Below are 60475 nucleotides of genomic sequence, written 5' to 3' on the forward strand. Positions count from 1 at the left end.
GACAGCGGGACAGACTTCATAGCTTTTTTGGGGGGGGGAGGTGGTTTCATCACTTACAATTAAATGTGTTTCAAGATTTTCAATTTTGCAAACAAAAACACATGACATTCCTGTCTATGCACCAACTTAGGGGCTCTGGAAGGAATTTTCAGATGGCACTGATGCCTCTGATGATCGTTTAAAAGAAATGCTGTCTCTGCAAGAAAACCATTCAGGAACACGTCCTACTTCAGAACCTCATGATTCGCCCGCATGGTGAATAGGAGGCAAGAACAAGTCAAAGCCAGATCTAAAACAATCCATGTGACTATCCAGTTCAAGTAATATTGTGTCAAGAAAAAATCAGGATGAGGAAACATCGGCGAATGCAAACTGGCCTTTAAAAGAATTCTGCAAAGTCTAGCGATACAAGAACATCCTTTTCTGAATAATCACTGGAAACTGAGGTTTTGTTGTAACTGGTCAGAAAAAAAACTACTACGGCCTGCCATTTCAGCCGAACGCGAAAAGAAGTAGTAGGTGGTCCAATCTGCTGACAGGCTTCCATTGATATATAGAGATCCTGGCAGGATTGCCAAACCCACAACACACCCTTCAGTCCACAACTAAAGTGGCATGGCGAACCCAGTGGGCATGGTTATGCCCTGACATCACCCAGTGTGGCATTCTGACATTCCACGGATCGTAATGGATATTGGAGTGGACCAGACAGCTGCTGACATCAGCACTCAGAATAAGCGCTGACAGATTGGGCCACAGGATTGGATTTGCCATGCTACTTCGCTACACATTACTGCCCTAAAAAAAATATAAGCGACCACCTTCTTCCTGTAGTTCTAGTTATCTGCTCTTGTGCTTAGTACATGCTCTTGTCAGGCTCCCTAGAAATCTTTATTCAGTATAGTAGAAGCAAAAATAAGGAAAGGAGAGGGTTCCTTTATTGATGCATTGCCCCCAAGAAAGTGCTTTGGTGAGCTGGTGGGTCAAAGAAAACTTTGAAACTGATATTATGTCAATATCATATGCCTAAAAAAAAATCCCCCCTGAAGTACTAGGTTAGCCAGAGGGGAAATTCCATGGAGTGGTAATGAGCAGAAATATGTAATCTATGTATATGACAAGCCCCTCCCATCACCTTCCATTCATCATTTATTATTGGTTCTCTATTATGTAACAGACCTAAAAGTAGACACAGAGGAGCATTAGAGATGAACTATTTATAGAAACATCATTATGGCCAAGTGAGATGATCAAGATGGCACTGACATAATTACACATAAAACCGTTCCTTTATTAGCAACATTTATTTTTTTTATTATGGAAACTTTTTCCTTAAATTTGAAGTGTGTGAGAACAGGAACACAACAGTCCCTGTCTGTCCACCCTCAGGTCAGTCTACAGATGTCAGGTGTTGAATCCAGGTTTTAAAAGAATCCACATCAGACATGTTTCTCAGACACTAGGGCTCTCTCCACCCAAGTAACTTTTGACGAGCTGGAAGAGAGAAGTAGCTAAAAATGATTTCAAAATAAATATTTACTGAACACGGTGAGTCACCGGGAGCAAAGCAAACCCGAAGACCGCACGTTTGGTGGAAAAGTCCAACGCTATAGTGAAGGGGGGGGTTTGGGGACAGAAAGATGGATCAGAGCTCTTGAGAATCAGTAGATTGGAATCTGTTGTGACACAGCAGCCTTCTGTTTGTGTACAGGCTGGGAGTCACCTCGGCACAAACATCTGAGCTCGTGATCTGCGACAAAACCTGGTGCGGTTTGTGGGAAAAAAAAAAAAATCACATTCCTTTATTAGAGAAATTAATAGATGGTCATGCACCATTTGGAAAGAGTTTGACTATGCTTAACCAAAAAAGGTGAACGATTCTACAGAGTTACGAGGTGAAAAAGCCACATGGTAGCATGCCGTTCTTTTCCTAATGCAAACGTGTGCACTGACCACACACGCTGCATGTTTATTTTGCGACATGACACAAAAATACAAATTGAAAAATCTTTAAAAACAAGCTGCTTCAAAAAATGTATCCAAACCAACATTCTGTACATTCAGTACTTGCAGGTCTACCCAATATAAAAATCAGTTACACTTCAGAACTGCATGATGTAGACGCTGTTGCCCCCCATCGCTCTCTCTCTCTCACTCTCTCTCTCAAACAAACACAAAAGCTAAAACAAGTGATTACGTCTTAAACATGCCTATGGTAAAATACACACAAGGTGGTAACTCCACCGATTTGAGGAGAAGAACTGTAATGCAGCTCTCGTTTTCAGATCTTGCGTTTCTTCCACTCTGGCTCCTTGTCGTCTTCCTCATCCTCAGATTCTTCCGCTGCAAACATGGGATTCGGCTGAGTCCTGCACGAGAAACGAGAGCAAAGTTTAAACATGTTGCACTAACAGAAGAATGTCCACATCTGGCAGAGTGTTTTCTTTTATTAGCAAAGTTAAGAGAAACAAAAACTAAACAAGTGGGTGCTTTGATAAATGACGACAAATCACGGATGAACTACAGGCCGTGTGGTGAAAAACTGCTCAGAGCTACCGTTACTCCTGGCATGCAGAGGCTTCGAACAGAGTTTAAATAAGATCCCTGGAGAAAGAGATTAAGAATGAAGAGCTGGAAGGACAGAGCAAGAGAAAATGAGACCAAAAAAAAAAAAAGCAGGAATGATTGAGAGAGGGAGAGTTATAGTGAGCGAGGGGGATTAAACCATTCTACTACTTTCATCACTCAATTCCGTACAGTGATTAAAATACAACATCTGGTCCTCGGTGAGTCATGGCATGGATGCTGTACTGGTCATAGAGGATGGAAAAAAAAGAAAGAAAGGGGGGGGGGGGAGTACATGCAGATAACTACAACTCTAGAGCTACAGAGAAATCTCTGGCTCTTACACAGCCAAATCTATCTTTATCTACTGCTGTAAAGGGCAATGCTGACCTCACAACCAGCTCTGTATATTTCAAACAAATTACTTTTCACGGACGCATTTGATTAGCCCCTGACAGAGGCCTGACGCCATCCACCCTGTTGCTGGGGCTGGAGAATTCCCTGATGAGTTCACCGAGACCACCAGTGTGAGTAATTACTGTGGAAGTAGCAGCGAGGCTTCATTAGTGGACAGATAAGTTGTAGGTAACGGCACGAGACAATGACGGTGGTGATGGACGACACAAGAGAAGTTATATATTCGACATGCAATCAGTTTCCAGGTTCTCAGATATCGGCGGAGTAGTATTTCTGTGTGGGCAGGTTACTGAGGTCAGGTGTGTGTACGTCTCCATCCACCTACTTTCTGGCATGATACCTGAGGAAAGCAATTAAGGCGGGCCGACAAAAGAAGAAACAGGATCATTTGTGCATGGAAGTGCTACAATAGCTCTCGTTAGTGTCGACAGTGTCATTAACGCTAGTAGCTCTAAAAGGCTGCACTCTGGTAATGACGGAGATTAAATTACAAGCCAACGCTCAAGCACGCATCACGACGCAAGCCAAGGTGTCGAACACAGGACTGCTCAAAGGACCATGCAAACTTAGGTGACAGGAAATTAATCATATCTCGGCTTCTGCGTAGGTTAAAACATAAAACATAGGAGATTCCAGATCGTTTGGATGGTAAAAGTACAGCGCTGATGAATTTTTAAATTTGACAATTAAATGGTGACAATTAAACAGTGGACACTTTCTATAATCTCAGTCTAATAATAAACAATAAAAACATGATTTTTCTTCAGCAAAGAAAAAATATCTAATCAGGTATATTAAGAGAAGAGATTTCTTTGTGTAATGTACAGAATTAAAGCTGCTCCTTCAAGTTTTCCTCTAAAGAGAGGACAGACACATACATGCTTCTCGGTAAGATGATTTTTTTTCTGTCTTATTACCTTTAAGTAAAAGCGATCACTGTTTACATGTTTATAGCTCTTAATCGTAATCACTGTGGTATACGAGGAATAAGACGCTCATGCCGAAAAACAAAACAAGCCGATATATTTTTCTGGCGTTATTCTTTACTTTCTGTGTTACACGAGTCACCTCACTAATTTCAGCTATTTCCTATTCTTTACATTAAACAAACTCAACGTCTATAATGCAGCAGCTCAACCTGCAGACACGCAAGATTCAACCTGCATCAAATATCACCTTCTAAACACTCCCTGCTCTGACTAATCCAAGCTGGAGTGCTCTGCATGGATCTGCCCCACAGGGTAAAAAAAGATCATTTATCAACAGCAGGGAAGTGTAAATCTCCCCGCTAACACTCTTTACAGAGAGCTGATCTAGTGATCCTATCTGTTTCTGATCAGGCCCTGTCAGGGTGGACTCCGTGTGCCGGCTGGACGGACCACCTTCGAAAGTCGGCTCCTTCATCTGCACCAGTCCAGGTAAACATCCTGCGGTGAGAAAGACGACGGAGGAGAGACAGAGAGATGGAGAGATAGCAGGCTGACAGCTTCTTATCAGCTGACACTAGGGGAGAAAGCATTTTTCACTTCTAGAGGGAACTAAAAGCCGCGTCTTTACCGTGATCCATATGCAGAAAACGTCAATACAAAACCAAGATAAATGTCTGCGCTTGACCGTCGGCCATCCTGCTTTCTTTTTTACTACTTGTAAACAGAACATAAAATTAGGGCTTCGACATCCATTAAAATTCCCTAAGGCTGGAAACTTGCTGAGGCACCGGTTTTATGTTAACCTGAGAGAAAAAGAAATCACCAGGAGGACCGACTGAGCTGTTTTCTAATTTAAGCGTAATTAAATTCAACATAGTCAATCAGCCAACACATACTAGACTTCCTACATTTTCTTCCTTAATGTGCTTAACAAGTGTGGGAAGTTTATAACTAGGCCCAATTTAGGCTTAAATTACACATTTGGCTCAAACTGCGTCGAGTTCAGTAACCTTTTATGTGGTGTCTGCCACTGTTATATGAAAATAGACTAAAGTACAATGCTCAGCTCCAAAAAAACATAATAATCTCCATTCAGACTCACGTACATGATGTGGCAAAAAATATATAAAGAATTTTAAAATTAGAAGAGCTTTGGTTTTAATTATAATTTTATTTCTACTCCAGTGCTGTTGAATTCTCTAATCTGATTAGTCCGAAAAAAGAAAAGAAAAGTATGGCCAGGATACTTTACATTCATTCCCCAAGATTGAGGGCGAGTTAAAAATAAAATGTATGGGATTATTATTTAACATTCATTTAATGCTGAAACTGTTAACCAGCATTAGGAAAAGCTTTCCATCAGAAACCATTAAGACAACATAATCGCTAAACGTAGCATTTATCTAAATAAACGTTTATTCCATTTCCTCTGGAGGACCTTTGCCTTTTTTCAGCCCAGTCTGCAACATGAGCTGTCTCAGGTAGTCCCTCAAACACACACACACACACACACACCCACCGAGCTTTTTAAAACATTCATGCATCCGTCAGCCGAGGCGTGACAACAAGGATGCAATACGCAGGTGCAACCTGACCTGAGTCACGCACACATGCACACACACATCTTTCCCCTCATACACAAACACACACTGGCCTCTAGTTATATCAGGACCTGTCACTGACAATAGCCTCGCGTGTGTGTGAGGGGCCCCACGTTGCCCTTGGCTGCAGTGTTTTTCTATTTTCCTAAGGAAAATTTTTTATCTAATCTAATCAGTCTTTAATCCCAAGCTCTCTGCTTTTACCTCCTGATACAAAAACAACTGGCTGCTCACACTTTGTACGCAGGCGCGACCCAGTAGGGGTTCTCTGCTGCCTCTTGGGCGTGGCGCAGGATGGCCTCGCGGGGGTTGCTGTCGTCTGTCTTGTCCAGAGCGATGTTCTTCACGATGTAGGATGACAGGGTGCCTCCGTGGGCTGCCACGCGACCCCCCCTGCCTGTGTGTCGAAAGCGCAGAGAGGAAAGTGAACATCATGAGGCAAAACATACAAGTCAAAATCATTTGTATAAATACAAATAACAACTTCAATGGCCTTTGTAAAGCGAGATGGGTCAGGAAAACCCAGGCCGTCCCTTCCTCCGGCGCATGTACACACATGCTAAACGTTAAGAAAAACATCCTCCACTCGTTGAAAGGATATTTACGTTATGTTTAAACACGGGAGACCCTGAGACCTGCTGTAGGCTCGGCGATCAGCGGGAATCTCCCAGATATCGTGGCGCTGACTGAGATTATGTTAAAGAAAAGTTTATGGATGTGTGGAGAGAGACTCGTCCTGTATGACTGACAGATTTAGCAGAGCTATAGAGGTTGAGGAAACCGGAGCGCTCACCGTGCCACACTTTCCACACCTCAGCCTCAAACAGAAATGAGAAAAGGAGCCAAAGCCAGTCAGACCTGGTCCTCAGCCAAGTCTTTAATGTAATCTTACAGTATGTTTACTCAGAGCCACAGTCTAGATCCCACAGCAGCCAGGATCTTAAGAAGTGCAGCCAAGGAGTACGAGAGATACTGCAGGGGCCTGCAGCTTCACGAGGGGTTTTACATCACCTGGGCCGGACACGGGCGGCTCGGGCTTGTGGGATTTCACAGGGTCGAGTCGGTCTTTTTCCAGCTGCTTTTTGGTGCTGCGTTGTCTGGCCTCGCGGAACATTGGCAATGCGTGGGCTGAAAAAAAAGAGACAGACACACACATACATGTATTAAGTAAGCTATACAACTCCGTAACATGAGCATAACAAAGATTAAGATAAAGAAACAAAACCGTAAACAGAGCACTACACCCTCCAGCTTCATCATAGCAACCACAGAGAGCTGTAACACTTGCTGTGTTTTTATTTACTTTTGATTAACGTATTCTGATTTCACAAGGTCTCACACACTATCACATGACTGGGGTGGACAGAGGATTCGTGGTTGTGAGGAAAAAATAAATAAATCAGGAGTAGGAAAGATGAAGCGATTTTCCATTCAGGAGCCCTGTTGTCACTGTGCAGTGTTAATTCCTCTCCTGCATGCTACATTAAGCAAAGAGGTTAGTGGTGACACGTTCAACCGCTCTGCCTCCCTCTCCCTCAACAAGCCATCATTCTGCTTCCCTCCTTGAATTTTCCATGGCTATCCCGCGATGCGTCACTCAGCTCAGCCTATCGGCTTACGGCACAGAGCATCAGCGCTTGTTAAATCATGCGCTAAATGTTGAATGCTACTACGGCCACTGGAGAATGTGGTTAATGGGATACAGAGGGAAGTGAGAGTTTTGACGGCGAGGTGTGTGTCATGTGGGCGGAGAGTCAAGATGTGTTTAGGGTTTGTGTGTGGCATGCAGTGACCTGACCGGAGGCCTCATGCCAGGCGCGTGGTGGATGGAGTGACGGACGCTAATGGCATCATGGCTTGCGGGTTAAGGGCCGCGTGAGACAGCAATCCGATGGAAAGCACTCACACACACCATACTGCAGCACTAATGGGCTTGTGACAGCAGTGAATGGAGAAACCCTTCTAGGGCAGCACTATTCTCCTATACTCTTCTGACTATTCTGTTAGTGGAGATGTGAATGTACTCAAAACAATGTGTGTAAATTGTGGTATGTTCATGGTATGTACATGCATTCAGTTTGTGTGTGGTTTGGGCACTCACGGGTGATAATGTAGTCCTGCGTCAGCGTCTCGGCATGCTTCTCCTTCCTCTTGCTCTTCACAACACAAAGTTTGGCGCCCCTTAAAAACAAAAAAACGTCCCGAACAGGAGCACATGAGCGACACTTTCCCTGGGACATAAGGGATGTTTTTTTGTTTTTTACTATTCTACAAAATCTAGTTCTAATCTTTTTCACAAATCTTTTGATGTGTTCTGTCAGGGTTTTTTTGTACTTTGTTTTAGAGCAGTACATATACACTACCAGTCAAAAGTCTGGACACACCTTCTAATTCCATGGTCTTTCCTGATGTTTATTTCTTTCTACATTGTAAAACAATGCTGAAGGCGGCCAAAATACACAATAATGTCGTTTGAACAGTTGATATTGAGATATGTCTGCTACTGATGCTCTGTAAAGCCTTCATAACAGCTCTAATCTGAGGTGCTGTTAATTGGTGATTTCTGAGGCTGGTAACTCTAAATGAACTTCTCCTCTGCAGCAGAGGTCAGTTTTTTCATGTGAGCCAGTTTCATCATGGTGCTTGATGGGTTTTGCAAATGCACTTGACAATACTGTTCTTGCAAAAACTATTCCAGAACACCTGACCTTTGTGTCTTAAAATAACAACTGACTGTTTTTTGTTGTCATTACATATGGATTACTTAAGTCCATGTGTGTTATTTCATAGTTTTGAAATCCCCAGTATTGTTCTAGAATGTAGAAAATAAATCCCTAAACAAAAAACACTGCATTAAAAGGTGTGTCCAAACTTTTGACTGGTCGTGTAGATCTGATTTGTAATAATAATTGGATTTCTGTTTGTCCCTATGTACTTCTCCTGGATTTTTTTAATGCACTGAAACTGTGGGAGCAGAATTATGATGTCATAACCTGCAAGTTAAAAAATAATAATAACACAGAAGTCACGATATGATTTATGTAAAAGAGAACATTTGATGACGGAATGATAAATATTCCAACATCTGACTAATATATGGGCTGAACTGCTGAAAAAACATTTCAAATGTTTACAAATCATAGAATATCTGTAAATCGCACGGCTGCTTGTCGAGCATTGATTTTCCAGACAGGCAGCGTGTGAGGCCCTGCAGTCCTTGCCCTCAGTAATCACCACTAATGGACTCAAACAGGACAGTTTAATGAACGCTTCCATCTGACAGCCTCCCAGCTGGAACTGATGGGACTGCCGGTAGTTGATTCAGCAGACTTGTCCGTCTCTCCCCCCGGTCCTCGCTACTCTATCTGACCCCTGCGTCGAATAATTACTGATCTGAGTCACACTAAACACACACACGGCTAATATTTCTCCCTGTGCAGTAGTGAAGAAGTTGGAAGATGAGAGGAGGGACTCTGGAGCTCACTGCACCTCTGGCTCTTGACTGGGTCGTAGTAGACTTTGGCCAGACCGTTCCCCGTCCCGACCATGATCTGATTCAGCTTTGGATGCCAGAGACAGCGGACCACACTCTGGGGGGAGAGAGAGAGAGAGAGAGATGTGGAGAAAGAAAAAAAAACAGGAAGGAGAGAGAGGGAAAGAACAAAATCATTTGGGACAAGTACAGGAAATATACAGAATGCTGAGGAAAACAGTGATGAGAAAGCTTTAGAATGTAAGCCAGCGGCAGCGAGCTGCTGAGAAACACTGAGCGAGGATTCTCCCTCTCACTAAGCTGTAGTTGACTATATTTGGGCTTTGGGTAGAGGCCTGGATTTCACATTCTCTGTGTGACAGATGGAGGATGTGTGTGTGTGTGTGTATGTATGTGTGTAATAGAGACACAATGACAGTCTGCAATATGAGCAAGTTTTTAAGCATCACAGTGATCTTTTCACAAACAAGAAAGGCATTTTTGTAGCCTGAATGCTTGAATGGAGAAGTAAAACAAATAAACACAACACAATGCCAAGGATTATACTGATATTTACAAAAAATTAAAAAGTAAATAAACAAAATAGCATGTACATATTACGCAGAATTGTCAATCCAAGATGAACTGATGGTTTTTATATCATAAATAGTACAGTATATGACAGAAACGTAGAAAGTTTCCAAAAATAAAACTGCAGCACTGCACAAGAACTGGAGCAGAGTAAACACTTGAGGCAGGAAGGGAGTGGAAAAGAAATTCAGCTTCGCTCTAAACAAGTGCTAGTGGTGGATGGTGCAAGAGAAAGTGTACGGATCAGAAGAGACCCACAGGAGCAATAGAGGGTGTGTGGACAGGGAAAGCTGCTTAGTGTCCAGCTGTTCAGGCCCTCTTTGGCTCGGCTAAGCTCGACTGACCCAGAATAAAGCTTTATCGTCATCCCTCTGTGTCTGCTTGCCATGTGTGGAGGACTACAAGTCAACCTGTGCGCTCCATTCTCCTATTTACTTAACTGCCTGAGCATTTTATGGATTAATATTCATAGACTTGATGACGTCACATGTATTGATCTCATGCATGTTTTGATTTTAGTGCACAATAGGAGAACTATGCATGTGTGTGAGTGTTTGTACTCGAGAGAAACAGTATGTGCTCATTTGAGAGTGTGAATAACTGGACATAAGTCTACCACATGGTAACCAATAGGCTCAACAGGTTTCGCCATCGATGCCAGAGCTAAACAAGCTCATTAATCAAGAGCATTTCTTGTGAGAATACCGCTCCAGCCTCTGACGCACCTCTGCTGGGGCGAACACGGGGCACTGAATCTCCAAATATAGCAGGAGGAGTGCCAGCCACAACAAGCTCCTCAGCCTATTTACTCCACTTCAGGATCACTGTGTACTGCAGCAAAATGAACACAAACAAATATAAATATGACGGCTGCAGTGTCGTAATATGAGAAGTATGCAGAAGCAGAAACGCTTTCTTTTGGCAACCATCAGTGAGCTTGTGTATTCGGAAGAGGGCAGATAGCGCTTTCCTTCGAGTGTGTTACTCTGCCATGTGATGCAGCATGAGCAACAGTTCTAAAATGTGCAGTACAAAGCTCAGAGGATTATTAATCGTGTGTTTATCAGCGTGAGCGCTAACAGGAGTTATATTATGTAATATTCCAGATTACTGTCCATATGAGCAAAGTGCAAAGGTAGATATTCTGCTTAGAGTTGTATTTAATATTAAAACTTTTTCCATTGCACTTTCAATTAGTTAGTAATGTAAAACGCTGTCAACGGAAACAGCAGGAAAAGCAGGATAATGTCGTTCTGCTGAATTTGTCCTGCCCAGAGAGATTCATTAGTGAAAAGCTGCCAATTAGAGAAACAGAGAATGATGAGGCTGTGTTAAATCATGCCCTGATTAACATGAGCATGGCTCTGCTGCTGTGTGATGACCACATCAGCTGGCAGTACAGCTGGCAGCCGCTTTTGTCAGACACGTCTGCTCTCTGTTGGATAACAGACTGTGCTGCGACAAGCCACACCGAGCCAGGAGAAGTAACTGCTTGCCAACCTGCTCTGTTTTCATTCTGAGGCACTTTAGTGGAGATTCAAAAGCCCCTGCGGTTTGAAACGTCCCAATGAAATGCCATTTTTATTCATCATCAGTCAGGTAATCGGATAACGTCTGATCATTCACTCATAAATAAGGAAGAACACGTTCAGTGGGGAGCTGTTACAAGAATAGTGAATTATTTTCAGCAGCACATGCCAAAGTATTTCAATTACATTTTTTGGGGTTTTCACTTCATTTATTAAGGAACGACGTAGCATACTGTTCTATCTATATATAGTCACAGCTAATGTCGTGCACTAAAACAACATAGTTCTCGTTATAGCTTATGTCAGAGCAGCTATACAAAGTCATTCCCTCACCACACTCCCTCTTTTCTCTCTTGCAATCAAAGTCCCTGTGAATTAGCTGCTGCTTTAAAAACGATTTCAGATCGAACACAAACCTGTGATGTGTTACTGCCGTTATAGATAATTAATCATCATAGACAATGATGATCGTCTTGCACTGGATTGGAGAATTTAACAGCTGTGTTATAAAATAATATAAGAACCATGTTGTTGCACTAGTAAATGATGAAACAATATGAGGAAGCTACAGCCTGGATTTGCCAGAATTCTTCTATGAAGAGTCTACTGTGAAAATCCAATCCTTTCCAGAAGGCATTACAGAATTTGTAGGAATTACAGGGGGGCACCAAGGCTTTCTGTATGAGCTTGAATCTCTTCTCAACAGCATGAACTGCAATGCTAGCCAGAGGATAACCTCACCTCAACCTCCATACCAGCTTCATTATATCGCACAATCCACATGGGAGGAGGAGGAGGAGAGGATACGGGTTTGAGGTACGTCAAGTGTGATCTGTGTACTGTAGCTTATGCAAACAAATACACATGTATGACACATGCTGTGAGAATGGCAAACGTGTAGCCTGGATGCGGGCCCCCTGAAAAACCCTCAGGAATTCATCTACCCCACTAACTAACAAAAGGAACGAAGCAACAGGCCAGATAAAGGTTTGAGGCTGTCAGTGATGTTTGGACAAATATTTCAAAAATAATGCTCCGATGGCGGCTGAAGGAAATGTTTTATCATGGCGTCTCCCTCCTTCTGGGTTGTGTCATGCTTGGAACAAATGATGAAGTCAAACATCAAAAGCTAACACACCTGCGATGTATCCTAATGGATAAATTCGCAATGGACAAGCTTTTAGTGGGTTCATGAGGTTTGATTACATTGGACTGTATATAATTTAAGCATCTGCTAAATCCTTCGATCTAGTGACTTGATTTTAAGGTGCAGTTCCACTCTGGGTCCAATGACATTTACCAAAAAAAAAAAATCTTGAATATCAACTGTTGAAAGGAAAAAGAGGTTTTCTTTTAACTGCTTACAGCAAACACTCGCCTTAAGCCGCTCTCAAACCGTGGTGAGAAACTGGACGTCTAAATCGATTTCACACCTCAGGGAAAAATTCTCAGCCAAGAGCGTATTTACTCAAGCCAGCCTCAAAACGTGTTCGCTGCCATCCACCTCCTTACCCAGAGCATGACCCTGCTGCAGGGTTATGTCGAATGTTTATACCCGTATGATTGGTGGCTTTTCCTTTCACAACCCCGGTGCACCACTTCAGAAAGAGACGGCACTTAAATTCTTCAGCTGTCCTGCCGAGAACCTTGGATAAACATGATAAATAGCGAGTTCGTCAGGGTCGCGCCAGGGCAAATCACCCGATAAATAACTCACGGGGACCTCCGAGACATCTATGTGAGTTTACACGACTGTAAAGCCCGTTCCTCAGATCAAGAACAGAAAGGAAACGCCCTATTCTTTTTATTGATGTTAAAGCTGTTGGGTTTGTGGAGCCAGAAATCGAGACAGGTTCCCACCATCGGCGTGTAGATGTTGAAGATGGAGAGCCAGATGGAGGGAAGAGCTTTCAGGGCTGCAGTGTTATGACTAGAGGAGAAGTGATGGGGAAATCTAAATCCAAGAATTGCTCCCATGACAAATCTCCTCAAGAGCACATTCCATCACGGATGGCCACGGGAGCCTTCGAGAGACATTCGTGGCACACGCTTTTGCGCTTTTCACCCAGTTGTCCACAGAGAGAGGTCCTGACAGAGATGTTACACTCACTTCATACCAACACTCAAAAAGAGTGCTGAGAAGAGCTGTCAGGAATTACTTTGTCCTTCTTGTAAAAGTTAAACAGATTAAGAATTCACTAAGCTCAGTCCTTGCATTAAGCATTTACAGAATACAAAAAAGCAACGTCAAGACTGTTGATTCATTCATGAAGCTACTACTAAATGTTAAATATAAATGTAAAAATGTTTGTAAATTACACGAGGAAGAAAAAGCTGGCAGCTGTAACAGGTAGCATGTAGTGAAATTTTTGTATTTTGCAAGTATATTTTGCTATAAATCATTTTAAATTAAAGCAGCATGTTAAATGTTGAGTTAACTGATTAATTCAACAGGTTTGCTAACTAGACATACAGCGCTGTGAAAAGGTTTTTGCATATGTCACACTTAAAAGATTCAGATCATCAAACAAATTTTAATATTACACAAAGATAATGCAAGTAAATACAAAATGCAGTTTTTAAATGATTATTTCATTTATTAAGGGGAAAAAAAGCTGTCCAAACCTACCTGGCACTACATGAAAAAGTAATTGCCCCCTAAATCTAATAAACTGGTTGTGCCACCCTTTGTAGCAACAACTGCAATCAAGCGTTTGCGATAACTGGAATTTTGGTCCACTCTTCTTTGCAGAATTGTTTTAATTCAGCCACACTGGAGGGTTTTCGAGCATGAATGGACTGTTTAAGGTCATACCACACCATCTCAAATGGATTTAAGTCTGGATTTTGACTTGGCCACTCCAAAAACCTTAATTTTGTTTTTCTTCAGCCATTCAGAGGTGGACTTGCTGGTGTGTTTGGGATCATTGTCCTGCTGCATAACCCAAGTGCGCTTGAGCTTGAGGTCACAAACTGACGGCCGGACATTCTCCTTCAGGATTTTCTGATAGAGTGCAGAATTCATGGCTCCATCAATTATGGCAAGTCGTCCAGGTCCTAAGCAGCCCCAGACCATCACACTACCACCACCATGTTTGACTGTTTATCATGTTTGTCTTTTTATTAAATGCTGTGTTTTTGGGTTTTACGCAGATGTAACAGTTGTCCGACTTCAGCTTCAACAATCAGCACAGAATATTTGCCCAAAAGTCTTGGGGATAATCATGATATTTTTTTGGCAAATGTGACACAAGCCTTTGTGTATTTTTTGGTCAGCAATGGCTTTTGCCTTGGAACTCTCACATGGATGACGTTTTTGCCCAGTCTCTTTCTTATTGTTTAATCATTAACACTGCCCTTAATTGAGGCAATTGAGGTCTGCAATTGCTTATATGTTGTTCTGGGTTCTTTTATGACCTCCTGGATGAATCGTCATTGTGCTCTTGGAGTAATTTTGGTAAGCCGGCCACTCCTGGGAAGGTTCACCACTGTTCCAAGTTTTCTCCATTTGTGGATAATGGCTCTGACCGTGTTTCGCTGGAGTCCCAAAGCCTCAGAAATGGCTTTATAACCCTTTCCAGACTGATACGTCAACTATTTTGTTTCTCATCTGTTCTTGAATTTCTTTAGATCGTGGCATGATGTGTTGATCTTTAAGCATGCTTCACTTTGTCAGACAGGTTCTATTTAAGTGATTTCTTGATTCAACAGGTCTGGCAGTAATCAGGCCTGGGTGTGTCTAGTGAAATTTAACTCAGCTTTCTAAAATAATGTGCTTAATCACAGTTAAGGGGCAATTAATTTTTCACGTAGGTTAGTTAGGTTTGGACAGCTTTTTTTCCCCATAATAAATGAAATAATCATTTAAAAACTGCATTTTGAATTTACTTGCATTATCTTAATGTAATATTAAAATTTATTTGATGATCTGAATCTTTTAGGTGTGACAAATATGCAAAAGATTATAAAAACAGGAAGGGGGCAAAAACCATTTCACAGCACTATATCAGTTATTATTGTCAGATTTCCTTCCTCCTATTCACATTGATTCTGTTATTTATCAGGAAATTGTTATTTATAAGTCTCCTTAGCAAGACTGTATAAGACTCTTTTAATAAAAAAAATGGAACACCTTTGATATGGAGAGACCCGAAATTGTATTGGACTTTGTGATTAAATAATGGTATTTTTATGGCATTCATATCTGAATGCAGTGAGAATATTACACTTTAATTTACTCTGAAACACCAGCTGCACTAATAAAAAATGTCTCATTCACTGCTTTTACTTTGGCAGCATCGTAGCTTTATTCCTAACGCTGTTGAATGGATCTGCCATGTGTTTTCTTTATCCAAACTACTTCAATTTGTGCTTTTAGATTCAAGTTCATATAAAGCTTCCATGTGCGGGCTTGGTGTTGTGTGTGAAATCAATGGCTTTATTAAACTGCGTGGTGTGTGTGGAGGAGCATGAACTCTCCGGGGAGTCAGATTACGGTACAAGACCGGAAAGGGGCGGGACATTTGCGTATTCAAATGGGATGAATTTTTATTTATTTCTCTATCTATTTTTACAGGTTTATTTGATATTAACATGATGAATGTACAATGTGCTTAATTAGGGTGAAATTTAAACAGGTTTATTGAGTTAATTTGATTTTATCCATTCTGTACATATTCTATGAAACTCAGCACTCAGAGGTGGCTCTAAAAACTTCATAAATTCATTAGCTAGCTAGTCAAATCTCCACTGCATTGCTCAGCCTCAAAAAGCAACAACTAATATAACTCAGATAAAGCGTATGTAGAAAACAAATTATGTGCATTAATAAAAATTAATGAATAAAACTAGTTGAACTTTTACCTAGCCATAGCCCCTCATTACACATTTGAGTCTATTTATCCATTCTGTGTCACTGACTGTGTCTTGTACTAGCATTAGAGTTATACACAACAATCAATAAAAATGATTTTGACTATTTTCCGCTGAATTTTTTCGGGGGCAGTCACACTGTTGACCGATGTTACTTCCCTAACGTTAAAGTCAAATATAAATCTATATTTTTATTCACAATAATGAACACAAAACATTGTCCATTTACATTGACGCAAAGCAAGAGAACTGCGTCAGCAAATGTTTCAAGCAAAAAGAGAAAATATTATTAAGATAGAACATAGAAGAAGGGGGCGAGGCTTCAGTTAATGATGAAGGGTTCAAAAGGACCTGTGCGACTGTCAATCATCCCAGATTAATGTGCTGATCATTTACATTTTACTGTGGAAAAAAGACCATTCTTTTTATATAGCTGAAATAAATGTGTGCCTATAGTAATAAATAGTCCCAAAGTTACATTTAACAACCCATCAATAGTTTTGAAAAGACTCCTTTCATAAAGTGAGAAGAGTTTTTTCTTTCTCTGATTGTTGGACAAATTAATGACAATTAAAAACACACACAAACACTGGTGACCATTAACTGAATCTGCTTGACTGCCTGCCATCTATGAATTAGATATGAGCAATTTGTCAACCCCCTGAAATAAACAGAGAATTACACATGAACTTAAACTAACATTTAAATCTATTAGCCCTGACCTTTTTCGCCACTGTCCACTCAAGATGTTGTTTTTGGGAGATAAAAGGTTGCCTACAGAACTTTGGACTCAGGGAGGATGCATCATCTTGATTGCATTTATGGAAAAAAAATAAGTCAGCGCTTTGTGTATACAGTTGGCACACTCACCGCGCTAGCCACTTCGATCTCGTATACTTTCTTGAAGGACTCTCTGTCAAAGAAGGCCAGTTTGCCGTTCCCTTGGTCGCGCTTCACTGAAGTACCCGTCACCAGGAGTTTATCATCAGGGCTGAAGCAGCAGTCTGTCCTGTGCTCAGACACGAGATAACACACAGCTTTATCAGCGATTAAGTGCTTTATTTAAAGCTGCTTCACCAGGTTTATCAACATGCAAGGATAACATGGTGAAGGCATCGTCTGGGAATATTCAGGCTTACATTGGGAAGTATGAGCACAACCCTGTGGCAACATTGAGAGGTTTCTTGAAGTTGCGAATGTCCCATGTCTTCAGAGTGTCATCCCCTGCAAACACACAAACAGAAGAAAATGTCAAGATTGAGAACAGTACTGAATGCCAACATGAGTAATTTGAACATCAATGCAGAGAAAAAAATATCAAAGACGTTCCTCTCTCTCTCATGTAATTGAGAGCGACGGGAGGGGGGACTGAATAAGATCGATTGTGTTAGCGTTTGAATCAGAGTCAGTGTACGCTATAGCAGCGAGGCAGCCTGTTCTGAGGTCAGAATTCACTTGGATGCGTCACGTCGAAGGTTGAGTAACGCTTGGACTGGGGATCTCCAATCGCTGACTAAAGCTCCAGGAGATGAACCCAAGCCAGCTGGGAAGTGCATGCTCAAAGGAAGGCCTGTAATGCAAGCCAAAACCCAAGCGAGTGTGTCCATGTCAATCCTGCCAGCCATCCTCAGAGCTGCATGTCACTTTGGATTCAGAGCAAAGAAAAGATCTTTATTTTTCCCCGAACAATACAGCTTTGTAGCTGGGGTCAGACGTTATAACCCCAAGGTTACAAATGGTTAGGGGTGAAATAGCAGCATTTCTTCCCCTCGGACAGCGACACTGACGATGTGTAGCTTATCTTACCTCCTCGTGAAGCGAGCGTGGTTCCATCGTAGGAGAAGGTGAGGCAGGAAGTGTCCGAGCCGACAGCATGGGCTTGGCGGCAGTGGAACTTGGTATGAACCTGGAGAGACCCATAAAGAAAAAAAAGGAAACATTTGTAAGTAAATAAAATCCACCACCCACATTTCTCATCCATGAGTGTGTGTAAAACATGTGGTGCACACACTTTCGGAGACTCAATTTCCATTATCAGTCTTCCTGCCAAGCCACTTTTATACTATGTGAAGAATTTGCATTTGCTACTTTATTCTCTTTCATGCTCAGTTACTCCAAGTGCTCATGAGATTTTTATTTACTGCAGAGGAAGAAACATACCATACTTGACTTCCAACCAGGAAATGTTTGGACCTCAACAATTTCACCACAGTTTTGATGTAAAAGAGTATTTGATTAAAAAACATGCATTCTTATTCACATACGCCACCAGATTTCCATCATCTTGTTAGCGTTACCCTTTCAGCATTACATTCTAAAAGTAAAAATACCAACCTTCTAGGAATCAATATAACTAAAAAAAAAAAAAAAAAAACCCTGAAAGTAATAAAATGATCCCATGCTGGAATGGAGTGCAAAGTACTACTCTTTGGTGTTTAAAGTATTTTTACTGCTGTAATCATTTGTACTAAGGACTCTGTATCCCAGATGTTCTCCTGAAGGAGGAGATGGCAGCTTAGACGTCCCACTTAACAGAGCTATGAAGAACCCGATGCTCTGCCAAAGCAGAGTCACAGTCCAAAAATCCGTAGAATGTGCATTTTATATCTCGGTCAAAGCTGAACTCGAGCCACTTCCTTATCATTCCAAACGAGCGTGGGATCTAAAATTACGAATGCTTTCTAAAAGCAAAGTGTCCACCACAATATATAAGGGTGTTTGTTTTTTTTTTTTTGCTTTACCATTTCACACACAGGAATAAGGGGGTCTCGGCACTTTTTAATTAAAATATATGTCTGTTCTTTTTTATTAAAAATAATGTTTAAAACACCTACAACAGCACACACAGCCCCACCTTCTCATGCGCTTTGAACCAGAAGAGTTCATAAGCAGAGTTTCTACAAGACACCCATCTTAATATGTTAGGTACAATAAACATGAAAAATCCCATCATGCAAGTTTCTTGCAATGATTTGAGTGAAAGAAATAAAAGAACAATGTTGTTTTTTTTTTTTACCATTACTGGGAGTTGTTACTACTCTGATAAAGTGCCACTCTGTGCATAGGCCTAAGTGCAGCAATTTCAGAAATTGCAGCTTTATTCCATGATCTATACTTACAGTTAAAGATGTGGATACAGTCATTAAACTATGTGACATTTATTGCTCTTCTGTCATGTTTTGTCATTCACTGATGCACAGAGATAACAGTAAAGCCTGATGGAAGGAAATGAACACGAGTTGAACTGTTAATCCAAAACAGGCAGTAAAAGCCTCTATTCAGACCCATCAATAGCACTGCAGAGAAAAGGACTGCAGTGTCACATGTAACAGGATGGACACGTGCCTCACACCACACACGTCATTTCTCCACAGAAATGGAGATAAAATCTATAAAAGCTTGCTAGAGAGGCTTCATTCACAGGAATTCTCCTTTTTTTTGTATATTGTAACATGAGGACAATGTCATTAGTAGAATGGTTAATAGAGCACTTTCCACTCCAGACTTGGTCTCCAAAATGACTAAATAACCAACAAAACTCATTTTCACATACCACCAGAAACCAAATCAAAGCTACTTTCCAATACATATGCGTATAAAACCCATGTCAGCTGTAAGTCATTAACACTATTCTAAAAACAAGGAGCATAATAAGCTCTTTTTGTCCACTTCTCTTCTCAGCACACAATGAAGCACTAACCGAGGACCACGTCCAAGCAGGTGTTCACAAGATGGGCCGAAAAATTCACTGATCGGCTTCTTATCACCTATCTGTTTAACGTTACAGACAAACTGTGACAACTCCATCAAGGAGCTGATGGAAATAATAATCCAAAGACACATAATTAATAAAACCTGCTGGGATATGTTTTGCAAAGTATGTGTGAAAAATAATGATTTTTGTGATAGAGAAATATTGCATTTTAATTCGTCTCTTCTTGATGTGGCAAGATGCACTAAGCAACATGGCCAGGCTGCATACATAACGTGAGAAGACCAGAGAGGAAAATGGCTTGGCAATGAATAGACAATGGATAGTGGATGGAAAAATAACCACAATAATTGCTGAGGCAAAATGAAATAAAAGCCACTAGCTGTACCCAAGAAGAGTTTCCAGTTGGTTGTGTTGGGTGCAGTGATTTGGAAAAACAGGAAAGTGATCTCCTCTATATAGAGAGGTTTTCTAAAACAATAGTTGTTATATGCTACATTAATTAACATAATCTTTAGTGGAATCCAAAATTTATTCGAAATTTGCACTTTGGTTTCCCACATTACCCACAATGCCATTCATTTACAGGCTAACAGTGGCACCAGTTGGATTTAGACCAAATTTCATGCTAATATTGGCAGATATCATGCGCTCGTTATCTTGCAGATCACTAATTACTCAAGCAGAGTCTCTGCAGTAACTCAGGGCAACTCCATCACATACCTGCAATGCGATCTGGAGCTTTCTGATAATGTTTTCATTACTTTCACATCGGATTAAACATTTTTGGAAATCGGTGAGAAACAAAGCACTTTAGTTTTATTTGGCCTCCGTTCAAAAATAAATACTGGATTTAACCACTTTTAATAAAGCTCCTTAGCACCAAAGATTCTTAAATAGGCAACTGTTCAACTCAGTTGCGAAGGGAGGAGTGAAGCAGGGGTGAAGCAATTCAGGGTGATGTCCTGGAGTACAGGGTGATAGGAGTGCAGTCTTCTGCATATTCACAGGACCAGAAAAGAAGTCATTATCATGGACCGAGGAGATAACACTGCTTCACGCAACTTAAGCTCCATATTACATTCCCTAGCGCTAACACTGCTCTTTGCCAGACCAATTTTCTCTCGTCTAATTGGTCCGTGTTTCTCCCCCACTCTGCTGGGATCTCGTCGCCAAGCTGAAAACACTATCTGTCTGTCACCACCTGCTCAGTGCGTTAATGGAGCATGGCTGTGCTGATTACTAAAAGCTTGCCAGGCCCACTTCATTCGAATTCATTCATGACGACGCAGAGTGTTAAATTAAGAGTGCGTATTGGCTTCTTATCTCCGTCAACTTTGGCACGTTCCCAACAATGTTTTCAGGAACTGAAATTTCAACATATACTACTCCACAACTTCACAACATGCAAGAACAGAGCCTAAATTCTGGAATTCAGCGTAGGCTTGGTTTTGCAGGTCAGATCTGTATTCAACATGGCCAAGAAACACAGTTTACACGCTAACTATTTGTTACAAACAAAATAAAAAACAAAACAAAAGAAAAACAAAACAAAAAGTCTAAATCAGACACACGACTTGTTTTCAATTACTATAAAATCTCAAGCATGGCCCAGTCTGCCTGTGCACCCACGCAACAAATCAGATAGATTCTGAAGCTTGTGGCCCCAAAGTGTACATCTCCATGAACCGTAGGTGAGGCCCAGAACATTCTCCAGTTTCAGTTCTTGGCAATGGATTATGTGTGACCCTGCAGCTCCTGAAGGTCATTTGAAGCTTTGAGGGTACATTTGGTCATGCAGAGACATTTGGTAGAGGTTTGACAGAAGAGCCCTGAAGGAGGAGATTTGATTAGGGTTGACATGACATATTCAGCTACCTTCCCTTAGGCCATATCATTTCTACCAGAGTTAAGGAACTGGATCTGATTTTGGTCTGACCAAGAATCCCAATTACTGGGGAACCAAAGGCAACCCTCCGACCTCTGATCCAATCAACTCTAGCATCTGAACAGGAATCAGCCAGAGCAAATTTCATGCTCTGACACGTCTTCTGAATAGTCATGAGGGAGACAGCTTGATTAACTTCAAAATTAAATCAAAATCAAAGTTAGACTGTTAGACTCAATATAAACTACTGCCTTTGTATTTGCTATAACAAGTTAAATAATGAATTTGACATTTCCTCACTTAGTTACTGCAAGTTAGGCATATAAAGACACTGAGATTTAAGCAATGACTGGAACGTGGTTCTCAATCCAAAACCAGAGTAAATGTTGGTCGGCCAAAACTCAGGCTCTGACACAAAGTTGGAACGTCTCCTTCGTTTTTATGACTTTGCCTTGAGAAAACTTTTCAAGTGTGAGCAAACTTATCCAGATGTTCTGTTAAAAGGAATTCGGTCAATACTCTCCATCACAGCAGGAGGAACACAATCAAATCGTGAAACAGCGATGTTTGCTGCTTGTCAAAAAGCCTTGTGTCATTCCCATTGCACATGTCTGAGACTTATTACTTTATTTAGAATTTATTCCTTTGATTACACGAATGGTATCAGCTGCTGGGCCTTCAAGCTGAATGGTGTCTTAGGAACGAGAGGAATGTGGGGAAATATGGTATGGATGGGATTGAAAGAGAAACTTCTGGATCTCTCTCACACACACACACACACACACGTTCCAGAAAGCTTTTAAATGACTGTGTGCATATGTAGTGGCTTAGATTCTTGCATGTTGCTGACTGAGAAATAGAAACAGCTGCTCAGGGATTTACATTCAAGACACTTGGTCCTCTGATTCTGGATATAAGTTGGTCAATGAAGGGGGCATGATAGAAAAATTCACAAAGGAAAAATAACAGTGAGAAGGAATTGAAGGTTAGTCATTTATAGCTGTTGGTTTACTTGAATTTTAGAGGGTGATCCTGAAAGAACATGCTGAAATAACATGAATGTAGAGCGCATGGTTCAGGGAAATCTACAGCAGGAAAACTCTGGAGGGAGTACAAAGTCTCAAATTCCAAGCCAGGGCTGTTTTACTATAGGGTTGGTTGTAATTTCTGCAACCAATATATTTCACAGACAATAGACTTGACACCTTTAACGGTTTGTGCTTGGATAAGATCTTTCTCAGGCTATGGGATGCATCCAAGTCTAGCACCTCCTTTTTGATGAAAACAGATAAGGTCTATCGTAGGTAAAAAAAAAAAAAAAAAAAAAAAAAAAAAAAATAGGAAAATGAGGTAGTCTCTGTGAAGGAGTGGGTAAAGGGTAATGGGTATTTTCCCCAAGGAATGGTCTATCAGTGGGTACAGTTTCAGCCATGGATTTACTGTAAACACCAAATTTGTGCATGCAGAAGTAGTTCTTCATAAGACCCAATCGAGTATCAGAATTGTGGAAAATGCTGACTTTCTATATGTTTTTTCTGTTTTGATCACTGATATTTTTCATCACATTAACAGATGACAAAGCCCATACCAATACAGTGAATTTGATTCGTCATATTCAGCAGCAGAAGCAGACAAATACAATTCCAGACATATGGCCCTCAAGTAAAATTGCTGAAGGAATGACCTTTATTATAAACACTTATCGTAAGGCTTAGGTCCATGTGAGTTTCACTTCATCATTATTAAGTGACAAGAGCATTACGTGCAGGTAGATGAGGAACTCAGAAACTTACCTACCGTATATATATTTACTCTCCAATACTTGGTTTCAGTTTGGTGTCAAACCTTCCCAACAGGACCAATATGTCAGTTGTAGAGAATAATCTGCACATTCTAAGGAAAAATATTCAATGCTTGCACAGTCCATAAAATATTACAAACAGGACAAACTTGAATGGGACTAAAACATTCATTACTAGATGCAATTACATGGAAAATTATTTCAAACCGAACAGGGCTTCAGAGGATCGGTGTCAGGTACCAGCAGATGCCCAAAGTTTGACTGTTGGTATTGTACTGAAAATGAAATAAGTCTCTAGCTTTTCTTGAAGAACTCGCACGTTTCTTGTAGACACTGTAATAATAACAAGATGTTTTTGCTGTCTGATTTGAGAGCGCAAGTCAGATGAGAATACATTGCCTAGAAACCATTGGAAAGCAAATCTGGGTCTGTGGATTGCAGGCAAAGGACAAAGAACAAACAAGTGATCAGAATTTGACTTGAGTAACACTAAAAGAATCATTGAGATGAACATCAAAAAGCCAATCAAATGCAGCAATACCCATGAGAATACGTGTCTACCCCAATAACAGCAAATGGCACATGACCGAGACCAATGTTATCCGGCAAATTGAGATTGTCTGCCTGCATGTTCAAGTTATGAGTAATGGTTGAGGAGGGTAAGCCACTGGCTTAAGGAAAAGATCTCATCTGAAGTGGGATGTTATCATTCAGCACACAGTTAAAACGTTCAAGGAAGACACTTCAAGTTACTCTAAGCTACTCTAGATTTTTAAAAAAGAGAACTTTAAAACCAGGGAACATCCGTTTTCAGTAAGGAATGCAATTCAGTTTTCACTTGCGTTATCATGGCTTGTGCACAATGCAATACAAGAACTGCACATTTCAATGCAAGAATTAACTTCGGAGCTTTTCATAACGCTCCCATTCTTCATGACCTTTAGAATGTAAAGGGTGGGCAGTGTGTCTGGACCACATCCTAGAAGATGGGGCATGGGCCAAAGCTGGGACCTTAAAGAAGCAAGTTGTTATTGTAAGCTGCTGGGGAATGCTGGTTAAATATTTAGTTTGTAAAAACAACCTGTAATAAATTAAAAGTCCTTCATCCAACCTCTGTGGGTCAGCTGCTGCAGACAGATGCAGCTGAGGTTCCAAGATCAGAGCCTGGCAGTCAAGACCACTATACATACTTGATACATACTGATTGATGGGTATTTGGCAATTTTTTTTTTTTAAGTGCAAATTACAGTAGCAGATCGTCACATATTTATCATCAGTCATTCAGACATCCCCTGCCCTGTTCAATGGGGCACAATCACAAGGTGACGAAAAGGTTCAGAGGCTAAAACTGTCTTTGGGCAAATTTGATAGCATGGACGAATAACACATTGTGCTGCCGACTTACTTATTCTGTCTTTGTCCATAAAATGCAGGAGCCGAGCCAAGCAGCCAGGAATGTAAGACACCTGGGGACATCGTCTGCTATCTAAATAGAAATAACTTACAGCCATTGACTTGGGGTTCTGCAGAGTGTTAAAGCTGAGCTCTTAATTCCTTCTTAAATAAATAACACTGGAGGTTGAGCCTAAGGTGGCGGAAAGAAAATTCTCAGGAAAAAAATCACAAATCCAGTCAAATCAAGCTAGGTCATTCCTCTTTTGAGGTGCAACAAGGTAAAAGAGAAATGCATGAAAAGCTAAAACCAAAACAGCAACAGAAATATGAAAGCTCGCTATATTTCCCTACTTAAATCCGACAGTTACCTTTGTTATTTTTGCAAATCCTGTATAATAGGCCTGGTTTGCACTATATTTTAACATGAATAACATTGTAATGTGATGAAGTTTTCAGGTATCACGTTTGAGTCCATTACCTACCCTGCTCTACATGGTTGCAAACAAAAAACCTGTCACTTACGGTCTGTAAGAATGCTGGCTACATGCAGGCACCATCATCCACATTCACACTGACTCAAAATTAGAGAGAGAGAGAGAGAGAGAGCTCTGCATATGCTCTGCATTTACTGCTTGCTACCAATTAAGCCCATATCCAGTCTAAGCCTTTGTCTTTTTATAATAATAATCTCTTTAGACATTTCAACTGAACATCAATTGCAGTCACTTTGTGATGAGAAAACCTTTTGGGACATTTATTTGGAACTTAAAGTTTAATGTAAACATTGCTTTAGTTACACACACACACATTTTCTACCAAAATATCTAATCAATATCTAAGTCCGTCATTAGTCAGGTTGCAACAAGACAGCCGGGAAATGAGTCTGTGAACATCTAGGAGTGTCTAACCCTTACAAATCTGTCTGTCAGATCCCCCAAGAGGAGACATCACGTGGTAATTTCCAGCTGTCTTCGAACACTGAGCAGAACTTTGAGGTCAAGGTTTCCTAGGTTGGGAGATGATGATAGCATGAACTCCACAGAGAAAAAGAGAAGATCTGTGTCTGACCAATGGTCTGGTTTCAATGCCACAGCTCCTTTACAGAAACTGCTGCAGACACTCAGTGTGACTCAGATGCCAAAATATACAAGCTGAACATCTGAGTCAAAAAAAGGAATTTACAGTTTGATTGAGTGTAATAAGCTACCCGAACTATAATTTGCCCTAGAGGTTACCTCAACATAGCTCTTTTCAATCACAACACTTCAATAAATATTTTTTCCATGAGATGGCTTTTTATCATACCTTTCAAATGCATGACTAAAAATACATACACACAAGCTTCTACAATCTTTCTGTCAAGCTTTCACCCTGTCTGCCTGCAGCTTGATTACATAAACTGACAAGGTGGACCCCACCACCCTGCCAAAAAAAAACTTTTATATTCCCCCAGGTCCAATGGAGTTCACCAACACTGGCGTTATGACAGCATACCTTCCATTGCTCTCTGGGTCATGCTCTGAACCGAATACACACCACCAGTCCACCCTCAGGGTTGAACAAAAGGCACAGATCCTCAAACGGCCCCACATCTGCTGAAAGACCAGTACACAGCACAAGTCAACTCTGACCGCAGTCTCTATTCATCCATGTCAGGCCTGAGACTAGGCAGGAGGACACCCAGGCAGCTTATTTACAAAGGAGTGCTTCCGTAACCTCTACCTTCCTGCTTCCTAATACTACAGGCCTGGTAAGTGTCACTGGCTGCACTAAACACTGACCCTTTGAGGTACCGGTCAAGACATTTGCTGACCTCCTGTTCCCGCACGCCAGGATTGGCACAACTTCAGCCAGAATTTTACTGCATTTTATATTTTGAGACAAAATATTTCCTGGCAAAAAGGGAGGAAAGGGCAGCCCATCTAGGGCAAGAATCCAAACCACTTAAACGTCCAGCTGAGAAGTCATAAAAACAAAAAAACGACTTCAAATTATCTATGCCAATTACAACTTTAGAAATAGTGGAGGACTCACACTTAAGTTTCTGTCCCAGATCTGGATTGTGCCGTCCTGGCAGCCAGCGGCGATCAGCTTGCCATCTCGACTGTAGGTGCAGCAGGTTGGGGTGACTCTCTTGCCCTGCATGGATCGAGGCTTGAATACTGACTTGTGCTTCTTATCATTGTTCAGGTCCCAGGTCCGCACAGTCCTAATAAAATAAAAATAAATAAATAAATTTAAAAAAAAAGAGGCCAAAGAACAATTATACACTGCTGAAATAGACACACCTTTAAAAAGACATTTGAAAGTGCATGTTTGACCCTTCAGAAATTCAACAGCTGTAAGTGTACTACTGAGTGGATGCTATTAGTGTTGGATAAAACTTTCGCTACTGTGAGTGCTTTGTCCAGTTCTTAGCCCATATTGCTGAAATATTCCATCAACAATGAGGAGTCATAAAAGAAGAGAGAGGAGTAGGAGAACGCAGGGGTACGGTAGATCAGCGTTACAGGCATATTCGGAGGTTCCATGAAATTCCAATTTTCTTCTCTACAGCTGCTGAATACATTACAGATGTTAGGGGAGGACAGGAGAGGGGAAAAAAAGCAAGAAATAAAAACATATCAGCCTTTCTTTACCATTGGGGAATCTGCAAAAAAAAAAAAAAAAAAAAACCCTGAAACTAAATGTAATGCAATTACCAGATAGCAAAGGTTGCTTTTTAGTGCTTACACACCTGATGCGCCTGGCTTACGCAGCTGCCAAAACGCAAACAAGCAAAAAGGAAAAAGTTGGTGCTCAAAAAGGAAGAGCAGTGCCAGTTGGGCTCTATTTAGGTCAGACCACTGGAGAGTATGCATTCTGACATGATAGACAGGGTACACGGACAGAGCAAAGGCAGATGGAAGGAGAGTAGAATGGGTCATAGGCAAGCTGTCTTTCAGGAGTCAAAGACAGGTTGTTCCAGCTATCAACCAACATCTTTTTACCTTAGTTACAAGAACAAAACACTTCATGAGGTCATGCTTTGCTAACAGAAGTGAGCTCTTATAATGCCTGTTTGTTTTTTTCAAAAAGACAACCTAACCACTGACTTCAAACAACTTATGCAGGAAAGAGGAGACACATCAGGAGGAAAGGGCTGATGGCAAGAGGTCATGGCGAGTTAACCCGTTCAAAGATGAGGCACACCAAGCACAAAGGACCAGCAGGCTAAGCATGTCCAAGTACTTCTCCATCCCACAGTCTGCTTTAACTAGCTCTGACCCCTGATGTCAAAAGGTCCTGAATGCACTGTAAACACACTGATAGCCACGATGCAGGCCAGGACTGGATTCCAGCACACCTACATGGTCATCATGTTTAAACAAAGGAAAGAAATGTCCGAAAGCCTGTCTGAGGATGATGGGAAATTAATCACACAACAGACATCTACTGTGACCTGTAAACACTAATGACAATAAACTAAATTAACAAACCAAAAACAAACTGCAAATTTGGAAACCTGAACGCAAGCAGCAAATTCAAAAACACAACAACAAATTCACAAATGTGACAGCAATATCAGAACCATGAAGACATCAACATTAAGTCTAAACTGAAAGGGAAGGTCAGCTAGATGCTGAATGACTGCGGTATACAGTCTGACTGATTGTGGAAAATGAATCTAGGTTGAGCAATACTAGTCACAATAATAAGAAATTGGATAAGAGAGAAAAATGTATTTTCAGAGTGAGACTTATACGCTGTTTAAAATCAGCAACAAGCATCTAATGTTCAAAGAGGGCCAACACCTTTCCCTACTGAGTTAATGTGGTTAGTTCATGAGTGTGTAATCACAGTTAATGTGTTATAATAAGCTGTTGCGTTTCTGAATTTGCAACTGTGTTTTTAGTTTGTTAAGGTGCTTGGCAAATACAGGCCACCACAGACGAGATCCCTGTTTGGTCAGTCACAGAGGTCAGGAATTGCAAAACCACAGGATCACTAAGCATCAGTCGTAGACATAGCAGCAATGTGAGGAAGAGAAGAGAAGAGAAGAGAAGAGAAGAGAAGAGAAGAGAAGAGAAGAGAAGAGAAGAGAAGAGAAGAGAAGAGAAGAGAAGAGAAGAGAAGAGAAGAGAAGAGAAGAGAAGAGAAGAGAAGAGAAGAGAAGAGAAGAGAAGAGAAGAGAAGAGAAGAGAAGAGAAGAGAAGAGAAGACATTAATGGCTGACTGTAACTGTGACAGATGGCTCCACCTGTCTCACTTGAGCTGCCTCTGCACTGTTTACATAGGATCCTCCTGCGCACATCGCCCGTCTTATCCAGTAATACAACCTTTCCTAGAGCACAAAGGAACAACTGAAGAGAGTTTAGTGGCATCCTGGTTTTCAAAATAGGTTTTAAAAAGTTTAAGACCAGCTTTAACTTGACAGGACAAGTGATCTAGTGGCTTCAGGGTCTCCTGGTCATTTCTTTCAGTGCCCAGCAAGTTGTGTAAAATAATTGGCAATTGAAATGCTCTTGTAATTCTTTTTATTAAAGAATAGAAGTGAAGCGTGTTTATCTGAATGTTTCTGGTAGAACTGAAGTCACACAATCGTTTTGTTCACTCTCTTTCTTTTATAACGTGTTAATTTTACCCACAGTGAGGAGGGAATGTGATAATAGATGATAGCAATACAATCCCAGTCATGCGTGGGAAGTTTACGACCCAACGCAGCCTTTCACACATCAATCCAGCGCTATAAGCAAGGCAAAGACCCCCCTTCACCTTTCTCCACCTCAACAGATGCTATCTTGCTTGAAGGCTGGAGTTTATGCCTAGGATACAGGAACGGTTGGAAAAATTCCCCAGATGGATGGATAAGGACGTCAGTATAAAATAGTGGCTGATCAAAGCACAAGCATGGGCTGAATGAGATGGTGTGTGTTGGGGCCCTGGAAGGTTGACTGTGTGTCACCCTGTTGATTATGAAGAGAAGCTGGCCTTGTTGCATTCTCTGCACCAAGGGAGATAAGAGCGGGAGAAAGTGTCAGGCGGATGAGTAAGGTTGGGGGACAGAAAGGATTCCTCTGTCAGGACAAATGACAAGAAAGCCCCTAATCAGAGGACAGACTATTAACAAGGCTTACCACAAGAGCTTGTTAAGGACGAACTCCCAGTGAGGTGCTGATGAACTGGAGGTCCATCATAATATCTGCAGGTGGGGGAGTGGGGTTTTCAAGAAATATAGCATCAGCCATTAAAAACTAAAATGTCTGAATGGTATGTATGTTATTTGACAAAGGCATGGAACACTTCATCTGTGAAGGGGAGAGCAGTTTCAGACTCACTGGACTGTAGAGGAAGCTAACATGTCTCCCACCCAATGCCCCAACTTGTTTCTGGAAGGTAGAGTTCACACTAGTGAAAGACCCAATTTACGCCATAGTAAGCTGCAATGCAAGCTACGTATAGAAAAATGGGTAACAGTGTGTTGTCAGCTCTGGCATGCTAAAAAAACGAACAGATATGAAGTTATCAGAGAGGGATATCTTATAACAAATGAGAGTAAAATGAGACTAAAGAGGAAGACCACTCAAAGGCGAGGCCAGCAGCATCTCACCAGCCTGTAATGTTAAGCATGGTGGAAAAAGACATGTATTTCTGCAAATTGAAAGGTTTAGGCAGAACCCAGGGTTTTTTGTTTTTTTTTACCTTCTCTATGCCAGTTTACACACATTCTGATTCAACATGCTGAAAATATTTATATGTAGCACAATGCTAACAGGAACGTGTGATGCACCACCACTAAATGCTTATCATCCCAACACAAACCCAACATGATGTTCACAGTGGAATCTGCAGCAATTTTTCTACAGGAGAAGATTTTTGAGGTGGTGTTACAAATGTGAGCTGTAGAGAGGAAAGTGGCTCCCAAAAATCTTTTAAAAAAAAGGTAGTGATTTTACAGCTTGCCTGCCACATGCTGTGGTTAATAAAAGCTGCTTCATGAAAGGAGAAGGCTGAATAAACTCTAGTGAAAGGAAAACTTTCAGAGCTGCATTTATACTCATAAAAGCATGCCAACAGGTGAGTAGCATTTGTCTCGATGTAAAATTGACTTAACACTGACTTAAAACACCATAAGCCAGAATTTCAGATGGACATGTCCTAATACTCGGGGTTGTTTCACTTGAAAACAAAGAAAAAAGAATAAAATTCTCATGACATTGATCATTCATTCAGATTTGAGTACATTTAATGACACGGATTCCATATTTTGTATTTTTGTTTTCAAGAAAACAAAAATGTGTAGTAAATGTAAAAGAGCATGTCTTGTCACGGTTTCAAGCTACAGCACAAATGTCACAGCTGAACATTTTTTCAGCCAGCATTCTTTAAGTAAGGAAATCCCTATCTATAAAACAATTCGGTGAAATTTAATGTTGTCGAAGGACACAGAGTATAGGTCTTCACCAAAAACCTGCAGTAAATTCAATCAGCTTTTAACAGGTTATGACTAGGGAGTTAGTGTTCTGATAGTCTAACCAGCCTTCTTACAAGCTGAATACAACTGGCATTGGAAAGAAAAAGTGCTACATGTGTGTTTTACTGTACAGCTGTGTGAACTGTGAGGCAGGGAAGAGTTGTGGTGCAGTACCAGTGGTCTGGGAATAAGAAGCGACACATGACCGCCTGTGTGTCACTTATCGTTAGGTTCTCTTATCTTTGACCCACAGCCAATTGGACTAAACAGACACGCTTCACCGAGCTGAGTGGTGTATACAGCCTCTGATGTTCCCTTTTCATGTTTAACACCAAGCATGGCTGTTATATTTTCTCCAAGATGCTTATAGTCTGCACCAGTGAGCACGAGACTGAGGGCAGGGGCAAGAAACACAAGGGTACACAAGGAAACTCCCCCAGAAAAGTGTACAGCGCCTGTGGTGCTGAACCGAAGCCCAGCCACAAACAGCGGACATCTGCCGCTGCTTTGGCTTGAAACCTCTCGCCGTTTTCCCACCTCTTCAACCGCCAGCAACACCAGTCACTATGTGCCACAGGACAATTTCCAGAACACAAGGTAAAGTGGAAGAAAACAGCTTCACATGTGGAGCTGCAAAGCCACACTGTAAACATTTGCCAGCGTTATTGGCTGGTGGACATTTTCAATAATGACGACAACCCCAGGCTTCTTCACTACTTCATGACCCGTTGCAATAACCATTACAATAACCACAGGATACATGCACACACTTTCTTGGCATTTTGTTTTTCACAGAATATATTTTTTATGAAGTGTGATGCATTTATATCTTATTTTATAATTCAGTATTATTTTAACATAAAGCCAAATTGCTGGGTGTTGGTCAGTCTCTGAGGTGGTTCTTTATGCTTCATGTCCAATCAGAACACAACAATGATATTTCTTATCCATGTTCTAGGATGACCCCTATAGGGTGATGAGTGCCAAATGTTTTTTGTTTTTGACCTTTTTTTTGAGTCTGAAGGTGCACCAGAACCTGCAAAATCACCAGACCTCAACCCCATTAAAAATGATTATTATTTGGCACCAAAATAGGCAATAAAAGAGACAGGAAGTGCCATCTTAAGACACTGGGAGTTTCCTTACCTGGTAGGACCGGTGTTGTTATTAACCATGACCAAAGACACAGTCAAATGTTAGAAATAAAATACAAAAAAAAAATTTAGGCTGTATTAGAATATAGCAATTAGAGGTTACATGGCAGGATTCAGTAACCACAAAACTCTGGAAGAAGACTTGGAATAATCTCCAGGAATAAGGTCTTTTGAGAAGATACGACACTGTGATGCTCAATAACTTGCCTAATATGTACTTAGCTAGGGCTCAAACTCAGGGCAAAAGCCATGAAATTTTTAACTACACTCGAGACGTGACTAACACGTGAGTCAGGGTGGTTATGTTACTCAAACTCTGAGTCACAGAGACCGCCACAGCAGGCACAGCCGACCTTCGCCTCCTTAACCAGTTACATGTATAGGAATTCTATATGCAGCTGAGGGCTCACGCTCCTCCAGGGGCCGGTCTGCGGAATCAGATTTCTACTCATCTAAGTATTACTCACCCGTCGTTGGAGCAGGTGAGGAACTCCTCTTTGATCTTGGGGTGCCAGCAGCCGCTATTCAGCATGGCCGTGTGGCCCTGTGGGGGAACATGAGACAATCGGGTCGTTATTGACCATCTCCGTGCCGAAGGTAGAGAGAGCGAGGGTTATATTATGAAGGCATGTTGCTATGCAACAACAGTTTTTGAGTCAACCGAAAATACATGAAGTGAAAATACTAGCCAGTTTAACCAAACAATCTTTATAAAGGAAGGGTAAAGAAAAGAGAGAGTATTATAGCTTGTGTGGCAAAACAACAATTCTATATCTAAACAAAAGAGGCCGTCATCCAAAAATTTTGTCGAATCCAAGCCACCTTCAAACGTTTCAAGCTGTGTGATCCCTTAGCATCATCTTCCAAGTAACTTCCTGTAGGGTAAAATTAGTTATAAAAAGCAATCTCTCCTGGTGCAGGTCCTAGTATACACAAACACATACCGAAACCTGAAATCACACACTGTGGAGGTTTTGCTCTAACTCTAGAAGCTTGAAGCTGCCGTAACCTACACATACATACCCATAACCTCCCCACCAATTTGGACTGTTATGAAGAATCAGATCAAACGAACGAGCGCTAGTCCTCCTTACTGTTCCGAACACTGCACGCTAATCACCTCGTTAATGATATGACAAAGCTAATTTCTCCCATACGGAAAGAGAACAGCAAGATAAACAACAGCGGTCAAAGCGGCACAGCTTCGCTTGGATAAGAGGAAGTGTTCTTGCTATGCACATTTGATCCACTCTATCAACAGTGCAGGAGAGCAAATTGGCAGTGGACTAAATAGAGGCAGACAGATGCTGAGATCTATATATACACACACACGTATACACTCAGAGAAAACACACTAAGCACCCCACAAGGAGAAACAGCTAAATTACAAACAGAAGCAGGAAGAGGTGTCACTCTAGATTTTAGGTAATCTGTGTGTGTGTGTGTGTGTGTGAAGGCAGAAGATCCATGAACACTATGTGGATACAGCACATTAGCCTGGGTCACCTTCCCTGGGCCACTGCTCACAAACAAAACTGCTTGCACATTGGAGGCCAATGGAGCAGCACAGCAATTCTTCAACTGGACAGTTATAAAAAGACTCGTGGTTTCACCTGTTTGTGTATGTGCGTTTGAGACAAACAAGAAAAAGTGAGCTGACCAGGTGCATACTTTATTGGTGCCCCTTCCATTCACTGAAGCAGGAATCTTAACCGAACTTCACTGGGACTTCAACAAATAGTCTGCAGATGTATCAAGTGCACCCATAAACAATGCAGGTCACTGCTCAGAGAAAAATCATTGAAAAAGTACCTCTTTGAAATCCACACACACAAAAAAAGGCACACTATCCAGATTGTCTGCAAATATACACAAACAGATTTTTCTTTAACAAATCTGGCTTAAGATAAATCAACAGCAATTTCCCAGAAAATCATCCTGACATTTTAACTGGACCAAAATTTTTTTTTTTTTTTTTTTATGTTCAAGGGATGTTAAGTGTGTGTGGATCACTTAGAAAATAAAAAACTTACTTACTAAATAATAGACAACTATAAGAACCATAAAAGTAGCAGAGAAAGAAAGATTATAAAAAAGTAAATAAATTAATTAATTAATTATTTAATTAATTAATTAAAAAATAAATGATATAGAAACAATCATATTTATAATAATAAATATAATAAGTAAAAAAAAATAATAATACTTTTGTTTATTGGTTATATGTCATTAAAGGATAAAAAAGTTCAAATGAAGGTCTACAATGCAGACCTATTACACATGTCTATAGACATTTAAAGGCCAGAAGGGAACTATACCTTGGTATTGGCCATGTCTACAATATACTGGTCCCCTTTGATGCACTCTAGGACTTGGAATCCATCCCGATCCAGCACTTTGGCTTGGGCATTTCCTGCTACCACCAAGATCACATCACCTGTTATGCTATACTGTAAGGATTTGATCTGGTGACTGAAAGGAAAAAAACACAAAATCATATTACACATGTATGATCACGGGTTGTCTTCACTAGGCAATGCTTGGCTTATTTGGGGTTAAAGGTCAGCTGATCTAAGCGACAGATGCACAGCAAGACACCCTGACAATCGTGCCTAGGTTCTGAACAACGAGGGGCCACACTCTCTGTGTACAGGAAACTCTGAGAGATTTCATCTGTCTGACTCCACGGTCAAAGACATCTGCCAGTTGTGCAAGACTTCCGGCCTCGCAGAATGTTACGTAACTCCTAATCGTGAAAAGATGCCTGTGAAAATTGCCAATAGAACACAATATTACTTATGGTAGTCATGGTGATTTGAAATACAATACCTGCTGAACGTAGCTGTCTGTGTTTTTTTGGTTTTCATTTGAGCAGACAATTTAGGATGGATTTGGAGCAAAAAACAAAGGGGCTTAATATCACGAAGACAAAGAAAAAATAACAAGTCCAGTGTTTTTAAAGTCTAACTGTACACCCCGGGGCATGATGATAAAACAATTCGAGGTCATAGACTGATTATGTGCAGACCCATTCTGCATTTAGTCAACGTAAAAAAATTCGGCGGGGCCGTTTAGAAAGCTGAAATGCATTAGACATAGTCACTAGGACATGCAATGGAATTAGCTCGGAGGATATGTCAAAGCCTGACTGAGACTCATGTACGGGAGCATTACTCAACAGTCGTTCACAGCCTTTATAGTCTCCACATGGGCAATATTGTTTTTGGCTGCAAAGCCAGGAGCTTATTAGAGGGGGAACGGCACTGCGAGCTGATGAGCTGCTTAATGTGCCGTAGTACTGCTCTCTTCATACACAGGAAAGCCGCTTCGGCTCAGCCCGGCTCAGCCAATTGGCTTTCAATTCCACGAGACTCCTGATTTTCTAAAGGACACCCACTATTTAAAAGGCTGAGATATATCACAGCACGCAAGCCCTGCCTTTTCCTGCCCTTTCCTGCCCTTCCCTGCCCTGCCCCGCTGCATCTGGCCCCAGTTAGTCCAGGCTGAGCCATCAATGAGGTCGAAAACGCAACACTGAATAACACACAGTGGGCCAGGCAAAGCTGGAATGTAGGGAGGAACACAACACTTATGTCCAGAAACCGTTTCCCAATGGGATATTATCATTTCATATAAATACTATACACAACTGTTGTAAACTAGAGCAATACGGGTTTGTAATCACGGTTTGGCTCTGAGAAGAGAAGGTCCATGTCAGTGTGTCCATTACTAAGAGCAGAATTTAACTTAGAGTCTAACATTAGACAGGTGTTGAAGGTGATGTATTAAATCACAACAGCTTGTCTTCTTACTCATTATTTCTTACTGAATTATTACATTCCTGCTAGCCTCTATAGACACTTGCCCACTTTTTTTGCTAGCCTCTGTCTATTTACAAACTTAAATACTGGCCTAAATATATACTTATCAGCCTTTTTTTATTTCTTATTTACTTACCTTATTACTCTTTGTCTAATTTCTTGCTGGCCTTCTCATATACTTCCTTGGCCAATTATTTACTTATCTACATACTTGCCTTCTTCCTTACCTACCGATTTACATGCATACCAGCCTGCTATCTTATATACTTACCTACTTAACTTCTTATTTGCCTCCAAACCTGACTATTTTTTTGCCCATTTTCTTAACTGTTGTGTTTGCTAACCACACACAAATTTGTGTACTGATTCTATTACCATTAAAGCAGCAGTCAAGCTAATAATAACAATAATGTTGATCATATTTAAAATCATTCTCACCATTCACAAGGCTGTAGGGACCTGAAGGCGTTCAGAGCTGCATCCATCCCGGCAAAGTCCCAGAACTTGACATCGTAGTCGTAGCCCCCGGTGATCAGCCGAGCGCCAGACGGGTCGAGCGCCAGTGCCGAGACCTGCAGCACAGCACCAAGAGGAAGGACTGTGAAGATTTTATTCATGTGTAGTGATCAAATGGGATGTTCATTAACACTTGCATCTCTTCATGAAGCATCAAACAGATTCTGTGTTTGTTGTAATAACAATGCTTTGCCTTAAGCTCATAAAGTTCGTCTGCTGTTTTCATCCTTACACGGCCAAAAATCTCACACAACCTGCCACCACCATCTCCCTTTCAAGCGCACTATAAACATTTTATTAGAAACATATAAAAGGAAATGAAAGGGTAAAAAGGATTTGAAAGGGAAAGAGAAGCAGTATAAAGGTAATTCAACAAAAAAACAAAAAGAATAAGGGGAATTATGTGACTATGCACATCAACAAATCAAAAATAATGTAAAATTTAAAGACAACATGGCCGTCGAGGCTTCACAAACAAACGTGCTCTATAAAAACCCTGCTATACTTAAACTCCATTAAAGAGGATTAATTCAGACTTAAATAAGACTCACGTCTGGATCAGATGCATCGCTCGGTCTGACTGAGGAGCTTTTACAACTACGCTGAAGGAAACGATTAAGAGAGAAAACCGACAGCGGCCAAGTGTTCATAACAGGATCGTGTTACATAGTCCACCTTTATTACATTTACAGACTTTATAAACTAACAGGGAGAGTGGAGAGAGAAGGTCAGTGGTGTTGGTGGGGGGACGAAAGAAAAGAAACTTACTGTCTTTGTACCATGCTGGAGCGTGATCTCATGAGTGTCTGGAATCTTCTTAACTGGGTCCTGTAGCAAAAAGCGATAAATAAAAGAAGAGAGAGATGAAAGAATAGGAGAGAGAAAAGAAGAAAGCTTTATAGAATAAATGTGATAAAATAAGAATGCTGCTGTTTGGTTTTTTGTGGGTTTTTTTTGGAAAATATATTTTTATTGGGTAGATACTTCCTCCTGTTATATTATTCCTGAACTAACATGTGTAATTAATCCTCATGCACCTGTGATCGTTTATGGAGCAGACTGTGGGTCAGGACTGGTGCTACTTAAAACACACAGCAACTGACATTAAAGGTCACGAAGGTCTGTCTTGTAGGTAGGCAGAGAGATTTGACCATCACACCGAACAAGCAGCAGGGGCAGGAAGTGCCACGAACAGGAAACGGTTCTGACAGAAGCCGAGTGAGGCCCTGGAGAAAACACACGCCTCTGCACTCTGTCAGATCCAGTGTCAAGTTAGAAGACACACTCAGGCCGCCTCGAGGCGTTATACAGGAGCGTGTGGTAATAAACACTTACATAATAAAGCCATTACAGGGAAGGCACTTTTAGGATCTTTTGTTCCAGAGATCACGTTCCTGTTAAGCTTGTTATTACAGGCTACTAATTATTATTATTGCTGCTGCTGCAGCATATAAATCAATCATACAGACACAAGAGGCACAAAAATGGACATGATGGGAAAGTGCTGCCCCCTAGTGCAAACATCAAGCAGCTGAAAAAACATTGTTTCTACAGAAACATCAACTTCCTTTCCTTTTTCAGTTTCTCTACTTTTGTAAAGCTGCTTTGAGACAATGTCCATTGTAAAATGAGCTATACAAATAAACTGAATTGAATTACCATCAGAATTGAATTACCAAACACCAAATAAACAAAAAATGCTTTATTCACGTTGCTAACACAGAAACAGAATGAGAATTTTTTATAACTGCTATGATAAGCGACAACAAGAACTAATTTATTTCGCAGACACAGATAAAAGGCATGAGGCAAAAATGTAACTGAGGATAAACTGCTATGTTTTAAGAGGAATAAAAAGCTTCAGGATGTGCTTTTATAGTTTATAGTTAAGAGTATTTAGCATTTCCAGGTGGTACACAATATTATTATCATTATGATTATTATTATTATTATTATTATTGTTATTATTACTATAAGTCACTATAATGCTTCACGTGTGTCTAATGTTATTCATTTATTTTAATAAAAAATTGTTGACATATTAAGAAGAATGTGACATTATTACGTTTTTAATGTTAAAACTCTGACTATAGTTAACTATACATTATAGCTACTAGAGCTATAATTAAATGTCTGACAACCTGCCAAGACTGAAAAGCAACACCTACATCATCCTCATCCTCCTGCATGGTGTCATCATCGTCATCGTCATCATCAGCTGTGGTGCGGCTGAAGCCTGGTGGAAGCGGAGGTCCAATCTGTTCGTCATCATCATCATCATCATCATCATCATCAGCCTGTGTGGAGCGAGCAGGAGGAGGAGGAGGACCAACCAGCTCAGAGTCACTGCTGTCACTGCTGTCGTCACTTTCAGTCTGCCTGCTGAGGACAAAAGATCACTGTATGAACTCTCATGCTCATGTGGATGATTTAAGGAACGAGACACTGTACAAAGCCAGGACTCTATTAAGCAGCTTGTGGATCCCTGAACAGATTTAATCTCACCTCGATGTGGAAGCAGACGGTTTTTGTTTCTGGTTGAAGGCAGACGTTGTAGAGGAGGCAGCACTGCGACCTGAACTCTCAGACTCCTGCTGCTGACGGTCTTCTGCTCAAACACACGACACACTTCTTTTTAAACAACCGGCTACACTACTCAAATCCTCCTACCCTTTTCTTTAACCAGGTCACATCTAGGTGGCTATTTATCCAATCCAAAAAAGTCAGACCCCTAAACAAATCATCAAACTAGTATTTTTAACACTAATACTCAGTTAATTACATTTAGCTCTGCCATAATTACTTTACATTAGCCGTACTACTTTGCAGGAAAGTTTGTTTTGTTGTATTGTATGTTGTATAATTGTTCAGAATAGTCTAGTGCACATGTCTCATGTCTTTATAGACTTTTTTTTAAAACGTTTTGTCACGTGCAGCTATATTTTCCAGCCCAAACACTGCATCAGTTCTGTGAGAAAAATAAAAGCTGCTGCACGTGCGCTGACTTCAGATGACTGACTGGAATTAAACCTGAAACCAACCTAAAACCCGCTGGCTCCTTTCAATGGCAGTCCTTCGGGTCTGCTCAAAAATAGCCTCGAAGTCGAAAGTCCGAGCTTTTCTACCTGTTAACACGACATATACACAGTTTACACTTTAAACGTAAAAGGAAATAATTCACAAGGGCAAGAAATCAGGAATAAGCGTGCTTACCAAACCCAGAGAAGCCCATAACTGAGGAGATGTCCTCATCTTCATCTTTCTTCTCTGAATAAAAATACACCGAATGGAAATATATTTAAATTCCTCTCTGTTGGATATATAGTGTCGTAGATGGCATTATTAGATAGATAGATAGATAGATAGATAGATAGATAGATAGACTTAAGAAACAAACATGCAAATGGTGCAAAGTTAATTTGCAGCTGCTAACTGGCTAATTTTCTAATAATCGAGGTTACCAATTGTACTGCGCATTTCCGATGCGAGTAATAATGGTTCTGTACAATGTCTATAAATTTGAAAAAATGTGTTTGTTTGTTTGTTTTTAGCATAATGTAATCATTTAAAAACTAGACTAAAAACATACCATCACTATGCCTCTGTGCCGCCATCTTTCTCGAGTATCAACATTAAAAGTCACTTCCGGTTCACATCCAAGCTGACGGACAAAATAAAGGCTGAATTCCAAGCAGCTGCAGACGCTCGTGTTAAACATAACAGACTATATATAGACCGTATCTGTTAGAATAATGTGTTTAAATCAAGAGCATCGTCAATAAAAGTGAATGGAAACTAAATTTAGGCTCCACAAATCTTCATTTATCGCAAAAAAACACCTACCAACTGCCAAACTGGTAGAGCATATTCCAATTTCCTTGTTACTTACATGAACTGATCGAATAGATAAGACCATATAGACCTCTGTGATTCACCAAGAAATTATTACTTCAAATTTAAACTGATATAGAAAAATAATGACAGGGTAAAGTAATGTGAAAATACACTTTTAATAAATATACTCAATGCAAATCATATAATCATATAAATCATAATTGACAATTTTTATGCCGCAACCCCAGATCTTTTTTTTTGTTAGACTTTTATATTTTTATTCACGTACCAGAATAAAGCAGATTATGTTGAATGTAGGAGAAATAAATATACTTTATGTATAAAAAAAAAAAAAAATACATCAATTACATCGGTTTATTTCACTTCATGTGTACCTTAGAATTGTCTATTAAAAAAATCCAGCATTTGATATGATGGAACATTGAAATGAAGTGTGCTTACCCTGTACACAGTCCCTCATATATCCCTATAAAAAAGCAATAACAACACACAACAATCACAGCTGATAGGTGCATGTACAACTTTAAAGCTTTTTTAGTTTCAGTCTCATCAAGTCAGATGTCTTCTTCTTCTTCTTCAGCCGCCATCCTCTCAATGGCTTCCCAGTCCATCTTACTCAAAATGCTGCCGGTGCTTCCTGAAAGGGCATCCAACCAGTCATCTTTGTTCTCCACCAAGCCCTGGGTAGTCAGGAACAGCAGCAAAAACATGTATGCATCACAGATTTGGTCATTTCAAAGGAGCAACTTTGGTGAAAATGTTGCCCGGATACCAATGCCAGTTGTATTGGAAACCATCTATTGCTTCATACCTGTTCCTTGGCTCGGCCATCCTGACCAAGAATTCTACGGATCTCAAGAGGAACGTCCCACGGACTCACCACATCCCTTTCCTCTTTGTCCTCTAACCATGATGCCTCTCGTCTTCTAGTCTTCAGCTCCATTGAGGATTTATTTAACCCAGTTTTGGGGCCTAGAGTTTGCCAAAACAAATAATACATTACAGTACAGAAGTAACTTAGTCAATTTAAAGTTAACATATATGAATAAAAGCCTACGCTGGTTGGTTGTCTTCACCCTTGGTCTACCTCTCAGATCTGTCAGCATGCCTCGCCGTGTGACCTGGGACATCCGGTCACCTGGAAGCGCACTCGCTGAGAAAAAATGTATTCCTTATGAAATACCATAACGTAATAAACTGATCATATATAAAATTAGCAAATGGTAAAGGAAAAGAACCAGGTCTATGGAGTCCATATTTGCTGCTTAGCATCCCAGGTGGAGTTGATGCACCTCTCTTCTGCAGCACTACAGTCTTCCCAAATGTTGAAACCGAGCGCACTCGTCCCCTTTGGCTCTTAGGGCTTTTCTTAAGAGGACCTTTAAACTGGGTCTGACTCCTGTAACATAGTAAACCGATTCTCCATTTCAGTGCTCATTAATCTTCAATGAACTATAGCATCTAGAAATCTAGTGTGCATGCTAACCCAGGCCGGGAGTCTTGGGTCTTGGTGGTGGTGGTGTTGGAAGGAGCAGGGAGGACAAGTGGGGTAGTAAGCATGTCTGTGATCAGCTTGCATGCCTCCTGTGCTCTCTGGGAGTGATGCTCCAGAAGAACTGCCCTAAAAACACATATATGCATGTCATAATTTCTTTCACATTATGAGTGATGTTTTATATAAATGCACAAGTTTGTATACATGTTGAATGTATTTTTATAAAAACCTACTTGTCTTTCTCTTCTTTAACTTTCCTGTTGACTGCCAGGTCTCTAGATGACAGATTCTGTTAAACAATTCAATAGAAAAAAAAATAGTTGCATCAGATACAAATTAGGCACAGACCAAAGGAATGGAACACAACCATAGTACATAAATACAAGAAACATAAACAGTAAGAGTCTGACCAGAGGATTAGGAGGAGTGAAGGGAACACGCTCCCTCTCTCTCTTCTCCTCCCTCTGTCTGTGGTACTCAACCAGTCGCTCTCTCTGCTTCCTTCTCATCCAGGTCCTCAGCTCCTTCCTCTCCTCCTCTATCATGGCTCTCCTCTGCTGCTCCTCTGACCTGCTGAAAACACACTTCACACACTGATTTTCATGTTTTGGTTTTGTAGACTTATTCATTACTCCACTTATTTGCATTATTTATTTTTATTATTCATTTATTCATTCATCTCTTTAGTCAAAATAAGTTCATACCTTCTCGTCCTGCTCACCGAGGGAGAGTGATGGAGTGCTGAATGTGAGAGCGCCCCTTCTTTCACTAAATCACCCAAGATGTCCGCAACATCACTCAGTCCAGTCAGATCCAAAATGTTTTCATCTAGCCTGATAATTTATTAACATCAGAAAATAGTTTAAAAAAACAATGCAGAAATACAAACAACGCTGTTTGTCTCCACTAGTAGTAACACTTATACCTATTACTACTTCCTGTTTGTTATGCCACCATCTGGCTGCATATAGCTAGAACTTTCCACTTCTCTAATACCATGTTTAGGGGTTTAGAATTTCAGTTCTGGTTGTTAAACTAGGGTTAAACTTTTAAGGAAACACGATTCAGCCTTTAAGAGCCTGAAGGGTTTATCGATTAAGAACTACTTACAGGCTTGAATCCTCCATCAATGATTCAGTCAATTCTGCGATAAAATAACAACAAAGGCATTAAGACTTTCGCCATGGCACAGAACAAGAAGCTCTAGTGAAAAGGTCAGCAGGTATATGGTTACTCTATGTGTGTCAGGAGAAAGACTGTGCATTAACCTTGGCTCACATCCCCGAGAGGCTGATCTGGTTTCACTGCATTAAAAAAAGCTTCAGAATCAGGACTGAGTTTAAAAGAGAACATACACTTCTCAAATTAAGAATAGAACGATGGAAATCAAATACTGTTAGGTCTGATGTGTAAGGGAAATGCATTGTGCTACCTGCAGGAGTAATGTGGTTTTGGTGGACCGGGTTCTGGATGGACAGTGAGGCTGGGTAGAGAGACGAGCACCCCCTCTGACTTGGAAGATTAAGACCATTGGGGGTGAAAGACAAAAACCGTCCCTCATCCTGCTCATCTTCCTCTTCAACCATGTTCACTCGAGTCGTGCGTCTCTTTGCTGAGTACAAGTACATATCAGACACTCTTATAATCTCCATGTTGACATTAGATAAAGTGAATTTTATCCTGAGTAAAATAATGAGAACATATTATTGTATATACATTTTTGGAAAGTTCTTCAAAAGTCACAATTGTTTGGTGAAAGTGGGACATCTGCAACAATAACGTGATGTCATGCAGGCAAGTGTAAAGCGGTGTTCCAGCTAACACACCAGCAGCACATAGTTTAGTCCTCATAACAAAATAGCAACAAAAAAGGCAATAAGTTTACTAACCTTCCTTTGTAACTCTCAGCATGCTGGAATAAGGCTCCTCTTCCACACTGGCCATCACAACAGGTGTTAGAGCGTCTATAGTATTTACCAGCTGTAAAAGAAAAACACAGAGGAACAGTGACTTATTTAGTGTTTAATAGAATATCATCCAGGATTTTATTTCAGCTAAATAGTACCATGTACAAGATCAGTGGGTTTAAAAAGTACTTACCAGCCTGGTGTTGGCAAATTCTCTGTCCATGTGGTCAGCGATACTCTGGAGAGCTGCCAGTCGGGCGTCCATCTCAGAGAGATGAGCCGAGACCTGACGCTGAGAAAACACACGATCTTCCGAATGGCCCTCTGGCATGGCCTCCTGTTGTATCCCAAATTCATTCAGCACCTTTACAGTGACTGGATCCCCACTGGATTCTGGCATTGAGAGCACAAGTGCAGGAGGAGTGAATGTTAGTGAAAAACCTGTAAAAGGAAACGTAATAAAAAACAGCAAAAATGTTTAGAGCATTAAAGGAAAGGAACTGTAATCTAGATACAGTTATATTACATGATGTCATTAAGGTACACAATCTCATTTTAAAATACAGTAATCCCCCAAAATTCACAGGGGTTGCGTTCCTAGAGCACCCGCGAATTGTGAAAAAAAAAAAAAATTATTATTTTTATACTTTAAACCCCAAATATGTCTTTTGGTGTCGTTTTCTTTGGTATAAGTAGGGGAAATACAGTAATTTAATTTAATAAAAATACAGTAAAAATGTACGAGTGCTCACAGTAAAACAAAGGATTTACAGCCGGAAGACTGCATGGAAGCGAGTATACTCTGCTCTCGTTTGGGATATATGTGGTTAATATATTGCTTGTTATAACATACATGTGCAATTATTCGTCGGTGGAAAGAGATAGATTTAAAGCAAAAGCTGTTTAAATTGCATCTTGAACCGTATGAATGCTGAATTATTTTGTTTGTATGTGGTGTCTAAAAATTACTCTTAGTGCTATAACTCCTAGTATTGGTACAAACAACACTCAGCAAACACCGGAGAGGCGTCACAGGGCAGCAGCCAATCAGCGGTTTCCGCTAGATTGCGGTGGTTTCTGCGAACAGATTTATTTTGCTTCCAAGGAAAATTCCGCAAAAGATTGAGGCCACAAACGCTGAACCTCGGCTTTGCGGGGGTTCACTGTATACAAAATTTCAGTACCTGGCAAGTCGTCAGTGTGTTCTTCTGTTCTGATCTCAGTGTTGTTCTGGTTTGAGTTGATCACAGAAGCTGCTAGAAGATGAAGGTGAGCAGATGTAGGTGGAGAACAGGGTTGGCTCTGGACAGGGGTTTGGGAAGAGGGCAGGTCCTGTAAAGGAGACCTATCCGCCGGATCAATTGCACTGATGAACTCCTGTCCATGAGCACTCTTAAGGAGAGATAGTAATAATTCAGGGAACAGCATTCAGAGGCATGGAGCTATATACACATTATCAGTGTGATAGAGATTCTGTGCATGGATTATACCATTCTGTCACAAGAAATGTTTTCTTAATAATTCAAAACAAAACAGTCTTTCCTTACCGTATGGGCTTTTGGCTCTGTGTGACCTGTGCCCACTGGCTGCTCTGGAACCATTTTCTCAGAGGAGCAAACATTAATGTCCATATGTATAGAACCTAGAACAAATTGAAATGGTGTTTTTTTTCAGAATCTTTAATTAACTGTAAGGTAGTGCAGACCATCAGCTTAATTTGTAATTCAGCCCATTATCCTAGAAAGAAGATCTTACATCTTCTCTTTTACTCATTACGTGTATTAATGAAGCATAGATTCACAGTTGATCAAAAAAAACAAACAACTAATATCCAATAATTAACCGACCAGGGAAAGGGCTGTGATTACTACAAAATGGACGCAAATTAAAACTGACTTCTTTAGTCACACAGGCATTGTTTTATTCCAAATTTAATGCCCAATTATACCTTAACCTCAGCAAAGATGTGGAACTCACCTGATGGAGAAACAGAAGACTGAGGAAGCTGGGCTGAAACAGCTTTATCAGTGGTGCTGCAAGGTGAGGCTAAACAAGACAGAAATGCAAAAATCAGCATATCTCTTAAAATCATCAACAAAATGCAATGAGCTTGAGTAAGAAACCTCTAAAAAAAAAAAAAAAAAAAAAAGAGGATCACTCACGAGGGTCTGTGTTGGTGCAGGCATCCTGGATTTCAGGAGGTCGTTTGTGCATTGCTGCAAAAGCATGAAGCTCTGCTGATGTGCGCTGAGCTTCGGCCAGCAGCCTCTGACCAGTCAACATTGACTCGAAGGAACCTGAACAAACAAGATGAATGGAGAGTGTAAAAGTGCTGACAGTGATGCACCTAAATAAAAGACTAGAACGCTGTGTGTACATTATATACTAACCTAATGGAATGACAAAGCCATCAGCTGGAGTAGATCTGTCTTCTTCAGGCTTCTGGTTAAAAAAGAGAATCTTGATTATTAATAAAATGACTTATTATACAGAGCAGTCTAAGTAAGATTTAGTTTAAAGGTGTAGCTGTTGTTTTCACTAGCAGGCAGGGGTTAACAGTCTCCAAAGATATATGCAAATTAAACACGCTAACATTTTTAAACTGTACACATCAATTCAGTTTCATTCCTATTTGTTCTATGACCTTTTACAACCAGGCTTTTAAACTTTAAAAAATCTGAATGTCAAGGCAGTGCAGTCTACTCTTAACAATAACGTGGGTGATTTACCTGAGATGGAGGAATTATAGAATCATCTGGTCTGAAGGACACAGCCTTTTCGTCTTTCTTTTTATCTTCTCTCCTTTTAAGCCTTAGAAACAAGCATTACAAGTGCTACATCATCAGAAAGTAAATATATATTTTACAGTCATAATCTGAAAGCTACAACATGTTCAATCAAATCATGATCAGAAATAATGTGCACGCTGGCTGAACATTTTAAACTAAAATGAAAAAAATTTATAATTTAAAAATAAATTCATACAGCATAATAATTGATTTCTCAATATAAAACTAAGTGATCAGTGAAGACTATACTTAGAAATGAATAATCAGTTATGGACAAATTAAAGATCTCAGGTAGGTACCTTTTGCTGGAGGGCGTGACAGTGACTTTGCTCTTTGTCCCTGTATCTGCCTTGAGAAGTTGGAGCTTAGTGTTCGCTTCCTGTTTTTTTCCTGCTGCCCAGGCCATCAGCTCCCCTAGAGGGATGAGTCGAGGAGTGGGCAGTGGAGGTGTGCTGTATCTCAAACCCTACACAAACCAACCAATAATTATCCACAGTGAGAGAACCACAATGCATCCAAATCTTATTTTGGCAATCCTAACTATATGACGGATGATCTAAAGAGATTAATGTGTGTTGTGCTTACAGTACGAGATGGCTCAGGCTCAACACGCAGTAATTGTGGTTTGGGAAAGTTTCTCGTGGACGCAGTTCCTGCTGTGCGTAGCCTCAAGGGAGCCGACAGAGGGATCCGGGGAAGCTGGATAGGTTGCATCTGGATATCAGGGGGTAAACGCAGCAGCGGGAGCTCCATATCTGCCACTGCCACATTGAGAGCAGTAGGAAGGTGGACTGCCTCTCGTTCTCTCCCTCTATGTAATGAATGGTACGCTTGAGTTTGTGTGCTGTACTGATTTAGATTCCATTGTGGGGGTTGAGCTTGCTCAGCTTGCCTCTTAAAGCTTTCAGATCTTCTGTACATGGCAGGCTTGTGCTGATTGGGACCCCAGGCCTCTCTCACTGGGGGAGGAGGAGACTGAGGAGGGGGCAAGTGAAGAAGCCTGAGCCCCTGTATAATCGGAACAGTCTTTTCAATGGGACAATTCCGCTGGGGTGCCTGTTGTGGGGCTGAATTGTCTATTGTGGTAGGAAGTCCTTGAGAGGATGGAATAAAATGACTTCTTTCTTCCTGGCTATTCTGTGACAAATCAGGACAAATGGTCAGATGTTGGAGATCCTGTGGCCAAATAGAAAAACAAGTAAACAATCTATTGTAAGCCACATCTTTGGATAAGGACAGTGTTGAGAGGTTTTACCTGTAGGCTGAGTCTACTCCTTTCTTCATGGCTATTCAGTCTAGGATCTGCTTCCACATACTGTTGGTGTGCACCTCTGGGTTTCATGGACTGTAGCTCAGAGACAGTGTCTGGCTTATTCTCTAATCTTGTGTTTTGGGTATCATTGGGAGGAGGACCTGAGGACTGAGCCACAGTGGGCTGAGTTTGTGGTTGTGCAAGTTGTGAAGGTTGTGTTGCAGGAACACTGAGCTGTGAAAGGAGTGTGTTGACATGGGAGAGGGGCAGGTTGGCAAAGGAGGCTCCCACCACTTGCATAAGACTCATGAAGTTGATTTGCTGCAACTAAAATGGAAATACAATAAATACTTTGTGTATGACAATAAGGCAGATGTTAAAAACCTGCTATTTGTCACGTACTTGGACTAATCGGAAAAGCTCATCCTGAAGCAGCTGCCTGACTGGATCAGGTTGAATCATTTCTCCATTCTGGACACTTTGAGGGTGGCTTACATTCCCCAGTTCAGCTGGAGGCTTTGACACAGAGGGGAGCTGCTGCTTTCTTTGCTGAACAGGCTCAGGCTCAGGAGTATTATGTACAGGACTGAAATATAAAGCACACGTGTTGTAAAAACAAACCTAAATGGCTTAAATAAATAGCAATCATAGAATAAGTCTTTTGTAACAATATGTGCCATATCAAACATTCTGGAGAAAAATGGACATTTGATGAGTGTATGATAAATTATATTTGAATTATTAAACTATGTAGACTAAACTTGCCTATATTCTGGTTCCTTTCTTGATTCTGCAGGTTCAGTATCCAATGTGCCAACATCCTTTGAGCTGCAACACAGAGACCATCTTAAACTTAACCCAGAAGTGAATAATTACAGACCAAAAACAATTCCACATGCTTGACTTTCAGTTTACTCAAACACCGCACCACACACAAGCTAGGAATGAGCTGTGTTTATACTGTCACCGTGGCAACAGCTAGATGACTAAATGCTTTCATAGACACTCCCAGAGCCAACTCCGTGGCACACTTTATCTGTGTGTTACAATAAGCTATATCAATTACTATAATAAATGAACTTATTTTATTTAACATGATTTAAACTTACTGTGATTCACAGGATTCAACAGATGTCCTAGAGTATTCTAAATCTGCCAGAGTTAAAGGCTGTAGAGAAAAAAAAAACTCTAGAATTATTCAATTAAGACACAAACCAAAATAAATCAGTAAAAAAGCAGGAAGTTGTGTTCACCTGGTTTCTGGGGTTACAGGTTTTGGTCTTCTTCCTGATCTGTACTGAAATATTTGGCCCAGTTGAAGAGTCTTCTTGGATCTCCTCAACACTACTGTCACCTGTAAAACCCCACAAGGTTTTTCACAAGGATGTTCATCATTAAAGTAGCTAGTGCAAACATTTTTGCTGACAATTTAGAAAGTAGTAATAAGGAATTCAACACAAATCAAAACTTGAGCACTATTTAAATACGTCTTAAATGGTGTTGTGTTGCCCCTTGCAGCAGTCAGATTAATTTCGTTTTCTTAAAGTTTAGAGACTTTAAGGGAGCTTCGCAATTACATACTGCAACTTTAAAATAGAAATCAAGAACAAAATGGTTTTCCACCAAGACGCTTACTGTCCAATTCAGTCATTTGGAGTGGTTCATTCACTCTTCTACCATTTCGTTCTTCTATCGCCGGGTCAGAAATTATGTCCTCATGCCCATACAAGTGAGAAACTCTCTGCTCATCCTGAAGCTCCTCAATTTCACATACCCTGCAGAATAAACACAGTACTGTAGAATATAACCACTGCATAAAGCGACACAGGTCATCAGTGTTTGGTCTGAAAATGGAATTTGAGTCACACAGAAAGAGCTGCATTTGGATGATTAGTTAAAGCCAAACTGTACATAACTCTCCTAAAATGTTTCGGCTGTGTTTATTCAAAAAGCACTCACTCAGAAGTGTGTCCATGCTGGGGGTCCATATCAGGCAGGGTGATGGGAGTCCCTGCTGAGGCAGAAGGATAGCCAGTGTCCACGCTACTTTCTCTCTCACGCTTCCAATCAATTTCAACTGGCAGGACTGGAGCCACAGTGGTTCGAGCTTTCCTCTCTGGGAGCTGCAGGAGGACAAGTGATACATAAGCTAAATTCTTAATATAAATTGAAGACCTGGACTTGGGCCTAGACCATATACAGTCTTTATATTTAAAAAAATATGGCTGAAGTTCACTGTTTTCTTATTGTTTATAGAATTTAATATTTGCAGACACATTCAATAATTCCAAATACTATGTCTGAGTTCTAGCTGCAGGTAAATCTATCAAAATTTACATGTTCTAATTACTGCAACCAAATGACCCAAATGATTAAGCACTCTCTCGTTTGAACATAAATGTCTCACCCTAATCTGAATATAGCGCTTGTCAGTCCTCACTAGGGCTTTGGTGTATCTCTGCTCTAGCAGCCTCAGAGCAGAAAGCACTGCAGGAGCTGAGGCTTTAGCCCTAATCACCACTGGCTCAGCGGCACACCCTGTTTTCTTCCTGCTTGAATGTGTGAGCAAGACACTTCTGTCTGCCCAGCGCAGCATCCATTCCAACATCCTGGCCAGCTGGGGAAACTGGGCCTCCAATTTGGAGTCCAGCTCCAGCTGTAGGTCCACATCAGGGCAGGGGATTATCTTAAAGGGCCAGTGCTCCATTTGAGGCATCCCTTGGATTAAGTTCCCAAAAGGACTGGATTCTGTGGTTAGTACATGCTGTCTGGGTGGTGTCCCATTCTGTCGTCGAAGACCAAACAAACCTGGCTGTTTTCCAGGAAGCGGCAGAGCACCAGTGCTGGTTCGAGCAGTAAGAGTTTCACTAAGGACAGATGGAGGAGGACCTATAGAGGGCAGTGGCTCAGGAGTCTCAGGAAGCATGTGATAGCACCTTCCAGCACGGAACACAGGAAGCCGCACACCTTTTTTTCGGCCAGCCTGTCGTCTTTTGAGTGCTGTCAGTACATCAAAAGCATCAGAGTGAAGCTCACGTTCATGCAGACATGAAGAGAAGCTACTCAGCAAAGGAAGCTCAGATTCCTCCATGTCCTGGCTGTCCTTCTCCAACACATAGCTTAGGAAAAGCTCTAAAAAGCATGGATACTCCTCATCCTCAAGTTCAAACAACCAAGTCCCCACAGAGGGTAAGGTGAAATCTTTATGTTCTTGCAGTGTTCCTTCTCTTTTTCTTTCATATTTTGATTTCAATGTGTTCTGAGGTTTGGGTGACACAAAGCTGAAAATGAAAAGATGAAGGTGAAAACTTCGACAAAATCAGTAACCCCAAAACATTTAGTGATAAGTGTAATTAATTACTGAGTATAACAGTACCTGTGATGTTCCTGCAGTTCTGATGAATGAGGCTCTGATATTGTATCAGCAGTGTCAGCCTCACTGCCCACTAGGGGGTGCTCAGAGTCTGTGAGTGTGCTATTACTCAGGCTAGTGCACCACGAGAACCGGTCAGATATGGCATTGGCTCCTGTCCTGTCCTCCTCTTCCTCCCTCTCCCAGATATGCCACTCTAGTGGGATCTTGCTCTTTGCCAGTCGGCGTACCTCTCGAACCCGTTGCCTCCGCTGCTCCTGAATCAGCGAAATCATTGTCGCTCTCTCTGCTTCATCTTGCATCTCGCTTGCCTGTGTGGCTGGACATGAACGTAAATAAACATGTCTTGACAGTTTTCTGTCCCAGAAATTAAAGACATTCAGCTCTGTCTCAAAAAGCAATTGTGCTGTTTAACCTTGTGTTGTTGCAGAACCCTGCACAATGCTGGATCTTAACCTCTGCAGCAGTGAGGTGTACTTCTCTCTTAGAGGCACCCGGACAGATTCCTCCTCATCGGGAAACACAGTGACTAATGTCTCTGCCACCTTGAAAAAAGAAAATAAGGAGTTTAGAGGGGTAGAACAGAAGAGAGGCAATAAAGTATGACCTGTTTTTGTTTTCACCATTGGAAAAAGAGGCAGCTCAGTCACAAGGCTGAGCACCAAGTCCTGTAATGTCTCTTCAGCATTAAGGAAGCGAGAGAAAGGCATGAGACGGCAAGCCCAATGCAGGACCTCCTCACGCAATTCACAAGCACTATTATCTGCAACCTAGAACCACAAAGAAGAACATGTAAAAACACACTCAGTATCCTATACAAAAACAAAGGTATAATTCTGTTAGCATTGTATTTACCTGAGAGGTCCTTGCAGCTTGGTACCTTCTACAGGAGGCTGTGAGCTGATCACGAACATGCAGCATCCAGCACAGCCCACATAATTCCCTAAAGCATACTGAGATCACCACACAGTTTGTTAGTAACAGGTTTTCTACACATTAATGCTATGTTATTACAGGCTTGCACATACACACCTATTGTTTGGATGACAACATTATCCATGTCTTCGGACCTCAAACGGAAAAACCCATGGCGATTAGTAAACTTTTTTAACCCTTCTGGAAGCTCATCTTTAGACTGCATGTGTCTCTTCCTCACCTGTCGACAAACCATAAACCTTTTATTGTGGTGGTCAGAGTGGCCTGAAAGCAGTTAATTGTAGATAAATAACAGTTTTAAGCATGCATGCCTAAGGCATATGGAGATATAATATTTACCTTGCGAAAGAGTTTGCGGCATCGACGCAGGCCATCGATGTACCACTGCACAGCGGGTCGGGAGCAGTGAGCAGCTCTGAACAGCAACAGCACTCGTTGTAACACTGCAGCTACATGGCAACGTGATTCCTTCTCCAAAGCCATAAAGATGTCACCAATGGAGTCCTGGAAAAGGCACATGAGTTGATTGTTTAAATTATCATCTAGCTAGTGTTAGTGTGAAGACTAAAGTGTGTCTTCCAGTGACCACAATCTAGAAACATTAAAAAGCCTATGCTCAGTAAGGGATATGAGAGGAGTACCTGTGTGTTAGGGGCAGGTTGTGGACAGTACAAAGGAGGGGCAGGGAGGTAGAATGCAGGAGGAACCAGAGCAGTGAATGAAGAGGCATGCTCCTTGGCTGATTCCAAAAGCCTAGTGAGAGGCTGTGATACAACATCCACCTCTGCCATGACTGAGGCCTTCAGGATCTCCTGAGCAGACACGTGGAGCAGCTCCATGTCCTCAAGCTCCACAATATCTTAAACATTAGACAGATAGGTGGCTAAAGCAACATTATATCACTCTGTATTGTTAAACAGTACAAATGATAAATTATGTAGAAAAATGAAACAAATAAACAAACCAGGAAGACTTTTCAAGGCCTTGTCTTGTCTGTCATATGAAACTTTGCAGTCCAGTAATGACTCAAGTTGAGTCTGAAAAATAAAGCCAGGCTGTAGCTCTGCAGGAAGGTGCAATTCTCTCCATTTCAACCTACAACAAAATAGAAAAACTATTTTAAGATGTTTTGAAATATGCCATATTCCATTCATTTTCTTTCTGTCTGTTAGCATTCAATAGAATTTACCATGTTTGAATTTAACACACATACTCACAAATGATTTAATAAGCCTATGTAAAGTGCTTCATTATTTTTTGATGACTCAAACAGTATTAAAAAATTCATACACAGTTTACACACAAATTAGTACATATGCAATGCTGATAAATATACGAAAGTATGCTACAGTCAGTAAGTAAACAACCTGCTGAAATCATAGTGCAGTCTGCAGTAGGTGGTATAAGCCAGACCAAGAGAGGCAGCCATCTTCCAATCACCCAAACTCTGAGCCAACCATGCTGCCTCAGGAATCAGCCCACCCAGCAGGAGGAGCTCCAGAGCATACTCCACTGTCCATACACCTGAGAGGTGCTGTGATCTCACAGTGGCCGCCACCTGCCGCTGACAGAGAGCCACTGTGCGTCGTCCTGCCGCTGTAATGATAATATGGATTCATGAATTTATTTGAATTCAGTGAGAAAGGTGAGTCTGTTATGTTTACTAAGTTGTTACTCACCCTGTGGCAGATGTAGAGGAGGCAAGATATCCACGTGGTGTGGTGGGAAGATAGCTAGCGGCTGGTTGGTAAAGTAGGATGCCATGAACCTGCCGAGAGACTGGACCACAGCACAGGCAGCCTCACTATTCACCCGCTGCGGGAGCCACAGCTCAAACTGAGCCTTGTCTGCAGATGTCGCTTCTAGTGAGAAATACCAGATATTAGTTTTAATAACCACAAAGAATATTTAAGATTAAAAGTTTACATCTGGCCTTATCTGACTGGAAAGATATGTGAAGGCAAGGCTCACATTTTCCATGTATCTGCAGAAAATGAGGTAGGAATAAATATATGGATATGCTGTTAGCAGTTTCATAATATCTGTGAAACTTACCTACAGTATCTTCTAATGTCAGTAGCTGCTTGGCCATGGTGTCACACAAGGCCTGGGCCTCCCTAAGCTTATACTGAAACAGCTGGCCAAACAGAAGAGCCAGACAATAGCGTGTCTCCAGAAAGACTGTCCTTGGCCCAGCTGCTTGATAAAGAATTAACAGGTGCTTATGACAGCAGAACATGGCCACATGCCCTAAACTGATATTAATGGATATTCACTAAAGTTAGCATGATGTAGTAAGTTGCATACCTCTCGCTATCTCTTCCCACAGCTGGTCTCGCCAAATCTGGATGCACTCACTATACTCACCAGAAATGAAGTGCTCCTCTCCTGCACACAGAGAAAAACACATGAAACAATTTCATAGTTTGTTAATGTGTTTTGCACTTACTGGCCACCTACCTACTTTCTTGTACTAAACAATAAAAAACTGATTAATTATCTTTAAATAAATTAACTGTTTAACTGAGTCACTGAGTCTAACCTGTTATGTTGTACAGGGCAGGGCTTTCCTCCAGATGGTCTCCAGCTCTCTGTAGTGATTCTTGGATTTGAAAAATGATGTTTGACATGCTCTCCAGTTCCCTATTTTGACTCGCTGTACTTTTATCACTTCGTAATTCGTCGTGGTACTGCAAAGCTTGCTTGTAGATGTCTCGCCATATTGCCACCAACCTGAAAACCAGAGAATGTCCATTCATTACACATGCAATCAATCAAGCGAGCTCTTTTGAAATTCTTTAATAAGCAAATATGTACCTATTTGACGGTCTGTTTAGCACAGATATCTGAGAGGCCACAGCTTCAGCCTCCACATCATCCTGTAACAGTGGGATTGAGAAGATGTCTGAGAGACAAGGATCAACCTTTGCTTGCTGGACTGCTTTCTGAGGTAGACTGTAGGTCTGGTCCAGAATCCTGGATGCTTCCCGGAGGACAAAAAGTGCTGCCATGAAGTTCTGAGAGGAACAAACAGTGCGCATGGACTTAGGCAGAAAAAGACGAACAAGCTGTCGAGTGAGCTCCAAAACAACCCCTAGGCAGCTGTTGCCATCTCTGTGAGTGGAATCCCAGGGTAGAAAGGAGAGCAGAGCCCTAAGAAATTCCATTACACTATTTTGTTTGTAAGAATGTATTAATGGATCAGCAATCGAGAGAAGGTGAGCCAAACGAACAGCGCATGAGATGGTGTAATTCAGCAAGCGCTTTCTCTGATCCATAGTACCACCAAGAGAAACACCAAGAGCCCAGGCAGTTAGCAAACTCTGCTGTGCCCTGGTGAGCTCCTCCAAGAGAGCTGAGGAATCTCTGTCTGAATCTTCTGACTCGGCTTGAAAACGGGCATGAAGGGTGTCAAACATTGAAGCAAATTCTAGCCTGCCCCCATCCTCCATAACCGAGCCGTCATAATGCCCCTCGTCTGAATCATCATCGTCCTCAATCTGAAGAAACAATTTTAAAAAGATGAGAGATAAAACTGATAATATGAAATGAATGTGTCATAAGTAAAAAAAATATTGTATTACAATAGTAGAATACGTGATTTATATAGCCCAATACAGAGGTTTGGTAACTAACCAACAACAATAGTCATGCATTTTAAAATTAGCATTAAGATAGAAGGGAAAAAATGAATCTTATATATTCAGTATTTTATTTAGTAAAAAGATCAGTATTTAATTCTGATATTACATCTGATCAGTTTCTGTTTGCAAAGTTTGTTATAAAAATACTGACAAATTATGACAATATCACAGAAATGAGTATTATGATGCAGCGAAATTTATGTCAATATCGATTCTCCTTGGCCCTAGACTCCACATATTTCATTCTAATAACACAGGTAAACTTTAATAAATAATAACACCTGATATAGACTCAGCCTGAATATTGCTTAATGTTTCTTTAATGTTTCAGTAAATAATTTACCTTATTTAGTGTTGAATCATATTGTCCTGTTTGATAACTAGTAATTCAGAACATTATTTTAATATGCTACTGAAGCAGAACATAAAAAGGAAGGCAATTGAGCATCAGAATTACCCTCTCTGTCGTTAGCCTCAAGCCTTCTGTGCTTCCTCCACCTCTGAACAATAGAGGCAGCGTCGATTGAGGTGTCTCTCTTTCTTTCAGTGCCAAAAGACTAGCTGTGAACTTCAGAGTGGTCATGGACTTCAGTCTGGACTTCACATGGGGCTAGACATCCACATAAATACACAAGGTATTTTTCCACCCAAAACAGCAAACAATTTTTTTAAACAATGGCAGGTTTATTCCATTCTGTCCTTGACTCACCAGCTCTGAGTGGATGGTCTTGCGTACTCTGTCCAGCGCCTGAGTGGTCTCCATCAGGAAGTGGCTCATCAGCGAGGACGGGGTAGGCCGTCTGGACATATTCAGCACCGTCACCATGTAACCATCAGACACAATGAGACAAGGCAGCCTCGGGTGCCAGGTCACAGAGTAACGCTGTCTCATCGGGTCACCCAGAGACATGCTGGAGCTAGACAAGGCATCATCTGGTGGCTGTGAAGGCACTGGAGGTCTGTGAGGAGTGACATCAGCTGTGTTAAAGATAATGTAATAAACTCTTTTTGTGAGTATTAGCATGCATGCATTAAAGAAGGTCAAGAGTTTCCCCAATATACAATCTAACATGCTGAAGGGAACGGGCTGAGTTAGTGGGCTTTGTGGTGCCACAAGCTGTAAGTGTGTATTTGGGGTTGACACAGAATTTCTACTGCTCCAGTACTTACATGAGCACAAAATGACCATGTTGGAAGAGGAAAAAGAGAGAGCGGATGACTAGAGATGTAAGAAAAGAAGAAAGAAAAGATGGTAAAAGAGGACAGGGATCAGAACAGGAAAATCAGGATGAACATCAGTGAAAAGAGAATGAGTAATGGATAAACAAATGACCAGAAAAGGAACTAATGCAATAGAAATAATGCATGTAATAACGTTTATCCATGAGTATGACTCAAAGCCCACTTTGATACCAAACTCAAACAGAAATTCTATATAATCTGATAATTCTATAGTTCGATAATGTAATCACTCTGACAGTAGTTTACTCTAACATAATTCTTTTATGTTATTGTTTGTATAGTAACAGCTTATTGTATGGTGGTGTAATTGCAATCTTTGGGAAATTGTGATGTATAAGATGAATAAAACACTTCAGAGTGTGCTGTCAAAGGGGAAAAAAACTTCTATAAGGTGACAGTGTTTCATTTCTAACTTATTAAGTATAAGAAGTCAAGTCAGTGTCAAACTCTGCTCACCTATAAGTGACTAACGGATGAAGAGGCAGGAAATGTGCAGGGTCAAACTCAATGTCACACCCACTTGTGGAGAGAGAGACCAACCCTCCTAAGCGGGCCAGCATCAGGACAGAGCCTCTCTTCAATATACAAGCCAGATAGAGTCCTTCTGGTGACCAACTCACACAGCTCACCCAGTACGACCTTAAGGACAAGACGAGCCATCAAAATGCATTCTGTATTAAGGTGAAGAATAAATAAGTGTAAAGCCTGTGTCATCTTCACTCACCTTATGTATTTGGATGGGATCGAGAGCTTTTTACTGCCACATCCTCCCAGTGAGCTGGATACAGTCACAAAGTTCTGCGTGCTTATGTATAATACTTGAGTAGCCTGTTCAGTGTAAGGAAATATTAGAGATGCTTCTTGATTATTATCTGATAATGGGGAACTATAATACATTGTTCATTCAAAATGGACATTTCATATACATTACCCTTGGATCTTTCTGATTAAGAATTATTGCTAACAGTTGTCCATCAGGTGAGAATGCTGGTACTAGTGCTCCTCTTGACTTGACAGGCCGACATGGAGGAGCAAGATGGCTGAGAGGGTAAGACTTAGTGACCCATTCGACACAGTATTCTTTCAAACTGTAGGAAAGACACATGTTTTTAATTCACTACTAATTATTTTTCTTTCTACCTGCTTGTATAGAGTCCAACCTGGTTTTCCCGGCCTCTTCCCATTGAATCTTCAGGAAGGTGACAATCAGCTGCTCTCCAACTGTGAAGACAAAAGCACTAAGGCACACATCACCTGCAGCCTGGATAGGAGCACAGAAAAAATACCCAGGAGAAACTCTGAAAAGGTATACTGATGGACCATTGTAAGCATTTTTATGTATAGCATAAAACAGCCAAACCTTGGTAGCTCTCACCTGGCTCTGGATAAACGCGCAATGAAGACATGCTTCCTTATCTTTAGCAGAGGGAAGGCTTGAATTTTCAGAGGAAGTTATCTGACTCCAGCATCCCTTGACAGTGCTATCCCGAACACTACTTAGATCCTGAGGCACCAGGCATTCCCAGAGGAAAATCTGTCCTGTGAAAGAAGCCACAAGAACCCTCCTTCCATCCCCTGAGACCAGCAGAGACAGCCGCTGGGAAGTCGCTATGCATGTGTAAGAGAGACCTCGGTCAGACAAAGACTTTAACATGAATCTTAAATTAAATTTCAGCACAAAATCACACACAGACCTTTACTAACAGAGGCCAGCTCATATACTGCAGGCACCGATGTGACCATCTTCAAGGAATCTTTGTCTCTGTCCCATAGAAACACCTCTCCAGAAACTAATATACCAGCCAGCCACATAGCTACAAACAGTACAGACAGATGCATGAGATATTTGGATGTGTCACACTGCAGGTTCCCAATCCTAGCCCTGGATGCCCCCTGTCCTGTACGCTCTGGGTGTGGTAGAGCAGGAAAAACACTCACATGTGCAGGAAAATGAGTTGCTTAGGTTTAGTATTGGGAACCTGTGCATTACGAAATGCTGTGAAATATCTGAGCTCAGAGCTGACCGTTTTGAGAACTGGACATTGTCAACACTCTTGGTAGCAACTGGTGCAGTTTTGGGATCTTCTTCTTGGTCTGTCCTGATTGTAAATTGATTTCACTGATCCGATTGTCATCCAAAAGAAAGACACCTTCCTTCTCCTGGGGGAACAGGATGTGTAAGGAATAAAATAAATTATTAGCATGCTCTGACAGAAGACACTTTCTGGTCAAACAGATGAAAATCAAGCTGTCAGTCTTACCTTTCCCAGCCAACAAAATCTCGGCCATGGTTTTCTCCTCTTGATACTGGACGACAACAGCACATCGAACTTTACCTCCATGTTTGGTGTCTAATCTGAGAGAGACTTCAGATGCTCTGCTTTTTAAATCACTGCAATTCATGTTTGATACAGGACATAATGTGGCTAGCTCGCTAAACACCTAGAAAAGTCCTAGATAACTCTAAGAAATTCCTGTCTAGCCACAATGAAATAATAAGCACGTACGAAGCAATAACAGGCATTTACATTAATCTTTTAAAAGAAAGCAGCTGCGGCATCGAAAAAAACATCAAGCCATGTTTGTTAGCAAACTAGCTAGCGACCTGAGATGGAACCCTGAGATATAAGCCAGGCGTTTAAACGGGCAGAAACATGTAGGACTTATCCAATAACGGATCGATTTCCGTTTCGGACAAAATCTTACAATTATCCTAATACAATAAAACAAACAAATAATGTGAACATTAGGTTAAAATTCATAACGGTTTTTTTTTCTTTCGAATTTCCCTCCACTTCCGGTACTACACAGAGTCCCGTTTCGTTGCCATGGAACGAGACGCGTTCACGCTGACACGAGAGCGCGCAGCGCACCCGCGCACGGGAACGGTCCTCTAGTGGTATTAGATGTCGAAAAGGATCATTAAAAATAGCAGATCGGCATTTAAAAACAGATCAACCACAAATCAAACATTAAAAATTAACCTAATTAATTTATTTTAATTAAAATGGTGCATTTTTGCTTTCTTTTTCACTTTACTGTAAGGCAAACTACAATTAATTCTTATTAAATAATTGTTTATTGTGTTTTCCTGAGTCCTTAAAGAAGACATGGCCATTTACTTCATGCATGGGTTAGAGGAAGAAAATGTTTCTATCTTCGAAAGAAGTAAGTAGTACGTTATAATACAGCTACAAGTGATTATGCATATTATTATGCATTATTATTATGCATTATTATTATTATTATTATTATTATTATTATT

General features: G+C 40.9%; 2 protein-coding genes across 13 annotated transcripts; both read right to left on the reverse strand.

The window, feature by feature from the left end:
- Positions 1-1922: 1922 nt before the first annotated feature.
- Positions 1923-40375, reverse strand: LOC131366691 (WD repeat-containing protein 70). 2 transcript variants are annotated; one of them, XM_058411373.1, is made up of 18 exons: positions 40307-40375; positions 39931-39984; positions 39759-39842; positions 39223-39325; positions 38886-39096; positions 37486-37545; positions 36640-36773; positions 34699-34852; positions 32848-32924; positions 26807-26981; positions 17783-17882; positions 17116-17200; positions 16847-16985; positions 9002-9102; positions 7614-7693; positions 6524-6640; positions 5747-5909; positions 1923-2369 (listed from the first exon to the last, which is right to left on the reverse strand). In XM_058411373.1, exons 1-18 carry the CDS (start codon positions 40329-40331, stop codon positions 2282-2284), a joined length of 1950 nt encoding a protein of 649 aa, XP_058267356.1. In that variant the 5' UTR covers positions 40332-40375; the 3' UTR covers positions 1923-2281. The 2 variants fall into 2 exon arrangements, with proteins under 2 accessions (XP_058267356.1, XP_058267355.1); XM_058411372.1 differs by having other exon boundaries at positions 38886-39099.
- Positions 40376-40713: 338 nt separating this feature from the next.
- On the reverse strand, positions 40714-60052 carry cplane1 (ciliogenesis and planar polarity effector 1). 11 transcript variants are annotated; one of them, XM_058411362.1, is made up of 53 exons: positions 59472-60051; positions 59235-59370; positions 58905-59024; positions 58586-58818; positions 58371-58471; positions 58142-58298; positions 57935-58038; positions 57667-57849; positions 56678-56927; positions 56426-56578; positions 55142-55824; positions 54867-55057; positions 54632-54712; positions 54380-54520; positions 54004-54186; positions 53692-53920; positions 53289-53419; positions 52966-53183; positions 52664-52828; positions 52421-52544; positions 52244-52341; positions 52012-52158; positions 51804-51933; positions 51392-51707; positions 50423-51296; positions 49975-50138; positions 49651-49790; positions 49269-49369; positions 49125-49183; positions 48781-48843; positions 48418-48601; positions 48019-48342; positions 47349-47939; positions 47063-47229; positions 46704-46785; positions 46365-46416; positions 46137-46271; positions 45952-46020; positions 45522-45616; positions 45159-45366; positions 44168-44415; positions 43957-44047; positions 43500-43679; positions 43336-43371; positions 43178-43211; positions 42772-42900; positions 42478-42640; positions 42301-42356; positions 42059-42193; positions 41811-41971; positions 41630-41725; positions 41384-41544; positions 40714-41252 (listed from the first exon to the last, which is right to left on the reverse strand). In XM_058411362.1, exons 1-53 carry the CDS (start codon positions 59550-59552, stop codon positions 41127-41129), a joined length of 9279 nt encoding a protein of 3092 aa, XP_058267345.1. In that variant the 5' UTR covers positions 59553-60051; the 3' UTR covers positions 40714-41126. The 11 variants fall into 11 exon arrangements, 10 of the variants coding, with proteins under 10 accessions (XP_058267345.1, XP_058267350.1, XP_058267347.1 ...); XM_058411367.1 differs by having other exon boundaries at positions 47349-47900; positions 54380-54523; XM_058411364.1 differs by having other exon boundaries at positions 46365-46413; positions 54380-54523.
- Between the last annotated feature and the right edge of the window lie 423 nt (positions 60053-60475).

This window comes from Hemibagrus wyckioides, linkage group LG16 (assembly GCF_019097595.1).
Source record: "Hemibagrus wyckioides isolate EC202008001 linkage group LG16, SWU_Hwy_1.0, whole genome shotgun sequence".
NCBI lineage: Eukaryota > Metazoa > Chordata > Actinopteri > Siluriformes > Bagridae > Hemibagrus > Hemibagrus wyckioides.

Excerpts from the sequence above, each read along its gene's own strand:
- cplane1 (XM_058411361.1), bottom strand. The coding sequence starts at position 59,552 with ATGGAGGTAAAGTTCGATGTGCTGTTGTCGTCCAGTATCAAGAGGAGA. Across the intron at positions 51,708-51,803 it reads GGGTTCTGCAACAACACAAG|CCACACAGGCAAGCGAGATG; the intron begins GTTAAACAGCAC and ends GTTCATGTCCAG. Across the intron at positions 41,972-42,058 it reads ACCCAAGACTCCCGGCCTGG|GAGTCAGACCCAGTTTAAAG; the intron begins GTTAGCATGCAC and ends ACTATGTTACAG.
- LOC131366691 (XM_058411372.1), bottom strand. The coding sequence starts at position 40,331 with ATGGCGGCACAGAGGCATAGTGATG. Across the intron at positions 39,326-39,758 it reads AAGGAGCCAGCGGGTTTTAG|AAGACCGTCAGCAGCAGGAG; the intron begins GTTGGTTTCAGG and ends GTGTTTGAGCAG. Across the intron at positions 32,925-34,698 it reads TAGACATGGCCAATACCAAG|GGCCACACGGCCATGCTGAA; the intron begins GTATAGTTCCCT and ends GTTCCCCCACAG.